Here is a 72,089-nt window from a genome sequence, read left to right on the forward strand (position 1 = left end):
TCTAGGGGGTTTTGCCATGCATGCCATTTTGGCCCAGTCTCTTTATTTTGGTGAATCATCCACACTGACCTTAACTGAGGCAGGTGAGGCTTGCATTGGTTTAAATGTTGTTTTGGGTACTTTTGTGACCTCCTGCATGAGTCGTGAGCGCTCTTTTGGAGCAACTTTGGCAGCGCCGGCCACTCCTGGGACGGCTCACCGTGGTTCAATGTTTTCTATTTTCATACTTTTCGAGATCTTTTAGCCTGCTTCACGCTGTCAGACAGGTTCTGTTTAGGTGATTTATTTACTTTAAAGGTTCGGGCAGTAATTTTCTGTAATAGATGAAATCACCATATAAAAACTGCGTGTTGCACTCGCTCAGATTATCTATGCTTGTAAATAAAACGTATCTGATCATCTAGCATGTTCAAGTAAAAACAGAAAAAAATTCGAAAGGGGGAAATACGTTTTCCCAGCACCGTTTGTTTAGAACTCAGGCTGCAGTGGTGGGAAGTATTTTAATATTTAAAAATCTGACCTAGTTCTGTTCTCTTCACGCCCAGTTTAAATTATCTGTCAGCGGTGCTTCAAACAAGCTGCTTGTGCGTTATCTCTAGGTTCAAAGAGCAGATCGCTGAATTCTCTGTAAAAAAAAATTAAAAAAAATTGAATGTATGATTCATGATTACAGATTTGGAGCTCACATTGCAGACCTTTTTTTTTTCTTCTTCTTCCTTCAAAGATGCCTTCGCGCAGCAGAAAAGTGATAAAAACGCCAATTTTCCCCCAGGTGCACCTGCGGGCGGCTGCCTCGCTCGGCTCACCTGCCTTCAGTCTCTCCTCCAGGGCTCAGCCGGCGACCTTTATGTCCCGCCGCGATTTTGCTAATGGCCATTAAAGAACACAAAAAGCGTCTTTATAAGACTAAGCCCCAGGCGCTGTCGGCTCCACTGCGGCTGATTGCACCTACACACTCCTCTGCTACTTTCATGGGCTTTTTTTTCTCTCCCTCTCATTGTGCTCCGTGGTCTTATCTGTCAACGTGAATCATACCTGTGTTCAAAGAAAGTGACAGAATTGCTTGTATGAGGTGTTTGCACTCTGCTTCTTTGAATTTCTGCCCATGGCTATATATAATTATGTTCATGTGAACAAAAATAAAAAGGGGTTTAGAGCCCAAGCGCGCTGATTGCGGTCTCAGATAAGAGGTCACGTATCCTCAGATGCCTTGTTATCAGATGAATAAAGAAAAACGAATGTTCTACGATGCGATGAGACATTCCTTAAAAAAAAATGATCAGGACTCTGGTGACCTTTAAAGCGGATGAGGTCACTCTGAAACTGGAACTGACCAGTGACAGATACTTCAGCCCGTTTCCCTGAAACAACTTCTGCATTTCTGTTCCCCCCCCCCTGATGCTCGTCTTCCCTGACGGGAGAGCCAGAGCCGCGCATCTGACCGAGGTTTCAATGGGAGGAGCTCGGCCCTCGCTGACCACTGCGTGACTCGGGGGGCCCCAACCCTCGACTCTCGCAGGCAGGCGGAAGGATGCCGAAAGCTGCGGTTGATGTTGCGTCAGATATTCTTGCAAAAAAAGCTAAACAAAACACACACAAAAAAAAGTATTGCATCACAAATGTATTCATGCTCCTTACATTTTTTTTTGTTGTCAAATTTACGGTACGACCACAAGCTTCAATGTATATTAATGGGATTTTATGTGATAGACCCACACAAAATACCCCATGATTGTGGGGTGGAATGAAAGCGAGACATGGCTTTGAAAATATTTTGCAAACAAAAATCCGTGTGCCATTTGTTTGTGTTAAGCCCTGACGAGTCCACGATTTATACTTTATCCTACCCAGGGGCGGTTCTAGACAGGGGCCAACAGGGGCCCATGCCCCTGCAGAAATGGCCCTGGCCCCTGTTATGGCCCCTGTACTAAAAGCATGATGTTAAATAAACTTCTCATAACTATTTGCAATGGCAAAGAAACCATAACTTATTGGTCACTTTGACCAATATTATTTTTTACCTATACAGCTTTACTTTAAAAATAATTTAAAACTTAAGATGTTTCACGTTTAGCTTTAGCCGTATTGAGCAGGGGGGCAAAGTTTTCAACTGCTAGATCAGGGTTCTGAAACCTGCAGTTCCAGAGCCACAAGTGCCTCACTTAATATTATTACACAGTTAAATACTGCCATTTTATTGTTTTTTGTTCTGTGCCCCTGTGAAAAAACACTGGCCCCACCTTGGCCCCCCTGGTAAATTTGGTCTAGAACCGCCCCTGATCCTACCAATACAGTTACAACTCCGTGTGTCTTTTCTAGATGTGCAAACCGAGAGACGGACATTTTTCCCCCATTATTCTTTTTTAAAAAATTGACTCAATGCCATATATCAAGCTTTGCCACAGATTCTCATCTGGATCTAGCCCTGGACTTTAACTAGGCCATTCTAAAACATGAACATGCTTTGATCTAAATCGATCCAGTGTGGCTCTGGAGGGACTTTCGGGGCTCTTTACGGCTCCAGTCTCAGGTTTTTGCAGCCTCTCACAGTTCAAATTTAAATTCCCATTTAAATTTGAAAACTGCAAATATTTATTTTGTGCTCTCCCATTTATCCGCGCCAGCCAATAAAATGCCTACAAAATGCATTGAAGTGTGTGGTTGTAACGTGACAAAATGTGTAAAACGCTAAAGGTTGATTACTGTTGACCAGATCGGACAATATTTAATGCGTCACGTTGCTTTAGGGAGGGAGTGTGGAAAAGAGTTTGGGCCGCGTGACAACTAATCATGACAAGATGGGCTTAAAATGGGACACTGGAGCGTCACAGACCCAATTTTTACCCATAAAAACCCGGTGAGATATCATTACTCAGCGTGTGACAAAAACGACGTGCCGAGATCTGATACAAGACCGATGATGCCGCAGCGATCTCGCTGGGGTTATCTGACAGCGTTTATCTGGAATTTTCTAATTGTGTGAGGGAGGCAGAGACAGATGCTGGAGCCATTATGAGAAACGCACAGGATCGGGTGTTTCTGGAGTTCCTCCCATAGGCTACAAGAGAACCAGAGTGGTAGTTTTTCAGCCTCTGGTGTTTTCTCTATAACAGTGACTCATACCGGCGCTGAGTTTACCGTATATCAATTTGTATATTTTGATGGCTGTGGATCCAAACAGAAACACTCTTTTACACGTGCGACTACAAGAAAGCCTTAAATGCTGTGTCAAACAAAGAGGTTTTATGAAATTAAAGCATTATCTGCCACGTTTTCCCTGCTGCGCTCTCCGTCACTATTAATCTGGGAAGAGGGATGGATTATCCAGGGTTATTTTTCTGAGGCCAATTGGCTAAACTGGATTTCTTTAGAGATGTCAGAGTAAGTGGGGCTGAATTTAAAAAAAAAACACCACGATTTTATGATTTTTACGTGTTGACTAAGCGTGAGCAATTTTGCACAGGCGCAACAAAAGAAAGTAGGCAAACATGTCAGTTTGCAGATGTGCAAAGCATACCTAAAAAGTAGAAAGTAATGCTTCAAAAGGACTTGATACATGTTTGAGACATTTAGATGTCTTTTTTTTATCCCTTTCTGTAGCATATTTTGTCTTTTTTCCTTCTGCTTTGTAAATGATATTACATGAAATCCAAATAACATGTGAAAAAGTTCAAAGGGCTGTGCATACTTTTGCAAGGCAAAGTGTATTTTGATCTAAAGGACGCGCTGCTGTAGGCGTGCTTTGCTACCAGATGCTTTACATGAAGTAGCTTTAGGATACGGGCTTCTTGTGAAGGGCCTGTACGATGAAGAGATTCTACAGCGGACTTGTTACATAAACACTAGAGCTAGTATCAAGATATAAAAACACTAAACAGTGAGAGCTGGTGCGTTTTTGACCAGGCTGGCGGTTTCATATGTGGGTCCAAAACTGAAATCGGCGCCGTCAAACGCGGCCGATGAAGCAACAAGAGCTCGTTCCGCTTTTTGATCTCAAGAGTTTGAGCGGACGAAATAAGAAACGCGGGCAAATCTATACCAGCACGCGCCCCTTTCAAAGCGGGCCCTGGATGCTGGAATAATCGGAAAGCTGAGGGAGTGTGGGTGTGTGGCCCTCTGGGGACTGATTCAGAGGTCATTACCATACGGGCACCGCAAAATGTCTTTTTTTTTTGTTTTTTTTTATTCAAGCAGGTGTTCGGCTCAGGGAATAGGTCCTCCGTCACAAATACCTAAGCGGCCCTGTCATGTGTTCACGCTCGCGCAGGAACGCTTCAAGCTATGATAAGGCAAACGTGCATTTATAAGACACAACCAGACATCCCCTTATGTTTTGTTTTGTTCTAAGTAGGTAGCGGCGGCCTTTGTTAACCTTAGGAGTTTATTCTGAAACATCCCAAGTATTTCCCGGGCACCTATGGACCTGTTTGTCAGTTACCCATCCTGCCATTGCCCTCTGGCTGGAGGAGGGCAGCAGTAGGCTCCTACATCTCCTCCCCCTCCTCCTATTCCTCCTCCTCCTCCTCCTTCACCACCACCACCACCACCCACATCCCTGTCAGGAGCTGGAAGAGGGCCAGGATGGGATTGGCTTCCTGCTCCAGGCAGGAACTGGTGCTCCAGGATACCCAAATATGGAGCGGCCCGTATCAGGCAGGCATCCATGACTCAGCGCCAGGGTATATATCCTCGGACCGGAGGAAAACTGGTTTCAAGAAAGGCTGATCGTGCCAGGATCTATTAGGCTCTCTTTTCAACACATTGTACACCCCTTTGTTTTATATATATATATATATTTTATATATATACACATTATAGTATAATAATATATATAAAAATATAAATGTGGATTTAAGTTAATAGTCTTCTGTTTACCTGGATCGACTTTCCTCTTGTCTTGTTTATGGACTTTTGTTACTGGCAACAACGTCAAGCTGAACGCGAGGGGCGGGGCCTTTGTTGAATCGACCAATCAGCGGGCGTCTGTTGAGTCGCTCTTTTAAAAACGCCAAGGAGCGCCTCGGCCGCTGCCAGTAATAAGGAAACTGAGGACAAGTTAAGACACAGAGAGAGAAAGAGAGAGAAGAGGAATGAAAACATCTGAGTAAATCTCTGGACTCCGCTTTGAATCCACCCAAAGGTACAAACCGACGACTTGGTACAGTACAGTTCCCAATATTTTGGAAGTTTTGCTGTTTTTCGTAGCTTTGAATAGATACAGCGGGACTTTGCGCTGGAGATTGGCACATTTGGGACACGGCGGCATCGCTTGCAGCGCTCTCTTGTATTTGCCTGTGTGTTGTTTTTTTTCTTCTCCTTTTTAAAGAAAAACACACAATATGTCCACAATAATGGAACAGCCTTTTTATGACGACTCGTTTCTCTCTGCTTATGGCCATCCAGGCGCAGCGCTGCCAGACTACAAGCTGCTAAAGCAGAATATGAACTTGAACTTCTCCGATTCCTATCGGACCTCGAGCTTCAAGACTCAGCACCTGCGCGCTGACAGTGATTTCTACCCGGCGGGCACCGCGGACGTGGGCTCGCTGAAGCTCGCCTCGCCCGAACTCGAGCGGCTGATCATCCAGAGCAGCAACGGGGTCCTCACCACGCCGACCCCGGCCCAGTACCTCTACAACCGCGGCATCACAGAGGACCAGGAGGTGTTCGCCGACGGCTTCGTCAAAGCGCTGGACGATCTGCACAAGATGAACCAGATGGCGCCCCCGAACGTCTCCATCGGCGCCGGCGGGCTCGCCTGCCCGGCTCCCGGCGGCGTGTTCGCCCACGCCATGCAGCCAGAGTCGCTGGAGTACACGACCCTGAGCAGCTGCACCACGAACCCCTGCCTGACCTCCTCGGCGAGCTACCCGTCCACAACCATCAGCTACCTGCCGCACCACCAGTACCACCAGCATTCCCAGGCGGTGGCGCACGGCTCCCACCACTTCCAGCACCCGCTCGCCGGCGCCGGGATCCACTCGCCGCGCTACGGGGGCTTGAAGGAGGAGCCGCAGACGGTGCCCGACATGCAGAGCAGCGACAACAGCTCCCCGCCGATGTCCCCCCTCGACATGGAGAACCAGGAGCGGATCAAGGCGGAGCGCAAGCGGCTGAGGAACCGGCTGGCGGCGTCCAAGTGCCGGAGGCGCAAGCTGGAGCGCATCGCGCGTCTGGAGGACAAGGTGAAGGTGCTGAAAACGGACAACGCGGGGCTGTCGAGCACGGCGTCCCGTCTACGGGAGCAGGTGGCCCAGCTCAAACAGAAAGTCATGACTCATGTGAGCAGTGGCTGCCAGCTCATGTTAGCGCCCAAAGTGAAGTCTTACTGAAGAAATTATGCACTTTTTTTTTTTTTTTTTAATGGACACTGGACAAAAAACTGCACTGAAAAACACAAGACTTTATACGCTGAGTGTATGAGAACTGAATCATAAGTGACTTTAAAGAGAGAAAATAAAGCCAGACAAGAAATCATACAATCAGCCTAAAAGAAAAAAACACTTAGGGGCATTTTTGAAAACGTTTTTTTTTTTAAAAGTGTCGTCTTGGCTTTCCTCCTGTTTACATTTTGTTTTCCCTTTTTGTGATGCTTTTTACGTGTATAAGTTATTTGTGTTTCTTTTCATTTTTTTTTTTACCTGTACAATACTATTTAAGTAAAAGAAAATACGTAATTAAAAATAACATGCTGCTTATAAATGTCTGTTCTTTTATAGAAAGAAAAAAAAAATTACGCCGCCGTATTTCTCGTAAACACAACCGCACTATTGTCACTGATCAGAAGTTTGTTACACCAAGAGTTGCTAAACGTCCCAGCGTAGGACTTTCCCCCCCCCCCCTCCCTTCACTGACGTACGTGCGTAACCCCATATATGGTAAACGTTGCGTGCGGACGTCATATCACGCCAAGGTTTCCGGGAACTCCCTCCTACATTGCCAGGCAGAGGCTGCTGTCTCCCCTTTACGCCACAGCCGAGAGGTTTGTCAATGAGTTTATTCTAGTGAAGGGAGTTTCCCCTCATTCTGCTTTCAGTTTCCCAAAACAAGCCTGGTGATAAAACGGCTGAGAAAAAAAAAAAAAAAAAGTTCCGTGAAAACATGTCGTAATCAGCTTTAAGTTAGAAATGTGTCGGAAAGGAAAGCTGGCGGGGGAAGAAAAACAAACCCGAGGCGAAAAACGTCCAATTTGAAAGTTAATTGTTCAGGTTGGGCCCAGCTGCATTGTTGTGTAAAATGAAATCTGGATTTTATCGAGTTTACTCATTTAATTTGGTGTTTATAAAATACATGAGTAGATCAATTGGCAATTATTCGAATAACTCAAAACAAGCTGTCAAATTCAAATAAGAAAACACATTCCAAACAATTTAAGTTGTAAAACTTGCCAGAAAGAAAAGCTAGAGAGGATGAAAGAATTTAATTTAAGTCTTCTATCCAGGCCACTGGATCAAATCTGGCATTGGAATACAGGAATCCTTAGTGCCAAGAACAAAAGCCTTGTATTTAAAAAAAAAAAACACAGTTGTGAATAAATGGAGAAATATACATTTAAAATGTCAATATTGTTGCTTAAAAAGTTTAACTCATTACCATGTAGTCCCATAATTTATTATTTTCTGTATACGACTGCCACTCACACCAGTGATTTTTAACAGAATCTTATCCATGCAGATGTCAATTGTGTTAACAAAATAAACACAAAAGTACTGTAGCACACTTAAAAGAGGCTAAATGTTGAAATATTTTGTAAAGCAGATCTTTGATACATTTACATGTATTTGCCCCATTTTTCCTTGGCAAATCAAGCTATTTATTCAATTGATGTACTTCTTCCAGCTTATGGTTTCATAAACAAGCCCCATATTGTCAAAATTCCTTACATTTAGGATAACATTTGATTATAAACACAGAGCTATAATCAGTCACGTATAAACCTTAAATCCAACTATCCAATCTTTCCCAACAGGAACTGGAGCCATTTGGCAACAGCAGGTTGTTTTGCTGAGTCAACCACCACAATAACTCCAATATTAACCAAGGCTTGGCAGCTCCGTGACGTACTGTGATCTTGTGCCAGGCAAAGCTGTTCAACTGCATCAGGTCCAATTTAAAAAAATAAATAAAAAAAAAAAAAGCAACCTTTATAATTCAGATTAGTGTTATCAGATTTAGAGTTTTGCTGCCACCTAGAGGATGTTGATGAATTGCCATCCAAGAAAAAGAAACACACCCACAGTACAGTTTTTCTAATGTTTTAATAAAGATGGTAACAAATTGGTAATGAAACCAGGGGGAAAAATATAACCTTTAAAAAAAATTAAAAAAAATAAAGAGGGGGGAACAAAACTATAAACTTTCAGTGCGTGAGACTATGAGGTTATCCCATCAACTGTAGCGTGAACATACAAGGATAACAGTTGCAGAGGAGCTTTAACAAGTTGAATAGTTTGTTCTAATGGGTTAGATCTGGACGCTTTAGTGCTTCACAGGGATAACCCCTGATCCAAAAAAAACCAAAAAAAAAAAACAAGTGCTGAGCTCACGAAGAATCAGATGGACAGAAGCTCTTGGGAATCTACTGCTTGGAGAAGAAAGCTTTGCTCTTCTCCACGTCGGGGACGATCGTGTCGCTCCCAGGCTTCCAGCCGGCAGGACAAACTGTGCGGAGACAGAAGAGGGATAAAGTTTACGTCCAGTTGGTTGATAAACCACGTTATCAGAGGACAAAGTGCATGTGTGAACGTTCAGAAGGATAAACCAATAAAAGATGTTGGCTAATCTGTGAAGACAGATAAAAAGCTTTAGTTGTTCAGTACATGTGCAACAGATTGTTAATGTTTATAACTCCTTAGACACCAGCATTTTCTTACTCTGCTTCAACTTGTGTTATTGTGTGTTGCACAACTAGCCCTGTTTGATGGTCAAGAGTTCATCCCGGCCTCTGCTCTAGGTTATAAAGAGGCTGTGAAAATGACTGAGTAGACAGCAGATTAGTGTCGTGTAAAGCGTTAATAAAACAGAGCAAACAAATCCCCACTTTTATCCCAGTAAATTGTTTCATTGCTTTTGCAGTACTACAGGTTTCAGCGCCAAAACGTGAAATACGGCTGCAAATATTTCATCTTGGCAGCATTTTACTCTTCAAAACTTCAACAGCATTTATTTGAATTTTGTCACATTGCTTTTTTTTTTTGCTTTCACAAGTGGAGCGAACAGCTTTCGCCATAGTGCTCCGCTTGATTTATGCATGTAAATAGCTTTATTGTGATTCCTGCTGGGAGAATTTCAAATTATATGGACATGACAATGGGAGAGTAAAGGAAGAACAAGAAGAGAAAAAAAAAGAAAGAGAAGAGGTGAAAGAAAGAAGAGATAAAAGGGAGAGAGTGATAAAACGTTCTCCGTCTGCTCCATCACCTGGAAAAAGACGCAAAAAGAACAGCACAAACAGACATAAAGCAACATACGATCGAATAACACATTGATGCCATTACTAAATCATATGTACTATTATTTAAGCTGACACGTGTAAAGTGAAACCTGAAAAAAGAAATTGAAAGAACATAAATAAGTAATTAATTAAATAAGTAATTTTGTCACATTACTAATACAAAACTAAAGTTACAAATTAGCCGATTTAAAATAAAACACTTGCTTTACAGATGCTAGGATCCACGCGGTATTAGGTCGGTGTTAACAAGCAGACCCGTAGGACTGGTTCGGTGCACGTTTTGGACTCGTTCCTGGTGGTCAAAGAGTCAAACCTTCAGCGCGACATCAAGTTTTTACAGGTACCCCCCGATGAACCACTCATTTGGTTCATGTGTGTGGAAACGGCTAGAGCTCCAAACCATGCAGGACACTGGTTCTTAGAGACCAGCTTTGGATGCCATGGTGTCTGATTTACAAAAAAAAGTATGATCTTCCTACAGAGGTGCTGCTGATCGACACCACCTGATCCTTACACAGGTGCCTTATGCATGGGCTGAATATGTATCAAAGTGTACCATGGTTATATAGTGAAAATAAAAGATGACTTCAAAACTCCTTAAATCTTTCATTACACTTATCTGACAGCTCTTTAAAATAGAGCTGGAATAACCCAACATTTCTCTGGAAAAAAAAAACCAAGCCTAAAATGATGCGTCACTTCCCCTCACCTATTGCTACACAATGGAACAGCTGGCTGAGAAAAAAAAAGAAAGAAAAAAAAGCACCATATCTAAAAAAAAAAAAATGTCATGACAAAGACTAAAGCGATTCCTATCACTCCCATAAACGCAGCTCTGCTATGAGCGTGTCTCACTGCTCTCGTTACCAGAGTTCATGCCTTGGAAATCCAGCCTATATCTGCTGGTTTCACTCTCAAGGTCAGACAAGGAAAACATGTAATTGTGAGATTGTTGCTGAATAACAGAATAATATTTAGAATGATGACCAAACACTTGCTAGCGTTTCCTCCATTTCTGAGAACATAACAGCCCTTTTATTTAAACACATGGGGTGAATTAGAGCAGTTGGAGACCATCCAACAGGCCAAATATGTTGTTGGTGTGCAGAATGTGAATGATGGTCAACCCATTATTGCACAGCAGGGTTTAATCCCGGGAGACGGGATTCCCGGGAAATCTGTTTAAAACTATTTCCTGATTCCCGGGAAATGTTATGACGGGAAACGGGAAAAGAAAGGAAAAAAAAAAAAAATCAAAAATAATCCAGTGTGCTCCTATTGGAGTGCGCGTCTATTGTTGTCTCAGGGTAACATTGCATTCAGTAGCCTACCGCCTAAGGATGTCTACTGCCAGCTTTGTATGGGAGCATTTTAAAAAGGTTGAAAATGAAAACGCAAAGTGCATGTTGTGTGACAGGATTGTCAGGGTTCCTGGGCGTCGACAAGTGGATTGCGCAGACATTTAGAATCTCAGCATAGTAAAGTTCCTGAAGAAAGCCCACCAACAAAAACGTCTGAAACCGCTAGATGGCTACTTTAGCAAAGCTAGCAAGTCGCTTGGTGAAATACTAGCGGAGATGGCAGCTTTTGGTGGATTTACGTTTAATAGTATGGCAAAATGCAAATATCTCAGATCAGCACTTAAGAGAGATGGACATATATATGGACATACGCGCACACGTGTGTGTGTGTGTGTTTCTGAGCTGAAGGCAGACGCACCTCAGAGGGCACCAGAGGCATAACTACAAAAAACAGCTACTTCCAGGAATTCCCGGGAAATGCGTCGTCTTTTCCCGGGATTTGATACATCTCATTTTCGGGAAAAATATTAAACCCCATTACACAGGCCTGGCACGAGAAATTTTGCTGGACTATAATTTTTTTCCCCCCCTAAAACTTACTGCGATAAATCATATTATTGTCATTTGGAGATCTTTTTCAACCAATATAATACTGGCATAATAATAATAATACTAGTATATCCCCTCGACCTACCGGCTCAGACCAATCAAACGGGTGCCGTCATTTGAAAAGAAATGAAATTGGTGTCAAAGCTAAACACGACCCCTGCAGGTTGGAGTTCTTTGGATTTAAACCAACCTAGCGTTTCTCTGGCTCTCATGTTAACTTTGAGCATGTGCTTCCTGACACTAGCTGGGCTTCCACCGCTGTATTACTCTTCGCTACGCTAGCTGTTATTAGCTCCTCACGCGGGCCACCAGACCACTACTGCCAGGAATTAATAGACTTATTATCATGACAGGGTTAGTATTGCATTCAAGCAGGAACTTTTGGTGAGGCGATTTGCTGCACTGCATGATGGGCTTTGTGGTTTTGTTCCTGTGCAACAGCAAGTCAGTGCACCAGATCACTGTAGAGAACAAGTGCATTTCACAGTTGATTGCGGTAATGCTTACTTTTAAATTTAAAATTCAAGGCAAGGCAAGGCAAGGCAAGGCAAGGCAAATTTATTTATATAGCACAATTCAGTACAGAGACAATGCAAAGTGCTTTACATGATTAAAATATTGGAAAATAAAACAGAATAAAAGCAAGTAGGGATAGTGTAGAAACAAAAAAGAACATTTGAAAACAGTAAAACATTTTAACTTCAACATTCAAAGGCAATTCTAAACAAATGTGTTTTTAATCTTGATTTAAAGGAACTCAGGCTTTCTGCACTTTTACAGTTTTCTGGAAGTTTGTTCCAGATAAGTGGAGCATAGGAACTAAATGCTGCTTCTCCTTGTTTAGTTCTGGTTCTAGGTATGCAGAGTAGGCTGGAGCCAGAAGACCTGAGTGGTCTGGAGGGTTTATACGCTGATAACAAGTCTGTGATGTATTTAGGTGCTAAGCCATTTAGAGATTTATAGACTAACAGAAGTATTTTAAAGTCTATTCTCTGAGATACAGGGAGCCAGTGTAAGGACTTTAGAACGGGGGTTATGTGCTCTACTTTCTTAGTCTTAGTGAGAACGCGGGCAGCAGCGTTCTGGATCAGCTGCAGCTGTCTGATCCACTTTTTAGGCAGACCTGTAAAAACACCGTTGCAGTAATCAATTCTACTAAAAATAAACGCATGGATTAGTTTTTCCAGATCCTGCTGAGACATCAGTCCTTTAATCCTAGAAATGTTCTTCAGGTGGTAGAAAGCTGACCTTGTAATTGTCTTTAGATGCCCCATAATGGAAAATAAAGACGTAGACGACATCAACCACATAGAAATACTTCTTTCAAAGCTCAGCTTGTGTCTACAATAACTGCACGGGCTGGTTAACCGGAACGAGCACGCCGGAGCCACTCACCCTCTCCATATTTGTCGGTGTGCTGGAAGGCTTGCACCAGACGCAGAGTCTCATCCACGGAGCGACCCACGGGCAAGTCGTTGATGGTGATCTGCCGCAAGACCCCCTTATCGTCGATCACAAACAAACCCCTGAGAGCACATGGATGGATTCAAGTTTGTGTGAACGTTTAGGCAAATGTTTCTCTACCCCATGGAAAAACTTTGATCTAAAAAAAAAAAAAAAAAAAAAAAAGGGTTTCAACTGACCTGAATGCAATGCCGTCATCCTCCTTCAACACGCCGTAATCTCTGGAAATGGACTTTGTGAGGTCTGCAACAAGGGGGATTTTCATATTACCCAGCCCTCCCTGTTTCCTTGGTGTGTTGATCCTGAAGAGATTTGGGGGAGGAGTTCAGAAAATGTAGAACTACGCATGTCCCGATGCAACAGATTACTGGCACCTTTTACTCAACAATCGCTATATTAGACCAAGCAATGTTACAGAGGGCGCAAAGTAGAGGTTTTATAGCAATAACGTCGCTACAAGGGGCAAAAGCAAAACCCAACTCAACCTACAGACAGGAGTTAGAAAGTTGGAGTAGGGCTGGACGATAATTCAATAATATATATATTGATCGATAGATGTATAGAGGATAGAAAAAAAAAAAAAAAAAAAAAAAAGGGTCAATAAAAAGTTCAATAGAATAAGTTTTCCTTCCTTTTGCATTCTAGCCATGTACGTTAATTTTAGAGTCATTACATCCTCCCAACCAATCACAAACGCAGACCCAGGAACGCTCCACCCCTATCAAACTGTTTAAAGCGCACGCGTTCTTTTCCATTTTTTTTTTTTTTTTTAAATACTTGCAGTTTTGGTAAAAAGTTGGTTGAGTTTGAATACAGTGTTTGTGTGTTCTGTATCTAAAAAAAAAATAAAAAAAAAAAAAGAAATCACTAAGCAATAGCATAAATTGGCCAGGGCTGCACTTAAAATATGTTTTAAATTTGTTGATAATTATCAATATCGATCAATATGATTTATATTTTATAGATATGCTTTTTTTCTTTCTATATCGTCCAGCCCCAAGTTGTGCAATGTCTCAGCTCATTTCTTCTAGAAGGAGCGAGCTGAATCAAGAGGCCGTTAGCGCTACACTTATCAGGAGCTGCAGGAAGGCAGCGACACGACAGATAAACCAGGGTGGGTGCTCCTTCAGAGCAGTCGAGGTCATCTCAGTCAACAGTTGCAGAACTTTCATTTCTGATAGCCCTAATTTACTTTGAAGTAAAGTGGGACAATTTTGCTATTCGCTGCGACGGAATGGCGACCTGTCCAGGGTGTATCCCGCCTCTCGCCCAGTGAACGCTGGAGATAGGCACCAGCAACCCCAAAGGGGATTAAATGGGTCAGAAAATGGATGGATGGATGGAATATTGCTATTTGTTCACAGTCTTTTACATTTAAAAAAAAAAAAAAAAAAAAAACAGACCCCCAAATATGAAGTTAAATAAGCCAGGATTTACACAAACAGTAGATAGATTCAGCTGTGTGTACATATTTTAAAAGCCTTAAAAACCTCTTACCATGCCAAGTGGGTGAAGTGGGAGTCAATGGAGCAGCCGATGACCTCGCAGTTAATGCTGCGAAACTCCTCTGCTCGGTCGCTGAAGGCAATGATCTCAGTCGGACACACGAAGGTAAAGTCCAAGGGGTAGAAGAAGAAGATCACGTACTTCCCTGAGGCACACAGGAAGAAACGGTTATCCAGGCTCGAGTCTGGCCAGACACTGAGCACGCAGTGCAAGGTGGTTATTTTCAAGGATTAAAAAAAAAATAAAAAATAATAATAAAAAAAAAAAAAAACTCAATAATAAACGTCATGTTACCTTTGTAGTCTGACAGCTTGATTTCCTTGAATTGCCCATCCACCACAGCTGTGGCTGTGAACTCTGGGGCGGGCTTGCCAATCTGAGCGTTTCCAGAAGACATGCTGGTAAATAACTGAGGGAGACACATCACAAGTATTAAAAAAAAAAAAAAAGACATTAAAACCACCTGAACAGATCAAGGAAACAAGTGAAATGTGTGATATGGGCTTAAAAAGAAAGAAAGAAAAGAAAGTGCGTGACATTTAGAACATAAAACTATTTGGTTGGAAAGCTGAATCTTTGTCCCCCCTCCATTCAAACACCTGCTGGGGGGGGGGTCACATGCAAGTCACGGTCTGCCAGTGGGGAACAATGGCCTCTTAGAGAGCTTATGCAACCATGATCAGCACAAACCAAGAAGGGGCAACCCAACACCAGGCTGCACGTCTCTGATCCGGACCAGAACCAGAAAGCCATCTGGCTGCAGAGTTTAAACTGGAACACAAAGCTTGAAATGCTTTCCATAACCATCTGGGGACATAAATCATCACGCTGTGTCACTTTTAATCTGGTCCCACTGGAGATGACAGATGCTTTTTTTTTTTTATTATTATTATTATTGCTGTCATTTAGCCATAAAACGACCTTGGACCTTTAACAACATTACAGTGAAGAAAAACAGGGCAAAGCGGAGCAGCGTGAGCAGGAAGCTGCAGTTCAGGGACAAAGAAAGAGACAGAAACACTTGGAGGAGGAGCAGGAGGTGGGAGCACTTAACCCGCACAGCCTGCCGAGTTGTTAGCTTATTCTTAGCTCAGTCTTCTCCTCTGCGTTCACTCCTAAACAAACATTTTCCCCAAACCGTGCAGAAATACGTGCGCGCGCACGCACAAAAACTATTCATTAAACCAAAAATAAAAGTGCAGACTTTGCATTCTGCTCACCTGGGTTTCGAAAGGCCGTGGAAAAGTTACTAAACGAAACCTGCGGCTTGCTGGAGGTAAGAGGAGCGAAGGAGAGAGATTCTGCGCAAGAAATAGTCCTGGAAGGCAGCGAGCCCCGGAAGTACAAACCACGACCTTCAAAATAAAAGCGGGGACTAAGGTTGCGCGCTTCACTTACTTTTTTCCCCCCGATGATCGCATTAAACGAGAAGGGCCGAGCGCTCTGAAAAAAGCAATTTTACGTCCCGTTTTTCTAATGTTTCAGCATCAGCGAAGCTGTCATTTATGACCGTGTTGATAAAACAGGTGATTAAAAAGGTATTTACAAATAATCAGTCTTTTTGGCTACAATTATATCACTACATGCAGTTGGAGCCTCTCTAAAACAAGTCCTCTTATATAAAACCTAACAATTATTGGCGAAATACTTCACTACACCACTGATACACTATTTAAAAAATAAATAAATAAATAAAGGAGCACTTTTAAAACACATCAGCTCTCAATTGGAGCAATCCTATCAACACCAATGTGAGTGTGTTATGAATGAAGGTTTGCCACATCATTTGAGTAAAATGATAGTTACCAACACACAGAGGGGTTAATGATGTGACAAGCTAGTACAATTTAACGAAATGTCCCCGCAGCAACTCAAAAATGGTACTTAGTAGTCTGTATTGGCCCCACGGGGTGATATTTAGGCCTTACAACATTGGGGGCATGCTTTTAATGAGATGATGAATGGTGTCATGGGGTATCTCCTCCCAGATCCTGACTAGGCATCACAGTCTGAAGTGTAACCCAGTAGTGTCGGATGGACCTAAAAATTATGTTCCAGAGATGTCCTGTTGGATTTAGGTCAGGGGACCATGGAGGTCAGTCAATGGCATCAGTTCTGTCATCCTCCAGGAACTGCCTGCTTACTCTTACCACATGAGGAACCCAGGACCCACTGCACCAGAGCCTAAAAGAGTGGGGAAAAATGTATGTGGCCTGCAAAATCATTCCTGTTTTGGGGGTTGCCCCATTATTGGCCATTTAGTACACCATTTGGTTATTCAATTAACTCCAAAACAGCAAACATTGCTTAACAACCCCATTCACCGCTAAACCGACCAGCTCAATAATCCAGAAGTTTAACCGACCTGACTTATTCTCATAAAAAAAAAAGGTTGCTTTAAGTTTTTTGAGCTGTGTATTAAGTTGTGCAACTGTACTGCTAAACCGTACTCAGAGATTACATTTATGAATATGGTAAATCCTAAACACAGCACTGAAACCTAAGGAGGTTTAGAAGGATTTTAGGATTTTGCTCTGGCTGGGATTGTTGACTGGAACCAACTCTTGAATGGACTCAATAAAAACAAACGTCGGCAGGACCAGCACTATGCTTAAATATCCAGATAAGTAAATGCTATATCAAACATTTAACTAAACCTATTTAAAAAATAACATTTCACATGCCATTAGTCAACTACTTTTAAAAGCAAGGTCAAAGTGACTTTTATTTTGAAAAGAAGAGCTCAAGCCACGTGCCATGCTACATCCGATTAGCCTGGGGGTTTTTGATGTGCAGATCAGTTTCTGGAAGGTGGAGGGTAATTTTGCAGGTACTGTCAGATAAATGTGATAACCTGAATTACAGACGTGTGGAACATGTAATTTACTGGTCCTTCGCTGGAATGAGGCGCAGCACCGATAGCATGCGGCCAATGTTAGCATTGTAGAGGAAAAACAAAAGACCGGAGGAGGTAGCCCGAGTTAGCATTCACTTAAAAAATATATACTGAATACACGAGCGAACATTTCCGTTCGCGTGTTGTTTCTGGTTATTTCAGTTTGCTCAAAAGCGATAAAGGAAACGAGAATTTAAGTTAAACACTGTTACTAAGCGACAGCTGATTGAAACCCAACAGCCGTTAAAGGCGCTCTTCAATGAGCTCATTTCACGCGATATTTTAGTCTTGTCGCGTTATTTACCCCGGTTATATTTCCATCAATGGATACAGTGATGAAATGCTGTTTTGTGCCAACAGTGACGACACCGGGCCGTGTTATTTATTTATTTAATGTGATTTCTACTTCTTTTTTTTTTATTTTTATTTTTTTTATAGGGACTCTGCAAGAAGACATCTGCCCCTTCTATCAAGTAGACCCTCGGTGTCATCAGGGCAAATGGACTCTCAAGGTAAGAGCTCCCATAAATAAAGTGGTATAGAGTACAGAATCCACCTCTAAGTTTAATTAGACTAAGTTTTAGATTAAAACATTGGCCCATTTTTATCTTATTTATTTAATCGCCAATGTGATGTACTGTGCACAGGTTGTGCATCCTGAAGCTCCACTAAACACGCTTAGAATTAAAAATAAGGAAAAATGTGCCACTTGAGGCCTTTTTGTATGTGCCTCTGTTTAGAGACAGACAGTACTATTAATTTTCCCTATAGATGTATAAGTTATAAAGAAAATAGAATACGCATCCTGCAGTATTATGACTCAATATGATTGATAGATAGATAGATAGATAGATAGATAGATAGATAGATAGATAGATAGATAGATAGATATCTTTATTGTCATTTTGTATGCACAAAGTGCGTACAGAACGAAATTTCGTTTGCATACAGCTTGAAAAGAATCCCTCAAAAAATCACAATAGATTGCATTATTTTTCAGGATAAAGATGCAGCAGCGATTTATGTAAACAATTGAGATGAAAAACAATGTAACAATGTAAACAATGCATGGGAAATAGACTGTGCTATTCACGTATCCAGATGCAGCAGCAATATTCTTCTGTTGTGTGCTGTTAGACAAAAACGGACAAATTTAAAGGTGTGTTTTTATTTAAAAAGGACAAACTAATTAACGTATAGCAATGTACTTAGCCCAGGAAAAAAAAAGGAGGAACAGAACACGGTTGCAATCAGAGCTACAGAAGTCGAGTAGATTACAGTCTGTGCCTGCTTGGCTCTGGTATCTGTTGTATCATTAATTTTTTGATGTGTATTGGCCGGCGCGTGATCAAAATGCGCATTATATTATTTGGGTCCATTTCCACGTCCGTTAGTGTTGATGTAAGTGAAATAAAAGGTTTTGATCAGTGTTTTTTTTTTTTTTTTAAGTTATACTTGTTGTTCTCCTCAGCTGTGGTCTCTAACTCTTATTTTCATCTCACTCTGTGTCACTATTTGTCTTCAACTCCCCTTTTCTCTGCAGCCAACCCGGGACCGGTGGTGTGTGAGGTCTGCGGGGCCTACTTCGAGACTCGACGAGGCCTCTCGAGCCACGCCCGCCTCCATCTGCGCCAGCTCGGCGTGACCGTGTCAGAAAACAGCGGGGCTCCCATAGAGCTGCTCTACCAGCTCATTCAGGAGAAAGACTCGCCGCTGCCGGACCTCAAACAAGATGCCGCAGCACCAGTGCCCCCGCCGCCTAAGAAGACTTCCCAGCCGGAGCCGAAGACGCCCGCACCGCAAGAGGACGCGCAGACTTCCTCCAAGACGGCGGCAAAGGTCGTGACAACTCAGGGATCTCCGTCCAAGCTGAAAGAGGCAGGAGCGTCTTTTTTCCCCTCCTGTCCCTCTTCTTCTAGGGCGGCTGAGGGGAGCAGCTCATCGCTGTCAGACCAAAAAACGATTGCCAAGCCGCTGTGGGCGCCGCTGGAAACTGATGCCCCCATTACTTTAGGTGGGTCGAAGCTGAAATACAGAGAAAGACGGAGCTGAATGTACAGCTTCCCCTCATTGATTGCTTCTGTTTTTGTGTCAGTGCCTCAGATCATGAAATAATTTTTTTAACAAAAGAAATAATGATGATTTTATCTGAAGGCTGGAAAGTTCTCCAAACCAACTTGGCCCTTTGAGGGGGTAAAATTTTTACCTTTAATCTAATAAGTGTTTGTGGCACGCTTGGCGAGGACTGTTTTCTCTCTCTTCTCAGCAGAATTGCTGTAATTCTGCCACATTGGAGGCAAATTAAAATGTTTTTTTTAATTGAGCTTTTTTTAAATACATTCAGAGATGTGCTTCGGATGAGCTTGGGTTCCATCAATTATGGAAAGTCATTTATGTGCTGAAGCTGAAGGAAACCAGACCATCACGCTACCACCATGTCTGACAGTCTAGTAGTGACACTTTTCTTTAGACATTTTTTAGCTCCTTTCTGACCTCCTGGATGAGTCTCTGATGTGGAAAGCCAGCCACTCCTGGGAAAGTTTGCCGCTTTTCTAACTTTTCACCATTTGTTGATAACAGCTCTCACTTTGGGGCCCTGGCTGAGAACTGGCTTTCTAACCCGCGCCTGACTGATGGGTGTCTGGGACTTTGTGACTCATCTGTTCTTGAATTTCTTTAGATCGGGCCAAAAAGTTGTTGCTTTTTTTTATTATTATTATTATTTCTTCCTACATGTTTTTGAGACTGAATCAACAGGTGCGACTTACTGCGGTTAATTCATGATTTATGTATATTTTAACTTGAGGCCAGGTTTGTTCGGATAGCTTTGTCATCCAAGTAAATTAAATCATGATTTGAAAACAGGTTTTTTTCAAATTACTCCGGCTCTCATTTTCAGAAATATTTTAAGCGTGACAACGAAAAACAAAACAAAAATAAAGAAATCCAAATGCATTTTCACAGCATTAATAATAAATATAGTCATATTTATAAAAGGTATTTGATGAGAAAATAGTTTCTGAACAATTTTCTCCTTTTTCTCCTTTCCCTGACAGCTTCAGAAACTAACAACGAGATCCACGTCTGCCAGCTTTGCGGCTGCTGGTACGAGACGCGCAAGGGCCTCTCCAGCCACGCCCGCGCCCACCTCCGACAGATCGGCATCCGCGAGAGCGACATCCAGGGCGGCCCCATCGAATTCCTCTACCAGATCATGAAGGAGCAGGACTTTGAGCCGATCGGCAGCGTGCGGCAGGAGGAGCCCGCGCCCAGCAGTCCCTCCAAGTCGTCCTCTAAACGTCCCTCTGATTTTACCTCTCCTCCCGCGTCTCCTGCCAGCAAGCGGGGCAAAACGTCCCAGCCCTTCAGCTGCGTTCTCTGCGGGGAGAAGTTCGAGAACCGCAAAGGCCTGGGCAGCCACGCGCGCTCTCACCTCAAACACATGGGGGTGAACGACTTGGTGGGGAAGAGCTCTGCGGTGGAAGCCGTGCAGGAGCTGGTCAGCAGCGGCGTGCTGGAACCCATGCACCTCCCGAAGGCTTCCAGCACCGCCGGCTCGTCCGCGGCGCCGTCCCCAGCTCCGCCCTCGCCCGCGGTCCCCGCTCCGTCTCCGGCCGCGAGCCAATCCCGGACCTCCTTTACCCCCACGGGTCTCTCCCCGAGCCCGTCCACCAGCTCCCACTCCCCTCAGCCCACAGTGAACAGGGCGCCGAAGGCCAAGAAGGGGTTTCGACTGGCCGTGGACCCGCTTCTCAGAAAACCAAAGCCCGAGCCCGTGGAGGCGGAGATTTCTGTTCACCCAAAGCCGTCCAGCGTGGACAGCGGCTCCTTCATGCAGAAGACACCGACAGCAGCTGGTTCCACTAAACCTACTGACTCAGGTAAAGTTTAAGTTTGGTATTGACTGATTAAACTATCTATCTATCTATCTATCTATCTATCTATCTATCTATCTATCTATCTATCTATCTATCTATCTATCCATCCATCCATCCATCCATCCATCCATCCATCCATCCATCCATCCATCCATCCATCCATCCATCCATCCATCCATCCATCCATCCATCCATCCATCCATCCATCCATCCATCCATCCATCCATCCATCTTCTAACCCGCTTAATCTAATTCATTTATATCTTCATCATTCGATTGCAAAAGTATTTAAATGCCATGAACTTTTTTCTCCCCATTTTATCGCATTATAACCACAAACCTCAAAGTATTTTATTGTAACTTTATTAGAAAACCCAACACAAGAGTAGTACAAAAGCTGTAGTTGTGCCAGGCGTGTCCAAAGTGTGGCCCGGGTGATTTGGCCGCGCCAGCACAGGAGGTTCACGTAGAGACTTTTTATTTAATAATTAGGACAAAATTATTACAGGCAAGTTCAAATCTTCCTTCAACTGAAAATGTCAGGTACAAAGTATTCCTCTTTGAAAAACCAAGTGTTTACGTTCTCTTTAGTTTCATAGTACATAGGACCACATCTATCCAGTGACTTTTAATCAAATGTGCACCAGAATCTGCTTTTATAAAAAATTCTCCAAATGCAGCAACCTGTTTTGAAAGAAAGACTGACCTGTTCTTATTGCTGAGAAAAGATACATTTTTGGTTAATCAAGCCCAAAAGAATTGGACTCTCTTAAAAAAGGCCAGTGTGTAAATGCCATTTACACACTGGTCTTTTTAGATCTACAATGAAACTGTAGATCTTTTTAGATCTACAGTTTTAGATCTACAATGATTTACACATTCCTTTCCTACAGAAAACCTGACTACTTTGCCTAATTTGAATATTTCAGTATACATACATACATACATACTTACTTACATACATACATACATACATACATACATACATACATACATACATACATACATACATACATACATACATTCATACATACTTACTTACATACATACATACATACATACATACATACATACATACATACATACATACATACATACATACATACAGTGGGGGTTCTAGACCAAATTTAGCAGGGGGGCAGGTCAACATTTCATCGTTTAATATATTAAGTAAGCCAATGAGCCAATTGTGGCTCTGGAACTGCAGGTTGCAGACCCCTGATTGTTTCTCAATACAGCCGGAGCTTAACATGAAACAGCTTAATTTTTAATTATTGTTATTTTTATATATTTATTTTTTAATTATTTTGTTATTTTATTATTGGGTAAAAACATAAACGAAAGAAAAATACAACTGATCCAAATGACCAGTCAGTCACGGTATCTTTGTCAGCATTTATCATCCTAAGAAATTAAATATCATGTTTTTAGTACAGACCAAAACATATTTTTTATCTATTTCAAGGAAGAGTGATCAAATATTTGCCCACATCAATGTGCCGGGCTGGTAGACGTATCCCAGAGAGGCTTGCAGCTGGTAATTGTAGTGAAATGCAAAGCGTTGACTCACTCTGCCATGCCCCCCACAGACCTGCAGTCTCCACCAACGGTCCTCTGCGACTTCTGCGGGCAGCTGTTCGACACCCGGAAGGCGCTGTCGTGCCACGTCCGCGCTCACCTCCGGCAGCTCGGCCTCAGCTGGTCCATCCGAACATCGCCCATCGACCTTCTGAAGGAGGTCATGCTGCGGCGCGAGGAAAGGAAAGAACCGGTGCAGAGCGGCTCTACAGCGGCGGGCAAAGCTCCGTGGAGTCCCCAAGGCTCCAAAAGGCCCCCCCGGGAGAGCCTGCCATCCAGGGAAAGGGCGTACAACTCCCCGGCAATGCCCGTCGATTATTCGATGAAAGACAAATCTCCGCAGAAGAAGCCAGCCGTCTCAAGTCTCGGTGAGTCGGTTGGAGCTGAGCTCATGTGATCAAACTAAAGGTTTTACCAGGGCTGGACGGTAATTCAATAACAATATATATCGATGATAGAAAAAAAAAGGGTCAATAGAACAAATTTCCTTCAGAACAGCATTCTAGCCTGTAGGTTAATATTACATCGTCATCACATCCTGTCAACCAATCACAAAAGCAGACCCTGGAATGCTGAGTCACCAAGCTCCGCCCCCTTCAAAGAGTTCAGAGCACACATTCTTTTTTTTTTTCTTTTTTAAAAACTTGTAGTTTTGGTAAAAAGTTGGTTGAATAAAGGGTTGAGTTTGGATTCAGTGTTTGTGTGTTCTGTATCTAAAAAGAAGTCGTTAAACAACAGTATTAAATGGCCAGTACCGCACTTAAAATATATGTTTTGAATTTGTTGATAATTATCAATATCGATCAATATGACTTCTATTTTATCGATATGCTATTTTTCCTATATCGTCCAGCCCTAGTTTCTACATTTTTTCCAATGTAAGATTATGGAAAGGCAGTACCATTCAAGCTTTTTTCACATCTTTACCCGAGGTGCCAATGTGAAGGACGCTGTCTGCATTATTTGCTTCTTCTCTGCAGCACCTGTTGTTGTTGGATCAGGCCGGGAAAACCGTGTTTTGATACATTTCCACCTAGGGCTGGGCGATAAATCGATTTAATCGCTTAATTCGAATTTACAATTCTTTAAGATTTCATTTTTGGAAAATCTGGATTTTATTTTGCCAATACACTCATTGGGTTTCCATGAAGAGAACAGCATGTGATGCTGAATATACGTTTAGGCAAATATATTGTCAAAATATTGTTAAGTGGAAACTTTTTTTTTACCATAATACGAGGTACTTCATTTACTTATTTACTTTTTTAACTTAGTTTGAAGTTCACAAGTGCAGTGAAGCCTGTTCTTAGCTCAATGTGTAAAACCACTAGCAGCAAATGTTTTGTTATATTTTCATTGTTTATAATGGCACGGCTGCCATCTTGTTTTACAAGCATGTTTCACAGCTTGTTTTTAGTTGCTCTTTGAATTCAGGTCAACTCCCTGACGAAATGCTTGACATAAAAAGCAAGGTTTTAAAATAATTTCTTTAATTTCTTTTTATGAAACAAAAAGGAGGAAAAAAATCGATCGGATTTGGTATGATAAAATCGGAGATTTATTTTTTAATCCATATCGCCCAGCCCTATTTCCACCATACATGAGAGTTAGCTTCCTATTTAGTTAGAATATCATTTACCGTAGCTTAATCTCATGACACACAAAGTGTTGCATTTTAAGCGCTTATATGAGTGATTGTTACTCGCAGCTAACGAAAACCATGAACGTTTGTACTCGGAAAAATCTGAATGACATCAGACCAATAAAAAACGGGTTTTTTAAAACCGAGACGTTGGCCTGCTGAAAACTGCGTTCATTTTCCGTTTACAAAATTAGATACCGTCGCGGTAGCTGATCCAGCGTTTGGTACCTTAGGCTGTCTGGACAGGGCCTGATACAACAAGTGGACCAACACCAGAAGACAACATGGCTAGATTACCCACTGAGGAAACTTCACATCTCCATAAAGCCTAAATTGCAACGAAATGTCAAATTTCCATCCATCAAGTCCAGTTGTTGATCTCTTCAGCCCAACTAAGAAGCTTCCTACATGGTTTCTGGTTCAGCGTTGGTTGAACCAAAGAAATGGAACAGCTGCATCTGCAGGATTCATCTGTGTGGGGGGGCTCTGGAAGCTCTGACTCCAGTTGCAGTCCACACCTTGTACATCCTCTCTCCTTAATAAACTTTGCTTCTCAGTCCTCTCAATGCTGTAACCCAGTTTCCTTTCACATTCTTTTTTCTTCCACTTAACTTTCCATTAATGTGCTTGGATACCAGCTTCCTTAGCAAAGACCTTGCGAGTAGGGCTGAACAATTAATCACATTTTCAATATAAACGCAATTTCCAAATCGCAGAGTCTGCAATTTCTGGCTATGTAACAATTAGGGAATTAGACACGTCCATTAGGTGTTGGTAAAATGTTTTAAAGTGGGTTTGCCTCCACATGGAAGGGAAGACAGTTGCAGCAATGAGATAATCTAATTGTATTACTTGTTTTAGAGTTTATATAATCATACATAGCATAGTACAGGTCAATCAGTTTAATACATAGACTTGTTTGTTGGTTGGACTTTATGTTCAACAAGGACTGATGTCCAAATCAATTAAAAGCTGTTCTCTTGAATAATATTCTGATTAATAGAAACATTAAAAGTTCTTGTTTTAAATAGTCCTTGTTTACAAACGTCTTTATTTAGAGGCCATTTTTGTTGCTTGTGGTTAATGCAGAGAAAAGTCAAAAAATTGCAATTTTGGTTGAAATATATTGTAGGCAGAACGCAATCATTTCTGCTCCGAGTTTAGATGCTGTGGTTCTTTTAGCAACTAATCCGATTTGTTGTTTGTATATGTTTAAAAAGACATGATAAATTAAACTGGGGGGGAAAAAATCGCATTAAATCGCAATATTAAGAAAAAAAAATCGCAATTAGATTATTTTCCAAAATCGTTCAGCCCTACTTGCGAGGCTTACCCTGCTTGTGGAGGATGTTGGTGACGGTCTCCTTGCATAATTTTCTGAGTAGCTGAATTTCTGGATTCATTCGCTGTAATCATCAAATTACGAGGGAAAAACTATTTTAAAAATATTTTATACATATTAAATGCAAAATATGGGTTCCACTTTTTTAACATTAAATGACTAAAAATAATGGTTCAGTGTTATTCTAACTAACTGAAGTCTCTGCTCGTAAGATCTCTGCCGACACCAGACGTGTACCGACACGCTGACAAACACTTGTTTCTCGTTCTCGTCTCAGATGCCACCTGTGAGCTGTGCGGCTTCGACTTTGAGAACCGTAAGGCGCTGGCCAGCCACTGCCGGGCCCACCTCAGGCAGCTGGGCCTGTACGAGTGGAAGGCGGACGGAGCGACCTCGCCGATCGAAACCCTCAGCGAGCTGATCCGCAAAGACCCCAACAAGGTGGCAGAAATCACCAGACGCTATCGCTACGGAGACCTTTACATCAAGAAGGTGATGAAAATATTCATTATTTATACACGTGATGGGTGTATGAAGTGGAGGATAGTGCTGTGAAAAAACTTTTTCCCTACTAATTTTCAACAGAGATGAACCTGAGTTCAAACACCAAGCATTAACTTTACTTAACTTTATTAAAAAGCAATCCAAACAAACCTGGTCATTAATCCTGAGTTCAATTTCTAAAGCCAAACCCAAACGTGACAGCTGTCAGAGCCGTACAAGCAGGAACTCACATAGAAAGAACCCGTCAGACAACATGAAGTAGGCGAAAAGATTTAAAAAAAGAAACGCTTCCCCCGGTCTACAGAAATTTAAATCTCTTACTTTAGGAAAGATAACAAAGCCGTTCTAAGGCTATGGGACTCTAGAGAACCACAGTGTGAGAAAATATGTGACAGGGTTTAATTAGGGGTGGACAATGATTTCATATCAATATATAACTTTATTCAACAAAGGTGATTTGACGTTTCCAATATTTCAATATACATTACAGTCTTTAATTACAGCAAACAAAACGTTCTGCGTTTTTTGTAATTTTGTGTGTTTTATTTTTTAAAGCAAATATTTCTAAAATGTTAAATCGGAGGAGTTTTATAAACATGGCAAAAATAATAGTTATAAGTTTGTACAGGCATCTGTTGTGGGCATTCTTTGCAGTCTTTCTAAGGCTTTTATTTTCAATTCAATTTTATTTACATAGCGCCAATTCATGAAACATGTCATCTCAAGGCACTTTACAAATTATTTTGTTTATATCGACATCGTAATTATATCGTAACGACAGAAATTCAGAAACATATCGTGATATAAGTTCCTACCTTATTTCGTCTCGCTATGATGTGGTCTTTATATTGCTCTCATTGCTCAGAAGCGTTCTAATAAGAGCAAGGAGAGATGCCGGTATCCGTTTTTTTTTGTGGTTTTTATTTTTTAAACAAATCTTTATTGAACAGTTCTAGAAACAATTACAGTCACCATTACTTCCCTAAACAGCGCGTTTCTCTGTGACGTCTCCTTCTGTTATACGTGCATGCGGGTCGCTTTGCGGTTTTGAACCTTTCAGACAGAAGCCTGATGACGGTCGCATTTAATAGTAATATGAACGGCTACCTCAAAAAAATCTGATTTCAGTAAAAAAAAAATCAGAATTGAGCATTAAGACCTGCAGTGTGAACGTAGCCTAAAGCTCTGCAAACCTCACTGGCCTCAGTTAAGATCAGTGTTCATGATTCAACAATAGGAAAAGAGACCGAGCAAATATGGCCTCCATGGTAGACATCCAAGGACCGAACCACTGCTGACCAAAACCAACATACAGGCCCATCTCCTGCATTACCAAAAGAACATCTTGGTGATCCCCCGGAGTGGAAATGTTCTGGTGGCAGTGTGATGGTGTGGGCCTAGGCAGGTTGTATCAGTAGGCTTTACTCAGGTTATGTTGCTCTGATTAAGAGGATCAGTGTGGTGGTTAGGTGCAACAAAAACAGTGAAAGTAAACGGAGAGCCCTGCACTGACTGTATATAAATCTATGTTTTTTAGTCCCAGAGATCTGCTTCTATGCCGTCGACGTTGACGAACGCGGACGCCGTGCCGAGCAGCATCCAGTCCTCGTCTCTGCTGCATCACGAGCACAAAGTCAGCAGGAAGGACCACAGCAACCGCACAGCGAGGGGTGAGTGAAGGCTGGTCCAGACGGCGCTGAATGCTGAATACGTGTCCTTCATGTGATTCCTCTTGGTTTCAGGGGTGCATGCCCCACAACACGGAGTGTCTTCAGGGGATGAAAACCGCCACTCGCACTCTCGGCAGCTGTCGCGGTCCGGGAGCATCCCTGCTATGCTGCCGAAGCCTCCCCTGACTCCACTGGTCACACTGGTGGGTAAAATCTACTCCCTCAAGTGCAGGTGAGTAAAATGTTTCCCTCTGATAAATCACACACTCAGAGAAGTTTTGGATCCAGTTGTGTTTAGTTTACTCCTGCTTGTCCCGCCTTCCAGGTTCTGTGATGAAGTGTTTCATGGGCCTCTGTCTGTTCAAGAGAAGTGGATCACCCACCTGCAGAAACACATCCTGTCTCTGGGCTACAAGGGCAAAGAGGCTCCTGCTCCTCCTCCGCCTCCTTCTCCCCCTGCCGCTGCATCTGCTCCTCCTGCCGCTCCAGCACTCGTGCATCCGGTAGCCGTGTAGACGAGTAAATGCTCCGTGAACAATACGATGACTTTTTCCGTTTCAAACTCCACAGATAAACGATGTTCTGAGGTCAGTAAAAAAAAAAATAAATACAGTTCCCTTCTTGTCCATGGGAGGGCAGACATGAGCCATGAGAGAGGGAATGAGGCTGCTCAGCGTAATCCACTCAGGTAAAATCCACTTTTTATAACCAAGGTCACAGCCGTGATCACGCAGCTTCCACTTGCTCATCAAATTTGTTCTTTCTGAGCAATGAAAATTTCTTATTTTGTATGTTTTCTAATTAATGGTCCTGATCACATTTATATTGTATGGTTTCCAAAGTCACTCTTATGCATTAAAAAAATTGTTTAAAAAGGTTTGTGTATATTAAGATTTCTATCAGAGTTTTTTTTCCTCATTTTTTGCAAGAGGTTGTGTGATACCTTTTGCAGAGTATCTCCAAAACATTTTCTTATATAAAATAATAAAATAACAGTATGCCTACATTTTAATGTTTTTTCTGCTTTTTTTATTTTTATTTAAAACATTTGTTAAAGAACTTCAATCGTGTCACTTTTTTTTTTTACTACTTTTGGTAATTTTTAAACAATAATCCTTAAAATCTAACTGGGAATTCATTTACTGTTCACTGGGAAGAGGCTTTGCCGGTAGTAGTTATTTAATTTTCTTGTTTTATTGATTTAAAACAGGAAAAACAAGCAGTTGTTAGCATTGTCCATGCTTACATTGCACATATCCTGGATGTTTTCTGTCATTTCTGTTTTTACCTGTAAATAAAATGTGTCATAATTACCTTCTTTGTGTTTTGGACTCCTCCTAACGTTACATTAGATATTTACACGCTGTTTTTATACAGCTGCCGCAGCATAACCCCACTTTGTAAAGTTTGTACTTCAGGGCAGAGGTGTCAAGTAACTAAGTAAAAACACTTTACCTTAAGTAGAAATTTTGGTCATTTATACTTCAGTGGAGTAATTATTTTTTATCCTACTTTTTACTTCTACTCCTTACATTTTCGTGCAGTTATCTACTTTCTACTCCTTACATTTTGAAATAGTCTTATTACTTCTATTTTACTTCAGCTTGTTTTCACTTTTAATTGTGGTTGGAGACAGAACTGCATCGAGTTGTTTGCCAAACGCTCCAACAAAAACTTAAGTATATAATATTTTTAGGATTATTTGTCATTTTTTCTTTTTTTTTTCAATTAACTGCTAGGTCTGGGATTAATCATTAATTTTGACAATGCTGTCTTCTGTATACAGATAACCATACAAGATTAATCGTTATAAGAGAGTAATGCACTCATTTTCATGTTTAGATTTATCTTATATTTGTTTCCCCTCATCAATTCCTGTAGCTATGCTTGGATGTCCATTTACATTTTCCAATTATAAGTAAAAGGTTATTCATAAAATGTCTCTGAAGTTTGACTTTTTGCACCAAGACTTATGGGTTAACCAGACACCAGATGTTCTTCTCCAGAAACCCATGTCGATGCTCAGTTCTTTATTATATTTACATTGTACTAAATGGTTAATTTTGAATGGACATATTTGTGGGTGAAACAGCCAATCCCAATTACTTCTACTTTTATACTTTATGTAGTTTTATATCCGGTACTTTTATACTTTTACTTGACTAAAAGGTTTGCGTTGATACTTTTAGAGAGGACTTTTTAAACCCTAGTATTTTAAACCCTTCTACTGGAGTAATAGATGTGAATACTTTTGACACCTCTGCTTCAGGGACACTGGACAGCATGGTTTGTTTCTACCTTTGAATAAAGTTTACTCAAATTTAAAGTTGGATTTCTCCACATTTTACAGCTTTTTTAAATAATGCGAGTGCAATGAAAGTGATTTTGTTTTAAAGTCTCTTGTCCATTTCTTTCATGTCTTTGCTTGTTTTAAAGGTTTATAGGGTGATTTGTGCCACTGTCATTAGTTTCCAATCTGATAGGAAATATATTCACCACTTAGTTTCTTTTGGCGGGGGTTAAGTCTGTGTTTAAAAGACTTGAGTTTACAGCAGGCTTTTAGACTCCAGAACTGCAATTATTACAGCAATTCTTGAACCACCAGCAATTTAGTATTAATCAGATATTTGCTCTTACTTTTCCACTTAACGTTTTCAAAAACAAATCAAAATCTATGACTGTTTAAAGAAACCTGGACAATCACAGCTTATAATATGATATCTAATAATAATAATTTTGGTATTGCATTTTTATTTAAGCTGGGAATTTTTGGTTTAATTTTTTTTTTCTTGATGTGTAATTTTCCACAGCAGGTTCTTGGCCTTTAATAGCTTATTCTATCTGAACATCCTCAAAATCAAGTTAATTCATGAAAAATTAGCTGGATTTCCATATGAGAGGAGATTGTTCATAGACAACAGGTGAATCAGAGTGAAATCTACAAGATCATTTCTAGTTAAACTCTCACTCAGAGATGGGAAATTGGGACATTTGGTAGAAAGGATGAGGTGTTTCTACTGTACTGGAGCAAAGTAACAGCAGACTGGAGGATCCATCCCACGTTTCCAATAAGTTTACCCTCTGGTACATGCTTCCTTCCACAGTCTCAGTTCAGGTTCTTTTCCTTTCCTCTGACAGACTTCTTCACAGTGGCGGTCTCTGGGGCCTCACGCTGTGATTTAGTGCCAGAGGCCGTCAGCCTCCAGCCACTGATGGATTGTTCTGATGTGTGCTGCTCTAATGGCGTGCCAGCCTAGAGGCGTTTACGGTGTTTTGCAAGCTTTCCAGCCTGACGGTACCCAACCGAGTAACCGCGCACAGCTTTCCACGTCTAATCGTTCAACGACAGACGAGGGGCTAAAAAGGAGCAATTTCAAAGCACTTATTAAACTGAGATCCTCTATGAGAAGGTCATCTGTCTTTCAGGGATGCTGCGTTTTGGAGCAACTGGGAAAAACGGTTTGGGGTTTCTTAGGGTTGTCTTATAGCACGGGTTTAGGATGGATTTATTTTCCACAGGAGAGCCACAGAGTCTGGCACAATCTGCGAGTTACACCTGCTAAAAATGCTTTTATTGAAAGGAAATGAATGAAGAAAAACTAATGAGATTTTATCATTTTCCATGATATACTAATACAAGCTTGGGAAAGAGTGGAAAAGTCAAATTAAAATGGCTTTCACATAAAATCCCAAAAAATTGTGTCATCCTCTGTAGGTCCTACTGTTGTGTTGGGCACTTTGGTTTATTTGTTAGATCCTTTTGAGTTGTTATTTTCAATTTTTCCCACCCACGGCCTTCCATTCACGGTTGTGTTCGCTGCTTCGGTTATTCTTCCTCTTTAATATGAGACTGCTGCCAGCCTCTCTGCATTCGGGTCCATCTTTACTGAGGGTCATGGCGCCATGCGCCAATACTTTGTAGAACTACCATCTGCTGCAAGTACTGTACAGCTGTGCGTCTTTTGTATACGTCTCCACCAGCTTTTCACATCTTGAGCCTGAACATTTTGCCCATGCTCCTTTGCAAGAGAGCTCAAACTCAATCAGCTTGGATAAGTCTTGCGTAAGTCTTGCCTGAGTGTCTTGCCTCAGGCTCTAAACAGGATTTAAGTCTTAAGCTTTGACGAGGCCATTCCAACACATGAATATTCCACCGTAGGTTTGGCCTTTCTGTTTTCTTCTAGAATTTGGCCAGAATTGAGCTCGAACCAACTTTACGTCAACGCTGACCAGCTTTGTACCTCCAGAGACAAATCATCCCCACATCCTGATGCTGCCACCACCGTGTTTGAGGGCCTGGTGATACGCAGTGCTAGTTTTCCTCTACACATGACAGAGTATGCCAAAACATTCAAGTCCGGTCTAATCCAACCAACAGCGGATTTCGTGTTGCCAGTCTCAGGGCCAAATTTGAGGCATGTGTACACCTAATAGTCCCATTGGCATATTATCCTACTGGAGCTGTGGAATTCTGCAGCTCTTCCAGAGTTGGCTCTGTTTCCTGATTAATTCAATTCAATTTTTCAATTAAATTTTCAATTAAATTTTATTTATATAGCGCCAATTCATGAAACATGTCATCTCAAGGCACTTTACAAAGTCAAGTTCAATCATATTAATGTTCATTTCGCCCAGTCCATCAGTTAAAGGAGCAATAAGCAATATTTCACCACTAGGTGGTGCTTGAGCACTGTCTGTTGACCAAAACAAGATGTATGACAAGCTGTGCCTCTCTCTACTGGCACTCCAGCTGCAACGTGGCCCCTCCTTCCCCCCTTTCTTTCTCACCCGTCGCCTCCTATATTTGTAAAGGATAAATTCACAGCAAAACAGCATCACCTTTCGTAGGAACATGTCTAGAGAAGAAGTAAGTAATTTATAACTTTATAATTCTGTTAGCAAGAGAACATTCTGGTAGCGCTCTCCACGAAGTTGCTACAATGCTGCGCTGCTCTGACGGTGGTATTTTAGGGCAGGGAGGGGCTAGGGCCTGAGTGGCAGCTGTTCACATGCACGTACATGTATGTGTGGCCAAGAGACTGGAGAACAACACAGAGAGATGTGGTGTGACGTCATATCAAAGTCCATCTAAAATATCACCTTCAGTTCTTCACATCACTGTTTTTTTAGTCCTTTCTATCTAAAATAATGAAAACTTGTTTATTGCTCCTTTAAGGTGGACACCTACCAAGTCATTTCTTGGTAGGTTTGCAACTGAGCCATACTCTCTTTGTTTCTTCCATAAAGCAAAAACAATCTACGGGATGTTCAGTTTGAAATATCCTTGACCTTTCTGCTGTGTTCTTTGGTCTTCATGAAGCTGTTTGTTCACTTACTGTATGTTCTCTAAAAAATCCCTGAGGCCTTTACAAAGCAGCTGAATTCATTTTGGGATTTACGTCCAGAGGTAATTGGTTGCACTGGATATTGTTTTCGAGATATTTGATTAAAGGGAACTAGATAAATATCCATGCAACACTTTTAAGAACTACGTCTCTAAAAACAAAAAACCCAGCATCGAATTTTTCACCTTCAGAATGACGTACAATTTTCTGCTGGTCTCTCACAACACCCCAATAAGATGTACTGACATTTGTTCAAGGGCGTGCTTTAGATGGTACTGTTTGTTACATCTTCCACTGAGTACTTTAAGGTGTCATCCAAACCAAGTCATTTATTGTAGCCTGCAACAGTCTGCTTTGATCTGAATTTACCCACTTAAAGCGACAGAGACAGTCTTGAGTGTCGGGACATTTACCAGATGGTTTCTGGTTCTCACTCTCTCCAAATCTGTTGGTGCAACTATACAGTGATAAGAGTTGACTAATAATACGTTCCTCATTATATCCAGTGGACAAAGGGCTTTGCATTCTAGTTTTAAGGTCTTCCTAAAGAAACTTTCTTTCCCTCCCTTTCTTTGTCTGTGACTCATGCTACTGGATGGGAATCTGTCCAGCATTTCCAGTTGGATTTATAGCATGTTGTGGGTCCTTGGCAGAAGATCAGGTTTTTATCACACAGCTTGTGGCTTTACAATTATCCTTCGGAGAGGACAGATTACCCAAGACTGTGCAACTATGACCCTGAAGCAGAAAAAATTACTCTCACATTTCTTGTCGTTTCTACTTTTTGCAGAGTGATATTTCAGCTTTTAAACAGCCAGTCTAGTGTTAGTGCACTAAACGTAAAGAACCGTTCACAGATGACAGGCTGTACTGCAAGGTTCTGCTGTATTTAGTGTTTGTAGTTTTTGCATGCAGTTGAAACCCTTTTTGCCTTTCTAAACCCAAAGTCTCCCACTTAAAATGTTCTCTCTTTCATATTCAGGCCATGAGGTTGTAAGTCTGTCGACAGTGTGCACGTGGCAGCTCCGCGTATATGTTTTGCAGAGTTTGGTTTGACATCAGAGATATCAGTGAGCTGATATGCTGCTGGTGTCAGCGTAGCGCCGATCCTGGGGCTCGTCACATGACTTCAGATAGCTCCTGCGTCGAGGTCACAACAGGTCAGGGATGAGTGAAGAGAATATGAGACGTCCCTCCCTGCAGTGGTTTACAGTGAAGGAAATTCATGATCTGCTTCCAAGATACTTTCTAAAAAGCCAACTCGTGCGTGCATCCCAGGTCAGTTTCATAAGAAGACAGTTTCAACCAAAGTGAAAACAATTTACAGTTTCAGGACGGCTGGGATGCATCTTTACTGCTGCTCTGCAGTACAGAGTTGAAACTTCTTGAACTCATTACAAACATTAGATATTAACAGCAAACTCCTATCATCCTATTCTACATTTAAAGTGTAACCCACCCCAAAATTGCCCTTTTTTTTGCAGATAAACTGTATAAATAGGGCCAACTTTTATGTTACACTGAATTTCCTTTTTACATTTTCATTTTAACTTGTTTATTTCTGCAATATTTGTGTTAAAACTGCCTTAGTGCTGCACTCTTAGAGTTGAACATGGCTACTGCAGTTGAATTTTTCTATTGGTTCAAAGGATACATCATTTCATCATTGTAACCACCACATTTTAATCACAAAGTGTGATCACAAAGCAGTAGAACGCTTGCACCATCTAGATGGTAGGCTCCCTCTAAATACCTCAATTGGGTAAGGACCCTTTAGCCAAAGCGGAGGTGCGTCAGAGTTCGGCATGATAAGTGCTGTCCGAATAGTGCAGTCAGTAAGAGAGGAGGTAAGAAAAAGAGCCTGTATGCTTCCTCTAGCAGCTAGTTTAGCATAGGAACCTCAAAATATCCCTTACCGACACTAAGGAGTTATAAGCAATCCCTCAGTCTTTTGTGTGACAGGACGTGTAAGCATAGCCCACTTCACAGAAATTAACGAAAATGTCCGGAGAGCAGAGAGTGTGCACTTTGTGGTTTATTTTCGTAAGGCTGTAGGCCCGAATTTGACTCGCATTATCCATGTGTGTTTCCGTAATGACATTGGAGTTAAAGGCTGTCTGAAATCAGCACAGAAGTCCGAAGCTCCTTTCCTACCCACTGTAGTGTTCTCACTGTTGACACCATGAAAGGTCAAAGAACAGGAGCTAGGAGCTATAATTAAGGGTATTTGGATGGAGCTAGACTCAGGAGTTGGAATGACGAGCATTGGGAGCAGCGTTTGTTGTCCCTTTAAACACTAGCCCTTGCTAGTGTTTGCTAGCGCCAGCCTCTGGCATCGCTGAGTCAGTGCCTTGAGCCAGTGGCTTGAGCTAAAAAGGCTCAGCCCCGCTGGGCTTCACAAAACCTCCATCAGCCACCGTTGACGAGGAGGTGAGAAACCCTCCACCTCAAATAACCAATCTGTGGCAAAACCACCAGATGTCGCCCTGGTCACTCCTCATGTTTCAACATGTCACTTTCCCTTGTCCTGACCACAGCACCGCTTTGCCCCGCCTCTCATTCCCACACTTAGCCCCGCTCCTCAGTGTCTCTTTGGTCCACCCACTTTGGCGGCTTTTACGTTAGGGTGAGTTAAGGAGTTTCAAAGCCTGACAGATACTACACATAATGATAAAAAATTGCAGGTATAACAGGTTTGCTCGTACAGTGTGTGGTGTCAGGTCAAACGACGAGGACGACACGCCACACACAAACAGATTTCACTCATGATCGTTCAGATATCAGACCGGAAATCTTGCGGAACCTCTCAAAATCCAACATGAGTTCAGAGTAAATAAACATGGATGACGAGGGAGAATAATGACGATAGTTTGTTGACTGATTTTAACGGACAAAAAAGCCTAATAAAAAGAAAAGGCTTTGGTTAAAGGAGTGGAGACAGCACAACCGGGGGGCTGTAACTTTGCTTCACTATGATATGAAGGTGAGTTGGTCTCATTTTTTTTTTTTCTCTCGGGATTCTCCTCACATCGCTTTCTGATTGGCTACACGTCATGTTCAACAGGCTGCCTGCTCATTTGTTCGTGGGGGACACAAAACACCAATCCAATATGATGATTATCCCCCATTTTAGGTCGGAGCAGTCCCGATGTTCTACCGAGCGGACCCAATGACTCTTAACACGCCACACATGGCAGGAATACCTCTTAAGATTATCTTCCGAGATACGGCGATAGTCAACACCTCTCGGAAAGGCAGGACAACTCGGCTAAAAATCCTGCCGTGTGAATCAGCCTTTACCCGTTGGTTTTCATGGATTGCCTGAAACTGGGATGAAAGTTTAGTACTGGTGAAATATATTCCATTTTGGAAAGTATAAAAAGTTGAAGGAGAAAATGTTAAACACATTGTAGATTAGATAAATTACTGAACTGATTGGAATTACTGATGGTTCTCATTGTACGTTACATGTTTTTCTGTTCAGCTTGGATTAAGTAAAGAATAAGGAAAGCCGTTTTAGCTGATCATATTTGCTTCTGCAAACCCCAGGTACTTACAGCTATAAATCTGTTTCTATGATTTTATTATAAATTTTATTACAGAACAAACTGTTCACATTTCTTAGATGGAGCAGCTTTTTAGCCTGAGCTGTCTGGTCTTTATTCTCCCGGGTCTCATTCGTATTGCACAGAGAGCAAAGAGCAGACAAAGCGTGATGTATCTTATTGGATTCCTGAGTCGTCTATGCGTATTTGCTCATAAATAAGACGGATTAATGGAAATAGAAGAGAAAAAAAACACCTTCAAGACTGTGATATGGGAAAAATAAGGTGAACCATCGCAAACAAGTATACCTCAGAAACTGAGTGGGCTGCACATCCTTTTGCTCAACCTGTACCATTTAAACTATTACTGATTATACACTTACCCACCACTTTATTAGGTACACATTCCTAGTACCAGGTGGGACCCCCTTTTGCCTTCAGAGGTGCATTAATGCTTTGTGGTAGATGCAACAAAGTAAACATTTTCTTGAGATTTTGGTCCCTAATGACATGATAACATCTCCTGGTTGTTGCAGATTTGTCAGCTGTACATCTATGATGTGAATCTCCCTTTCCACCACATCACAGAAGTGCTGGATGGAGATGGGGTGACTGTGGCGCCCATTGGAGTACAGTGACCTCACTGCCTTGTTTAAAACACCAGTTAGCGATGGTTTAAGCTCTGTGACATGGTTGCATTATGCTGATGAGTGGGGCCATCAGAGGATGGGTCTACTGAAGTCAGGAGATGGATGTGGTTGGCAAAAACACTCAGGCTGTGGGGTTTAAACAATGGTCATCTGGGACTAATACGCTCAAAATCATCTTTACATCACCTGCAGTAGATAGCTGAAAGCATTTGATTGTGGGATTTGCTGTTTTTGTTAACGAGCAGTAGAACACTTGCATCTGGGAAAGATTGGTTGTAACATTGCGCTTGAAAGCAGAGGAGGTAGAAAAGCTATTAAATCGCACCTCCATGATGGTCTTCTAACATTCACAAGAACGACAGCTTAAACAGAGATACCAAAACCTGTTTGCTCCAGTCTACCTCCTCCAGCTCTTCTGGGGGACTCAGACACAGTTCAAGGCAGCTGTATGGTTTTCAGTGGGCTTTTGGCCACATCCACAAAAACTCTAAAGATGTCATTCAGAAAGCATCCATCCTTTCTAGATGCCAAAACTAAGTTTATTTATATAGCACTTTTCAGTAACAAGAAATGTGCTGTAAATGAACTGAAAAACATTGTAGCCATACATAGCAAAGAAATAAGCTAAATAAATCCTTGACTAGAATTCTTTCATAAATTAACAAACATACGGAAGGTTAATAGTTAAGTTAATTGTTTCAATTAATAAGAAGAAATAACCTAAGAATATTCTTGGGTATTTCTGATCCCCTAAGTATATTCTTGGATATTTCTGATACAAAGTAATTTAGTCCAACCTGTCCAAAGCTACAAATAGAATAACTTATTTTGTTTCATTGTTTCACTGGAACAAACTTCATCACTAAAAATTCAAAGCTTAATTTTTCCTATTCAAACATTCCTCAAAGCTACAACTTAGGGTCTCTGATCTGATCTTTCTAAACCACAGCTAAAATGAGAGAATTGTTTCTATTCAGGATAAAGTTTCACTGGAACGAGCTTCATCGCTAAAAATTCTTAGAAAGCTACAGCTTGAGGTCTCTGATCTGACCTGTCTGACACTACAGCTAAAACAGAAAGCAGCATAGTAAGGGAAGAAAGCACAGTTGAGGCGGTGTGTGTGTGTGTGTGTCCCTGTGTGTTTTAGTGTAATCACGTGTGAGTCCGGCCACCCTGCAGTGGTCTTTTTAACCACTCCAGTGCCTATTGGTGGTTCGGGTTGCATGAGATATCACCACTGCACCTGAGAGAAGCACCAGAGAAATCTGAGGGCCTCAAACTGGAAACCTAAAAGTCAGCAACAGAATCAAAGTACCCTCCAAGCGCAGCAATAAATGCACTCCTCTCATTACCAGCAATGCAAATCACCATCTCAGTCTGCTTATTTCAAAGGTACCATTGGCCTCTGCAATGTTGCTAACGTGGGTCAAGATGATCCGACATCACCCAAAGCCCTTTGGAAGTCAGTGTGAGGTCTTAGTCTTAGGTTTCAGCAAACCTTTCCACACCAGATTTTTCTTTCATAACAAATAACCTTTAAATCGGATAAATCGTGTGTCCCAATCAAGTTGCCCAGAAGAGAGACATAGAGCCCCTTGTTAGTCATCAATAGAAAGCAGAGTACCAGTAGGTGGTCACTGAGTGTTGTTCTTTTACCCTCCTCACCACGGACGCACACGACTGCATTATGAAAATGTACATTTTTGTATTGACCCAATGTTTTTCAGCATACCCTGTCGCCCTTTTCATCAACAGTTCCTTTGGTATTTATTTCACTTAAAGATCCTGTTTTATGTTGTGACTATTCCATCCATCTATCTATACCTGCTCATCTGTGCAGGGTTGCAGGTGCCTTTCTCCAGCAGTCATTGGGCGAGAGACAGGGTATACCCATGATAGGCAGCCAGTCCATCGCAGGGCAGACAGCCATGTACTCACACCTAAGGGCAATTTAGAGAGACCAAAAACCCAACAAACATGTTTTTGGACTGTGAGCAGAATCCAGAGTAGCTACTGGGAGAGAAAGTTGGGATTTGAACCCAGCACCTTCTTGCTGCAAGGCAATAGTGCAGACCATTGTGACTCTTGAAGTATTTGTTGGATACCGAGCTTAGATGCTATCTGCTGCTTCCCACAATAATTTGTTTTTTCAAACAAATAACCCAAAATCCCCATGGCAAGATTTGGTTCCATGGTCACATAGACTGAGGATATTGTTTGTTCCATTTTCCCCAAAATAAAATAATGCTTCTGGCTTAGACAGAGCTGAGCTGGCTCAAATATTTGGCGGTGGTAAGTCAGTGGTTAAGGCTTTGTGTTACTGATCAGGGAGGTAAGGGTTCAAGGCTACCATTGAGCAAGACCTGTAACCCTCCAGAAAGTCCCAGAACATGGCTTCTGGGATTTGTGGTGATTTAATTTTTCATTATAAACTAGCTAAAAAATATCTAAATGTGCATGGTGTCAAAAAAAAGAGAGCTTATGTCTGTTTGTCTGGGATATTGTAGGAAGTTACACAATTGATGTTAATGGGAACTAGCAGGAGTTTATTGTAATGAGAAATGGGATTATATTTTCATCTCTCTGAATGCTTCATTACACGTTTTTCTAAGAGTTTGTAGTGCTGAATCAGTTACGTCTAGAAAAATGTTGTGTGTTTTTATTGCCAGGGATAAATCCTTGCATTTGTGTGTGTGTGTGTGTGTGTGTAATCACCATTATCCAAAAACAGGACTGGCGACTGGCGAGACCCTCAGTTCTCAGGAACATGTGTGCTCAGTTAAGGTTTTGGTTGCCTTATTTTATACTCCCTTAATAGCAGCTACTTGACACCCTTTATTGGCCGCCACTAGCTAGTATAGCCTTAGGCTGCGGATCTGCTTTGAGTTTAAAGCATCAACTTTTTACCAACATGATAGATGCCAGCGAAATTGTTTGGCCCACAGAATATTTCTTCCCTGTCAAGGTCTGGCCAGGGTTTCTGTTGACATTTTTATGTGGAGAAGCAATAAAATATTTTGCGGCATTATATTGGCTGTCTTGTAGCGAAACAGGGCAGCTTCCCAGTCTTTCACAGCGCTCCCAGATGTTGAAAGATAATGTCTGACTGACGGTCATATCATGCATGCGGGAAACAAGCAAAGGCAAATGAAATTGGTTCGATCTGGTTATTTTCGGATAATTTGTTTGTGAAACAGAAAGTGCCATGTCTGCAATCCTTTAAATGTAACATTTTGCCATATTCTTGTTATGCTTCTGAAATAAATGTACCTACATTTTAAATGTGGTATGAATTTGGGTCTTTAATGTTGTATTTGACCTATTCTTATTAATGGAATGATAAAGTGCTCAAGTTTTAAAGCACTGTTGAGTGTCACATGACCAAATGCAAGCAGAAAGGCTCAAATACGTACATCCCTGGTATTTGGATAAATATCCCTTGGTGAATTGCTGTCATGTTCACAGCGTGATTCTTTTCCTGTTGTTGAGTGCTGTATTCATTCTTAGCATTCTGGACTGTTCCAGCTAAATCTCTTGATTGCATGCACCTGTTACTGCCCTGATTACTGGCTTGGCTTCACCTGTGTGTGGCGCCACTTAAGCCTACCTTATCCTGAGTTCTGGTGCCAGATTCTGAAAAACCCTTGTGTGAGTAGACCATCCAGCGTTCCTAGCCCGCCTTTCTGTGAGAGACCCTGTTAGTGTTTTTGGATTCCTGCCTGTTTGCCTCGCCCTTGTCGGACTCTCCAGAGGTTCTTGGTATCTGGACAAAGACCTGTGCCTGTTTCTTGTCTCTGCCAAGCCCTCCTGTACCTTTGCCTGTTGGACTGCCTTTGGATTTTAGGACCCTGGACAGGACTCAGGACTCTGCCTGTTGGATTTCCCCACTGGAACCTTGGCTTGTGTCTGTCTGCATGTGTATGACCCTGGACGGTTTCTGGATCCCTGCTCCTGCATCTGGCCAATTTGAGGATATTAATTCCTGCCAGCAGAAACACTTCATAAAACCTCTTGTGGATTCTGTGCCACTTCTCAGATCCAAACAAAGTTAGTGGCTTCCTTACCTTACATCATCTCTTCCTCTGAGAATCAACAGTCACTAACCTGTCTATCTCCCTTACAGTGGTTCCAGTTCCAGAAGGTTCCCGCAACGACTACACCAATCTTTAATAAAATCTTTGAACTTTACTCTGTCAGTCGAATTATTGGGTCCAGACCCAGAACCTAAACAGCTGCAGAAAAAGCTGTTTGGAAGAGCTCAAAATGACCCTGGCTAATTGACTACTCTGCTTGGCAGAAGCGCTTTAGCTCATTTAAAGTGTGTGGATTTCTACCACGGGCACAGATTTTATATATTTTTTTAAGCATAGTCCATATATCCCAATGGGACTCGAAAGGGGATGTCATTTTTCCAGTGCGTTGTGGGATGCGTTTACCATCATCCAAGGTAATGGCTTTGGTTTGCATTAGTTTTTTGGGTATTGTGTGTGTGTGTGTGTGTGAGAGTGAGAGTGAGAGAGAGAGAGAGTGAGAGAGAGAGAGTGAGAGAGAGAGTGTCAGAGCGAGAGTGAGAGAGTGTGAGAGCGAGAGTGTGAGAGCGAGAGTGTGAGAGAGAGAGTGTGTGAGAGAGAGTGAGAGAGAGTGAGAGTGGTGTGAGAGAGAGAGAGAGATACTGTGAGAGAGAGAGTGTGAGAGAGAGTGAGAGTGTGAGAGAGAGAGAGAGAGAGTGTGTGAGAGAGAGAGTGAGAGAGAGAGAGAGAGACGCAAAATGCTTTAAAAATGAACTGTACTAAATAGATAGGCGATGGACTGTACCGAGACAACCTAGACCCTGTTGCAAAGGTTTGCTATCTTGGTGGGATTGCTCCATATCAGCAGTATAACTGGACAAAGCATTTACATGACCTGCCGCCGCCCACCCCCATTCTCGGAAGCTGAGATTTCGTTCTATCTCATCAATCGAGTTATTTTTCATATGATGATGAATTTATAAATGTTACATGTTATAAATGGACAACACAACTTTGGGTGGGTCCAGGATCAAAATTTCTCGTCTTAAATAGAAAACTCACCATATAGCAGGAGAAAACCAGGTTGATATGGTGTTGAACTGACCAGGTGAGAGAGCTGGAGAGAGCAGTCCAAGGGGCTTGCAGGTTCCAACAGAGACGGTCCAGGTCGTGACCAGAGCAATACAGCCGATGAGTTCCCAGCGAGGGCAGAGCGAACAAGAATCTAAACAGGAACCAATAAAGCTGGTGATGTCTACAGAGCACTAAAGATGTTAGAAGAACTGAGGCTTGAGGGCGTGTCGAGTAATGGAGGTGGCGTTTCCACAAAGCTCGTATCGAGGCTTGCTTCATTTAGGGGAGATAATGGTTGAAGCCTCGCTACCCAGCCGTTCTTCTTCTTTTTGGGTTTATTGGCTGTTTACAAACTATTGCAGTGCATTACCACCACCAACAAGACTGGGGTTCAGATTGCCTGTGAGTTTTGATTTTTTTGATAGCTTGGAGAGTAGCGTTTGGAGACAGTTTTTAAAGTTTAGGTGAGGAAGAGCTTGGAGACTGAAGAGAGTGAGGAGATGATAAAGCCAGCCAGGAAGAGGAGGATTTCACCAATGTGGGAATAATTTACTTAATGTCGCCCAGTAAGGTAAATCAAAGATGGATTCATCAGATTTGCTTATCAAGAACTATATATATAATTTTTTACTGTTTCTTACATTAGGTACATTAGCTGGCTCACAAACTGGCACCCTTTTATTAGCATCAGAGGAGGGTGCCTTTCTTTGCCGTCTCCATTTTACGATGCTGCTGCTGAGCTGTCTGCTGTGGAAATGTTTCTGCATCCAAAGTGGTTCCCTTCATAAAATGTTGGAGTTAAGCCTTCAGGAGGAGATGACAAAGCCAGCACCAGCAGTTGGATTGGATGTGGAAGACCACCTCATCAGGCAACTGCGGGGAGAGCTTCAGATTTTTTGCAGTCCATGAGCATCCTATCCCTAGCTACCCTCCTTGACTTTAGATTCAAAGCCATAGGTTTTAGTTGACTGGGGAGAAGCTGGTTGACTGGTGTTACGTAAGCACACCACAATGACTGGCATGTGGGACCACCACTAGATAAGATGAACCCCCAGGAACTTGAAGAACGTCCACTATACCTTTAACATGCCATCATGTCTTCCCTACTGATTTGTTTTAAGTTAGTAATTTCTTTCCTTTTATATGATGCTTAAAGGTTTAGTGCATTTTGTTTTATCGTTGTAAGCATATTACATTAGCTTGTGTATGAATGATGCTGTACAAACAAACTTGCCTTGCCTCGTATGTCTCCATTAAAAAGTTTGAATGTGGGGTTGGGACCATTTCCATGTTGAAACAACCCAACATTTTCCAGTTTTTACTCATTGGATCCAAACTGAAACTCTAGATGAAAGAAAAGTGGCTAAAAATGACCGGGAAGTATCCGCCAGGAATACCGATCCTTCTGCATGCCATACGCTGGAAGATGCTGGAACAGCTTAAACGGCGTCCACGCTGAGGCCAGCCTTCCACTTGCAGGGAAAGAAGATTCTCCTCCAAAGTCCAAACCTCGAAGCTTGACTGACATTGGCAGTGGTCGACTTGAACAAGCCAAAATGCTATCTGAAAAATGGTCAGAAGAGACAATGATTCATCTGCTCGACCACAACAAGAAGTATGTTTGGACGAGTCAAAGTAAGGCTTTCAGGCTTAATAACTTCACAAAAAGGATCTGTTTCACTCTCAGTGGTACTGATGGACTGTATGAGGTGGAAGGAATAATTAAGAAAGATTACCAACCCCTTATTCTTTACCTCAAATCAACAGCAAGATGGTTTCAACTTGGACATAGTTGGGTATTCCAACTAAACAATGATCCTGAACACATCATAACTGGCTAAACTAGGCTAATATTAGCCTCCTGGAATGACCAATGACTGCCCTTAAAAGCCAGTTCCGTGCCTCCAAACATATTATTTTTGCATGACTATTATTATTTCTGAAAACAAGGCCCAAATATCTGGTGAGAATCACGCTTGGACCTTGCTGATGTCAACAAGGGTGCGTGTGTTTATTTTTAAAAGTCTATGTGTATCATTTGTTTTCAAGGAAAAATACATAAATCCTAATTTGTGTGCATAATTATTTTTTCTACAAAAGTTGAGTCTGCACTCACAGTCCACCCTTTAAATCACTAAAAGTTAAAATGTAAAATAACATACATGCTGACAATAAATGCTTGTGATATTTTGACCGTAAAGTTTAGGGAAATAAAGCTAAAATACATTATTGTCTTATGTTTTTTTTGCATCTCTCACAATATCCCCCTCTTGTCGTCAATAAAAGAGCTGGAGAGGTTCCTGGCGATCCATCATAAGGACGAGCTGACATCCAGAGACAGATCAGCAGCTGTCATCGAGAAAGCGAGCGTTTGCGCCACCACCGTGTGACTTAATGACACGCTATTAACAGCGTAGTGAAAGTTGCTGAAGTCAAGAACTGCTGCAGCTGATTATAGACTTTAGCCCTGTCTAAATGTATTTTTTATGCCTTTTAGCAAACAACCTGTTTTATTATGCACTATAAAGTTTAGTTTACATATGATGCATGATTTATCTATTCATTCATTTATTCATGTATAGACATAAATGTACAGTACCTCACTGAATTGTTATCTATTGTAATCACTTCCACCTGTATTCATTTCCTATTTCTGTATAAAAAAAACATTCCCTGTACGAGTCTTTTCAGTTAAAGAGAAAAGATTAAGTACTTCATAGTTCACAAATCATTATTCATAACTTGTCTCGAGAGGTGTACAACGTTAAATATCAATTTCTTTATCTCTAGAGTTTCCAATTCCGGCTTATCTATGAAGGTAGATTTGTGTCTTTATTATTCAATCAAAAAAAAGGTTGCTTCAATCAAAAAATATATTTTCAATAAAAAAAAAATTCACTTCAATTAAAAAAAAACTTTTCAATCAAAGAAAAAAAGTATTTGAATCCAAAAATATATTTGAGACTCAAAAAAATACATTTGAACACTGATTTTCTTTGATTGAAAATGTTTTCTTTGATAGAAGTCAGTTTTTTTTTGTTTGAAGCAATGTTTTTAATTGAAGTAGCATTGTTTTTTGATTGGACCATATAATGGGTAGGACATTTGTGTCTTTATCATTCAATCAAAAAATAAGTTGCTTCAAACAAACAAACAAGGGAATCAATAAAAAAAGTCACTTCAATCAAAAGATAAACGTTTTCAATCATAGAAAATAGTTTTGAATGCAAATAAAATATTTGAGACTCCAAAAATTGCATTTGAACACTTTTTTTTTAATTGAAAATGTTTTCTTTGATTGAAGTAATCTTTTTTTGCGTTTGGGGTATACATGGGTAGGACATTTGTGTCTTAATCATTCAATTCCAAAAAAGTTGCTTCAATCAAAAAAAATATTTTCAATTAAAAAAAAAAAAAATTAAATGCAAAAAAAAATTACCCGTCAATAAAAAGGTATTGTAGAGAATGTGTTTTTTCGTTGTTTTTTTTTTTTTTTTTTTGAAGAAAAAAAAAATTTGAAGTTCAACATTTTTTGATTAAATAACTTTTTTTTTTGAAGAGAAAAAAAGTTTTAAAGTTCAATTTTTTTTGATTGAATCATTTTTTTTTAAGTGAAAAAAGTTTTGAAGTTCAGATTTTTTCGTTTGAATATCTTTTTTTTTTTTTGAAGCTCAAAAAGTTTTGAAGTTCAAATTTTTTCGATTGAATCATTTTGGAACAAACGTACCGTGGTGGGCGGGTGCTTCTCTATTGGTCAGACATGTTTGATTGACAAGTGTCTACACCAACGACGGGCACTCCCCAGGCCAGACAGCTTTTTACCAGCAAGAGGGAACAGCGGTGGAGTTATCGGTAAGTAGATAAAACAGGTTGAAAATAATTGTTGTCATGTTATTAGCCTATTCTGTTGATATTTACAATAAATTGTACGCTTACTAACTTTGTTCACGTTGAGGAATGTTTGTAATGGTGTGAGGTTAGATGTCTAAATATTTTCAGACAGGCAAGCAAAGTGGGCGAACCTATGGCCCCCACGCAGCAGCTTGCTATGTGCTAAAGAGCTACTGTGTTGAGTAAAGTGGCCACAGTGCTGCCTGTTTAGTAGATGCTTTTATCTTGAGAGCGGGATATAGGCTGCTTAAGCTGCTGTTAGTCGAGGTGCATGCGTCTCTCTCCCCCCTCCCCCCATACATTTACCGCTGGGTCCGGTGTCGGCCAAGTGCCATGTACTGTGCAGGGTATGGCAGGCCGTTTTAACATTTATTAGCTTGACTGAATATGTATACCAGACATCTCAAATACATTCCTTCCTAGTCAAAATTTACATTTCAGACATCTACAATAACATTTGTCCTATCTAAAATGAATATTTCAGATATCTTGAATATAATTCAAAGTAGTACAAATTACGTCACTTTCCCCATTCATGTGTATAGGACTTTTATTTACAGACATCTACAATAACATTCTTCCAATCTAAAATAAACATTCCAGATGTCTAAAACTGAATTCCGACTAGGATGAAATCTAATTTCAGATCTCCATAATCCAGTCAATACTAGTCATCATCATTTCAGATATAAAAAATAAATAAAACATTCTAGATATCCAGATATATAATTCTTGACATCAAAAATATATTTCTACTAGTAGAAATGACATTACATATATCCACTACTGATTATATGATGAATTAAATTGGAATTTCAGATATCTAAAATTTCAATATGCCTATACAAGGTTGTGTTGTGAATTGGCACTATATAAATAACATTTAAATAAATTGAATTGAACTTCTGGTCACAAAAAACCAAAACTTTTAAAATAAGATTATAGAATTGTTACATTACAGTTAATCTTTCTCCTCTTCCCATCTCTCAGAGTTACCCTAAAAGCCATTTTGTCTTAGCTGATCAGTGGAGTGGACATGAGTATTTCTCCAGCCAGCCATCAAATAAACGTCACATAGTGCTAGGGTATTTTGTATGTCAGGGTTCGTTTTTAATCATGCCTTCCTCATTCTAGTGAATTCAGTCTATTTTAAGCAGAGGAATTTAGTCTTGGGTAGTCATTTAACTAACCATCCTTTTATGTTTCTTCTGCAGCATTGGAAGCAAAGTTGTACTACTTTGTAGCAAAAATGATTACAGTCTGTGTTGTCCGTGGAGGAGTTGCCCACCATTTTTTCTCAGAAGGGCTGTTTCAGCAATTTGCGGGCTTCCAAAGGCCCCTTTCAGACCAGAAGTTCTGCATGATCACAAACTCCGGGAGCAGCTAATCAAGGTATGAGTATAAACTGTCATTTGTCACCTTCAATACTTTTTAAAATGCTTAGTCCTGGATAATGTGGGCCTACCACAGATGAGGCTTAAAAGCCTCTGTGTGAAGTTTGCATGTTCTCCCTGTGTATATGTGGCCCCCTTCAGGCACACCGGTTTCCTTCCATTGTCCAAAGACATGCACTTAGTATGAGTTTATTGGTGGGACTCATGTGTCCGTCCATCCATTTTCAGACCCGCCTAATCCCTGATGGGGTGGCGGGGGTTGCTGGTGCCTATCTCCAGCGGTCACTGGGGGAGAGGCTGGGTGGACTCATGTGTATTCATCTTTATTCAGACAAAAGAAAGTGAAATCACCAATGAGGCTAATTTTGCCATTGAAGAAGCTGCAGACAGCATTAGCATCAAGGGTTGCCTTAGGCATGTCCCAAACTGGAGAAAAAAGGACTCCCTAGTTCGCTCCGCTGTCAAGTTTATTGTCAACGGACCTATGAGAGTTGCCCACGACCAGTAAAATATTCACACCCTCTTATCTTAACAAAGGTGTTGATGTTGTCATAAGATCTGAGGGGAAAAATGGGTTCCTCCATGTTTCTGTTAGCATACTTGTGTTGTGGTGCCTTTATCAGTAAGATTGATGGACAGGGATATTAATCTATACTTCTAAAAACCACCAACCAGGCCAGAAATCTGGATTTAGTGACAGATTCAGACCTAAATTTTAAGAAACAAGTTAAGGCAATTACAAAATCAGCCTTACGAATATCAGATGAAATGTGTGATTACTTTGCAGGACCTGGAGAAACTAGTCCTTCATTCATCTGCAGTCAGCCTAATTATTGTAACAGCATGTTTACAGATCTACCATTTAAATATACAGGGGTTGGACAATCAAACTGAAACACCTGGTTTTAGACCACAATCATTTATTAGTATGGTTTAGGGCCTCCTATTGCGGCCAATACAGTGTCAATTCGTCTTGGGAATGACATAAACAAGTCCTGCACAGTGGTCAGATTTTAAGCCATTCTTCTTGCAGGATAGTGGCCAGGTCACGACGTGATGCTGGTGGAGGACAATGTTTCCTGACTCGCTCCTCCAAAACACCCCAAAGTGGCTCAATAATATTTAGATCTGGTGACTGTGCAGGCCATGGCAGATGTTCAACTTCACTTTCATGTTCATCAAACCAATCTTTCGCCAGTCTTGCTGTGTGTATTGGTGCATTTTCATCCTGATACACGGCACCTCCTTCAGGATACAATGTTTGAACTAGTGATGGGTCGATGAGGCGTCATGAAGCGTTTCAACACATTGCCAAACTGTATTAATACTGTGCCACTGAATACTGACACCTGCTGGACCTTAAAAATCCCTACAGCCAACCTGGTTGACAGAGTTAACTGACACTGATTTGATGACCAAGTATACACAATACAATTTAAATCATTGTATGTTGCATTGCATTATTTTATATTTTCATTTGAATTAAACATATATTTGATTTTATTTTATTTTTTTAGATACAGTCAATAAATAATGTGAACGAGGATGCTTGTGGACTGGCTTTTATATTTATTTATTTATTAAAATTTTTTTGCTACATGACCTTTCAATGCCGCCCAACCATAAAGGCGTCTGCCCAACCTATCCATCAGTGGCGCGCTCCGATCAGCACCTGCTGCTCACAGAGCGAGACTGTAGTACAACACCATCACACCAGAGTTGCAACATGGTTAAAAATGAACCATTATTAACCGTTACTTTGATTACAGTTCAACTTGGATTTTATTTACTGCGCAGCATAGCTTTGCTGTGCGCAAATGCACACGCGTGCAGCTTAGAGGGAACAGAAACAGTTTGGCGTGTCAGTCAGTTCAAAACAGTTCCTGTATCGGTCACGTGACTTTCCCATGTCGATACGCGCATCGACCCGGGTTTTGCTCTATGAGCTCGACACATGCGCCGACGCATCGGTGTTGCCGGACCCATCACTAGTTTGAACCATTGGATGCACATGGTCCTCCATTCTGGAGGACCATGTGCATCCAATTTGTCCTCTTTTGAACTCTGGTATGTCACCCATAATGTTGTGTGCAGTGCAATATTTTGAGCAAAACTGTGCTCTTACCCTGCTAATTGGACCTTTACACTCTGCTCTTATTGGTTCAATGTGCAATTAATGAAGATTGGCCACCAGGCTGGTCCAATTTGACCATGAAAGCTACCACACTAAAATAAGAGGTGTTTCAGTTTCATTGTCCAACCCCTGTAATAGACAACTGCAGCTCATTCAGCCCTAGCTAAAAACAAACCCTTGGACCACATCAGTCTGGTTCTGAGGTCTTTCCATTGGCTCCCTCACTGTCAGAAGACAGACTTTTGAGTTATGCTGCTGGTCTATAAAGCTCTGATTGTTTTAGGACCAGGATCCATCAGTGGCCTTCTGATCCAACATAAATCCATAAGACCTCTCAGGTCATCTGGATGCAATCTGGACCGGTTCCCATAGTCAGAAGCAGACCTAAAGAAGCTGCATTCAGCTTCTATGCTCCACATGTCTGGAACAAACTCCCAGACTCAGCTAAAACATTTTTATGTAAATCCAGATTAAAGACCCACCTGTTCTCAGGTCTATAGTTAATATTAGCCTGGCGGTCCACCATGCTAATAATACGCTGAGAAATGCAGAGTGGTCACCACGCCGCGGTGCAGGCAGCCTTTGAAAGCACCCATAATTGTTTTGGTCTACAGACAGTGCTAAAGCACAACCTTGTGTCAAAATAATGCTTATTGTTCCTTTAATAAATTGTTTGTTAATCATGTTTGTTTTTTTATATGTACTTTTTTAATGTCCTCTGTACCTTGCTTTAAGGTTTTTGTAGAAATTGTCTTGTACATTAGATGTGCTTTAGAAATAAACTTGCCTTGCCTCTTAGGTTTGCAGAGGGCTTCAAGATTCTGGGGCTACTGAAAGAGCTGCAGAAAAACCCAGCGGTTGTTTCTGACATGTCCGTGTGTGAGGAGAAAGCCCTCACTGCCAGGGACATGAGCCACAGTGGCCTATTCTGCTCAGGGCAGCAATCAGCGCGTTCTGGAGAACCAGTTGGTCTGCTTTTGGAGAGACTGGCTGATTGACATTGAAGGTCTGTTTTTGCATTTTAGTCAATTTCCATAAATTTAAAATTACTTTGTACAATACATCAGGGGTATTTTTTCCATGTCTAACAGTCATATTCTTCTATTGTTCTGTCTTATAGAAGAGTAGGATGGTCCACCCTCTCTCTCGATGTTCACCTTTGGAGCCTCTGCCATCCCTCCACTTGGCTTTTCCTGCCAGCCTGAAATCCAGTTTCTGCATGACACCAAGACAATTGACCCAGAAGCCAATACTAGTGTTGTTGTCCTGTTGTATCTGTCGCTGCACTCCTCCTACAAGGCTGTTAGAATATACATGATGGAGGGAATTTTGCAAGCTCCGACCTTTGGAGTTTCTTAAATGATCACGAATGTGACTATGAAAGGTTACGCTGTAAGGTGATGACGGGTTTGCATGTTTGTCCAGCTGTTGTTAATGTTTTACTTAATTTTAAGGTAAACGTGGTTTTACAAGTCTGAAAAGTGTACCAGTGTTTAAAAAATACTGTTCATATGTTTTTTACTAAAAGCCTTTAGCTGGTCCTGAGGATAAAATATCAGAAGACTGTGCCAGATGATTCAGGTTCTGTCATTAAACTTGTGAAATGGTTTTAGATTTTAACAACTTTCAGGAAGTTGACAAATTGTTATCCAAGACCATCATATGTTCTCTTCTAGGTTTGTCTTTATGGCAATAAAGAAAATACTCAAAATTAAAGTTTGATACATAAAAAAATATTAAACTGAACTTATCATGGCCACTAATGACAAAGAAAAAATAAATAAACAGATATTTTTGCCAAAAGGAGGGAGAAGTTTAACACAAGAAGAGGGCCAAAATAAAAATGTGTTTCTTAAAAGAAAGAGAATGAATAAATTTCGTCCCACTTAATGATTGTGTCCCACTTGTTGATTCTTCACGAAAACATGCAGTTTTATATCTTTATGTTTGAAGCCTGAAATTTGGCCAAAGGTTGAAAAGTTCAAGGGGGCTAAATACTTTCAGAAGGTTCTATATGTGAGATCATGTTGATCCAGACAACTCCTGTAAGACAGCAGCTCCAGATGTAAGGGAGAGGTTGAAACATAAGATATGCAAACTATATAGAATTTCCCATTAGAGTCAATAAAGAAGCTGTTTTATATTACCTAGTCTATCTGATGTGTTTGTGCATAATGTGTACAGTCCTTTGGAGTTCTTATAGAAGAGATGTTGTGAGCGTCTGTCGTCTTGACTTAGTTGGGCATCTAAATTTGCAAAACGGAATCTTTCGCTCAGAGCACAATTAAAATGTGGTAGGCTGTGGTAGAAACGCAAACATCCGAAGGTTAGGTTAGGGATACAGTGACGGTATTCATGCTTCTTCCTTTTTTCTGAACTAAAGTTTACAAGTTCCTCACAGCGGCCTGACGGCAAGGTTTCATCGAACCGCACCCAACAGTTATTTCAGAATCAGAAATACTTTAATAATCTCAGTGGGAAATTATTTTCGTTACACGCTGCAGATATAAAAACAACATAATTATATAAATACAACATTCCCCACAAAAGAAAGATATATATATATATATATATATATATATATATATATATATATATATATATATATATATATATATATATATATATATATAAATATTTACAGATCTAAAATAAAGTGATAATGGCAATGTGCAAAAGAATGATTAAATGTCAATAATTGTCAAATGTATTCTGCATCAGAATTACAGACGAGCTGCTGTGTGATTACTTTCTGTGGGCAAACCATGGTGGTACCAAGCCTGTCTGAACTGTTCCAGCCTCCTTTGAATCTCAGGTGGATATACAATATGTAAAGAAAGTCTGTAGATATCACTATCTGGGTTAAGATTCTCTGCGTCCTCCAGACAGTAGAATGTATGGTAGAAATGCTGCAGCACAAGCAAAAATACATCCTGCCAAAGGTGTTCTATGTGCTGATTATGAACTGATTCTCCTGTTATGAAGCCTCTGTGTTCCAGCCCTTGAACTAGATGCATGCATAAAGCAAGCAGCATGTTTTCATCCCCATGGTCTGATCTGACTCTTGATGGTAGTCCATAGTAAGATGTTGCTTTCAAAAACTGACAGAGTACTGTTGTTGCCCTATTGTTTGTACTGCAGCTGAGGTAATCCCACACGGGTGTCCTTCGATGGCACCAAGTATCACAAAGCCCCATCTAGAAAGTTGAAACAACACAAAATAAAATTAGTACTTAAAATAAGGATACAACCCCCTACCTGGAGACAATATACGATAATGATCAGAAAACCCGTATTACAAATAAATCAATGGTTTCAACATTTTTTGCTGAAATTATGAATAATTGAATTAGTATATCAGCAAATATTTGAAACACGTTATCACCTAGTGCTAAAAATCAACATTATCAATCTTCAAAAAGACAAAGTTATATATTCATTGCTGGAAAAACACTCAAGGTCACTATATTGTTTCATTTGATAATTTTCTGTAAAAAGCAATTCAGAGCACAATAACTCAACAATAGAACTTAAAGAGCTACTGATATCAACCTGGAGGGTATCCCAGATAGGAGGCTTAACAAATATGGAAAAGCCTGGTTTCTAGGTTGCTAAATTCTGTTAAAGTGTAACTCTTCCCCAAATCAGCTGTTTGTTGTCAATAAACTCTTAACATGGTTGTTTTATAGTACTATCTACATATCCTGGTCATTATTTTTGAAAAATTATAATGCATATTTGTTGAAATCCGGCTTTTGTGTCCAAAACTCAGTATGGCGCCTTCCTAGGGTCAAACTTCTTGCATTGAATTTCAAATTAACATTAGTTTCTGCACGTGCAACGTAATTCTGAGTGTGTGACATTGGTCCCCTGGCTGCTCAGGACTATAAAAGCCAGCTCAGTCTTAAAAAACAAAACAAAAAATAGAGCATCTTCTTGTGCCTCCATAGAGAGCACTATTGCACTTTTCAAACTCTCTAGCGACCTTTTTTATCTTCAAAAAACAAATTTACCAACTTTTTATGTGTTGTTGGGGAGTGTATGTGAAAGCAATCAATTGTTCTGCAGTTAGTGTCTTGAGGCGGCCGGCAAGGGGCTGCTGAGAGACTGTGATGTTGGTTCTAGGTTGGACATTGGACATGGGCGATCTGCGGTATCTGCCTGCTGTTTGAGACGATACAGAGAGGGTGATCTGGGGCTGACGTGTCCACATTACAAATGAATCATGATGCACAAAGCTGCCGGTGATCCCGCCTGGGTTACAAAGCAGAAAATATATGTTGATTCTGATATATGATAATATATAACAGGACCAATTCTGTCCACCATTTGACTCTGCAGCGCCAGGTTGTGGCTTCACTGAGTCAGGGCCTTGAGCCAGCAGGTCAAATTGATCAGAGTCTGGCCTGCTTGGCTCCACAAAAACCTTCCTACACCGCCGGGGATGAGGAGGGTGAAAAATCCTCCAACTCAAAAGACCGAAACGTGGCGTAACTACCAGCATAACTCTGCTTACTCTCCATGATTCAGTACAGCAAATCAAGCAGCCTGTCTCACTCTCATATATATATATATATATATATATATATATATATATATATATATATATATATGCCACAAACTGTTGGGGTACGGCATATGGTAAGCCCACCTTGCAACAGTCCGACTCCACCTTCTTGCAGCAGATGTCAGGTTTGTCCTTCCCAACATTTAGCGTACCCTGGCCCGTGTGACAATCACATCTTGAGCACGAAGCAGCACCCTCATCATCTGAAAAATACAAACATGAAAGCATTAATGATTAAAAAATACTCTCACAAGCGGATCCAACTTAAATATCAATTTTCTGTAGAAAAGACAAACCTCATTCCCAGAGTTTGGATACTGGTCCTGCAATGTGCTCACACGCTCTTGCAGCTGATTGTCATCTAAGGCAGACAGTCTTCCTCTTATGTGTAGGTCCACCAGCTTTGATTTGTTGTTCAAAAACGACGAGGAACATCCCATCATTTTTGCCTTTTTTTTGATTGTATGTCCTTGCTTCATAAGGACGTCTATGTGCTCTCTGGTAACAATAGATGGTCTGCCACTCCGCCCTAGGAAAACAAATGTTAAGTATTACATTTTATACAGAAGACAACCCAATCTTTAACAGCAAAAAAATAAAATAGAAATCAATTAATAAAAAAAAAAGAAAAGAAATTTTGTTTGTGAGGACTTACCTGAACTAACCCGCCTTATGAAGAAACGACGATCCTCGGTTCGATGGAAATGAGCTATTGCTAGCACTCCAACCTCAGTCAAACTGCTTTACTGTTCATTGTAGGTTTCTGTAGACAATAAATGTTCAATTCTGTGAAGGTTTCTTACACAACTTTCTATTGAACGTCGCTCTCTGTCGCTACACATTCCCTGGCTAAGGGCTCGCTCAGTTTCATGCCCTTTTCTTGCAATTCTGTCAATTACTACCAACGCAAATTGACGGACAGAAAGCGGAATTTACAAAGTTGGATGTCTTACATATTGGTTTCAAAACTTTTGATCATTGATTTTTGATATCTGAAATAAAAACTATGACCGGTAAAAAATGGATTATGGAGATCCAGGGTTAGTTTTCAGACATCCAGAAAGTTTATTTTAGATAGGAAGAAAGTTATTTTAGATATCCGAAAGTAAAATCCCACTACACATAAATGGGAAAAGTGATGTAATTTCTACTATAAATAATTATATTTAAGATATCTAAAGTTTCCACTTTAGATAGCAAGAATTCTGTTGGAGATATCTGAAATACACATTAAGTCAAGACTTTAGCACTGCAAAAAGGGAACTAAAAGTGAGTAAAACTTTCTTGAAATCAGTGTATTCTTCCTTGATTTGAGCAGCTAAATAAGACTATTTGCCAATGGAATGAGTATTCTTACCCCTAAAAGAAGGTTATTAGCTATTCTGCACTTGAAATAAGATGATGTAGATGAACTGTTATTATTTTAAGTGCAAAAATCTTATTCCGTATTTGAGATGTCTGGTATACATATTCAGTCAAGCTAATAAATGTTAAAACGGCCTGCCATACCCTGCACAGTACATGGCACTTGGCCGACACCGGACCCAGCGGTAAATGTATGGGGGGAGGGGGGAGAGAGACGCATGCACCTCGACTAACAGCAGCTTAAGCAGCCTATATCCCGCTCTCAAGATAAAAGCATCTACTAAACAGGCAGCACTGTGGCCACTTTACTCAACACAGTAGCTCTTTAGCACATAGCAAGCTGCTGCGTGGGGGCCATAGGTTCGCCCACTTTGCTTGCCTGTCTGAAAATATTTAGACATCTAACCTCACACCATTACAAACATTCCTCAACGTGAACAAAGTTAGTAAGCGTACAATTTATTGTAAATATCAACAGAATAGGCTAATAACATGACAACAATTATTTTCAACCTGTTTTATCTACTTACCGATAACTTCACCGCTGTTCCCTCTTGCTGGTAAAAAGCTGTCTGGCCTGGGGAGTGCCCGTCGTTGGTGTAGACACTTGTCAATCAAACATGTCTGACCAATAGAGAAGCACCCGCCCACCACGGTACGTTTGTTCCAAAATGATTCAATCGAAAAAATTTGAACTTCAAAACTTTTTGAGCTTCAAAAAAAAAAAAAAGTGATTCAAACGAAAAAATCTGAACTTCAAAACTTTTTTCACTTAAAAAAAAAATGATTCAATCAAAAAAAATTGAACTTTAAAACTTTTTTCTCTTCAAAAAAAAAAGTTATTTAATCAAAAAATGTTGAACTTCAAATTTTTTTTTTCTTCAAAAAAAAAAAAAAAAACAACAACGAAAAAACACATTCTCTTCAATACCTTTTTATTGACGGGTAATTTTTTTTTTGCATTTAATTTTTTTTTTTTTTTATTGAAAATATTTTTTTTGATTGAAGCAACTTTTTTGGAATTGAATGATTAAGACACAAATGTCCTACCCATGTATACCCCAAATGCAAAAAAAGATTACTTCAATCAAAGAAAACATTTTCAATTAAAAAAAAAGTGTTCAAATGCAATTTTTGGAGTCTCAAATATTTTATTTGCATTCAAAACTATTTTCTATGATTGAAAACGTTTATCTTTTGATTGAAGTGACTTTTTTTATTGATTCCCTTGTTTGTTTGTTTGAAGCAACTTATTTTTTGATTGAATGATAAAGACACAAATGTCCTACCCATTATATGGTCCAATCAAAAAACAATGCTACTTCAATTAAAAACATTGCTTCAAACAAAAAAAAACTGACTTCTATCAAAGAAAACATTTTCAATCAAAGAAAATCAGTGTTCAAATGTATTTTTTTGAGTCTCAAATATATTTTTGGATTCAAATACTTTTTTTCTTTGATTGAAAAGTTTTTTTTTAATTGAAGTGAATTTTTTTTTAATTGAAAATATATTTTTTGATTGAAGCAACCTTTTTTTTGATTGAATAATAAAGACACAAATCTACCTTCATACTTATCCACATCTGACACATAGATGCCTGATCGTTAGTTTTCTGCTTTAAATCTCCTTCCCATGGTAACCACAAAATGTGAATGGTCCCACGGAGAGTATTGCGTGGCAGAAGAATGAGGTGAGAAATGCTGGAAATTCAAAACAAGTCTTAAGAGTTGCTGAACGTCCAGCCGGTACTGAAGGTTCAGTTGGAGCATCCTCCCTTGTCGTAGTATAACCTTACATGAACTATTTTTAACTTTGCAGGATTGTGTGAAAGAACACCCGCAGCTCATTTAGACCTCCTCGATTACAGAGGAGTCCCACAAGTCGAAGGCCAATGACAGGAAGTTTTTAAGTATAATTCATGCAAATTGTCCAAATATGTTTATGTAAGTGATGCAAAATACTAAGACAGATCAAAGCACTTTAACCCTTCTAAAACCCCCACCTACTAACTACAGGCTACAGAAAAACTCAAAAGAGATTTTGGATGTTCAGATTAGGACGTTTTTCATTAGGCTAAACAAGAAACTGCACACTTTTTACAAGGTACAAAAAGGCAGAGGCAAAACACAAGCCACAATAGAAATATCCAAAATATCCACAACAAAATAAAACAAAAGTTTTACAGAAGTGATCTAAAAGTAGCGATGGGCTGCATGAAAGCCCCAACATAGCAGAACCGTGAGGGGCATGCATGCATGCACAGGGATGTTATGAGTCTCACTTTGAACTGGAAAAGAAAAAAGACATTTTCTTTTCTTTTCTTCAAAAGTTTGATTTTAGAAACCTACTTAACTCTCTATTTAGTATTTTGAGAACTAACAGATTGATAATGTGTGGCACGCTTCGTTCTGCACTTCATCAATCTGAGACTGCTCCCATCAGGTCCGTTCGGGGAAAGGAGGGACGTTCAGCAGAACTTTCTGAGCTGATTGGGTGAAGCAACACCCAGGGCCCGCCTTCCAAAGGTTGGTTTTAGCCAATCACAGTATCAAATAAAAATGTAAGAAACCACAAGTTACGCTAGTCAAGGCACTTCATGCTGTTCGTCTTTCAAAGAAAAAATTGGTGGATTCTGAGCAAACAGATGTGATAGCGGCAGCTACGCGCGCGTTCTCCTGCGCTGACATGTTTACGTTGGTTCGGTCTCTCCACACAGATGGTAAGTGTCCTGCCTTAAACCATAATACTGCAACATGACAACATGATTGGACTGAAGCATTTTTGGAACAAGCTGGATTCTTTTATTTTTGTGAACGCACAAATATCGCGAGAATTCAGCTTGCAGGCGAGGTTAGCTGAGAAACCCCCCCCCCCCATCCCCCCCCAATCAGATATCTGCTTCAAACAGCCAAGGATCAGACAGCTGCAGCTGATCCAGAACGCTGCTGCCCGCGTCCTCACTAAGACTAAGAAAGTAGAGCACATCACCCCAGTTCTAAAGTCCTTACACTGGCTCCCTGTATCTCAGAGAACAGACTTTAATACTTCTGTTAGTCTATAAATCCCTGAATAGCTTAGCACCTAAATACATTACAGACTTGTTATCAGTGTATCAACCATCCAGACCATTAAGGTCTTCTGGCTCCAGCCTTCTCTGCATACCTAGAACCAGAACTAAACAAGGAGAAGCAGCATTTAGTTCCTACGCTCCACTTATCTGGAACAAACTTCCAGAAAACTGTAAAAGTGCGGAAAGCCTGAGATCTTTTAAATCAAGATTAAAAACACATCTGTTTAGGATTGCCTTCGACTGTCCTACTTAAACTGTTTTACTGAAACATTATTAGTTCTGCTTTGTAGTCCAACTGTTTTTAATATTTGCTTTTGATTTCTATTCTACCATGTTCTATTTTGTTTCTGCATCTTACTCCTGCTTGCTTTTATTCCGTTTTATTTTCCTATATTTTAATCATGTAAAGCACTTGCTTTGTCTCTGTACTGAAATGTTCTATATAAATAAATATTCTTGCCTTGCCTTGCCTACTGTAGTTTGAAAAAAAAAATATATTTTACCGTTGGCTGCAAGCATATCTCCATAGACATTTAGGGACTTTCAGCCTGTTGAACTAATGTGTATCAATGTCTATCAGTGTATATAGAGTTATGAGGGTGGAAACCCCTCAAGTTTGCAAGCTGAACTTCCACCTTTGGGAGGTGTTTCTGTTGATTTATCAGTTTTGGAAAGTCCACGTTTTAAGTACAAATGAAGCACATCATAGGCCTGTTGTGTAAACTGTAAAAGTTTTACTCTCACTGGCGTACTGATTATCTGGGTGATGGTGTCCTGGTATGCCTCCTTATTTATGAGAGGAAAACCTTGAGACTGACTCACATCAAAATCGTACAAGCTCAGTCCAGGAAACTTTTCCAGAGCAGCTGGGGTTTGTGACTGTTAAAAGTGTTACAGTTCGTCCCCCCGGCTATTGAGTCAGCAAAGGACAGAAATGTTAGTCAACCAGGAGACTAGCGTCGGCAGATTAATAAGTAAAGAAGTTACTTACACACATGCAGGTTATTTTAACGTAAAGGTTGAGCCTGAAACTGTTATGAGTAATACAGGAGAACCCGATATTCAGCCAGATAACAGAGTTTAGTTCTTAAAAGATTTATTGAAAAGGTGAATAACGGCAGATGAGGCAGGTGAACAGAACCATACAGACTGGGAGTGACAGGCGGTGTCAGGTGATATAAACGGAGGCTATCCAGAGCAGGCGATGCAGACCGAGAAACCACCAGAACGGGCTGAGCTAGCAGCAGGAACTGACGGGGAACTAGGCAGACCGAGCAGCACGCAGGCACTGGGAGCACACATCAATGAGCGCTGAACAGGGAAATAGAGTCCGGTTGGCAGAGCACACAAGAACTGGTAGAAACACGGTGGCAGTGCACAGGAGGCTGAGTCAGGTATATATAGACCGGGGAACAGGTGAGCAGAGTTGCCACTAATTAATTGCAACAGGTGGAGCTGATCAGGTGTACAATGGTGGCTGGAAGATGAGTGAGCTGATTGGATGGCGGCTGAGAAGTGGACTGAGCTGATTGGGTGGTTTCTGTGGCTGAGAGTTGACAGAGCTGAATCTGGAAGAGTCCAAAACAAACAAACAAAAACCTAAATCATGACAGAAACAGTCTTGGAAAATAACATTCTTGGTGCATTTCAGTAATTTAAAACCCAACATTAGTGACTGAATCATTGTTGCATCACATTTAAGGTAAAAATCAGACCAAAGTCACAACAATCTTTTGTAAGGCACATTGTGTTGTGGTGTTAAGAAGATATCAACTGTACTTTTATCTCCAGGAGCATTTTATGATCTATTTAAGTGTTTCTAATAATCTGAAAAAGAGAGCACATTAGTCTTGTTACCGAACGCTGAGTGACTCTTGGTTTTGTCATATAAACACTCGACTCCTACGCTGCAAAGTGAGGCTGAGCAGCACAGCGCAAACTCCAAATATGGCACCAAAGAAAAATTGACTGGGGAGCAAAAGCAGAATGCCACAAATCTCTCCTTCCCAGTTATATTTCTGCACTGTTTACATCAGGGTTTCGGTCAGCAGGTGAAAACGACCGCCCACCGTTTTGTAGCTCCTGCTGCGAGAACAAGTGGAGTTTGGCTCCTCTGTGTTTGACTCATGCAGTTTCATAACATGCTGCTCATTTGAGTCTTCGCCTTGTTCTTAGCCTGAACTCTGCGGTGGTGCACAAAATGGAAAACATGTTTGAGTGGAAAATTACCATTAAAACACTCAGAGGAACTGCGCTATTCATTTTTGGCATTCATTGATGAGTTTTCAATGGGTGTTTTTTTTTTTTAAATCCCCTTTAAATTTGACTGTTTGTGTGACAGAAATATGTACTTAGTTATTCATTTATTCATAAGTGTAAGGCCAGCTGCCTAAAACTACAGCGCTGGGTGCATTGATTTGATAAATATGTGTATAACCTTATAAATGAATTCACCTTTAATTGTGAATTAAGAAAAAAAATATTTGAGTACATTTATTCAGTGGGGGAAACAATTTAGGTAAATAAATAAAGGGCAAAGTTATTTTACTCACTAGCGATCAGCTTCCTGTAAGATCCATATTATACTGATTAGGCTCATAAGGGGGGTAAAAAAAAAAAGAAACTCCAATGCTCATGACAAGATGCAGCAAACAGTGGCATAAGATGCTTAATTTGTCATTATACATACAACATTTCGTAGATCAGATGGAGGGTTAGCATGAGCTGCTGCGACTGAGCGCGCCGCCACTAATGGCCGACCTGACCAGCATGTGTTGTAGTGGTAGTGGAAACCGGAGGAAACCTACACAGACTCAGGGAGAACATACAAACTCCACACTTAAAGGCTCCTGCCGAGCCCAGGACTCAAACCTGGGACCTTCTTGCTGTGGCAAAGGCAAGGCAAGTCAAGGCAAATTTATTTATATAGCACAATTCAGTACAAGGACAATGCAAAGTGCTTTACATGATTAAAATATAGCAAAATAAAACAGAATAAAAGCAAGTAGGAATAAAATGTAGATAGAAAAAAAGAACAAAAAAGTGGTGATTCAGTTAACTAGAACAGTTGAAGGCAATCCTAAACAAATGTGTTTTTAATCTTGATTTAAAGGAACTCAGGCTTTCCGCACCTTTACAGTTTTCTGGAAGTTTGTTCCAGATCAGTGGAGCATAGGAACTAAATGCTGCTTCTCCTTGTTTAGTTCTGGTTCTAGGTATGCAGAGTAGGCTGGAGCCAGAAGACCTTAGTGGTCTGGATGGTTTATACGCTGATAACAAGTCTGTGATGTATTTAGGTGCTAAGCCATTTAGAGATTTATAGACTAACAGAAGTATTTTAAAGTCTATTATCTGAGATACAGGGAGCCAGTGTAAGGACTTTAGAGCTGGGGTGATGTGCTCTACTTTCTTAGTCTTAGTGAGGACGCGGGCAGCAGCGTTCTGGATCAGCTGCAGCTGTTTGATCCACTTTTTAGGCAGACCTGTGAAAACACCGTTGCAGTAATCTATTCTACTAAAGATAAACGCATGGATTAGTTTTTCCAGATCCTGCTGAGACACAGGGCAAGAGTGCTAGGTACTGTGCCACCGTGGTCAACAAGTCTCCAAAACAGCCTTTATATGCGGTCTACATGTTGTTTTGGGGCACACCAGAGTAATACCATTACAAAAGTAAACATGTGAAGCTTGCCAAGCCATGTTTGTTCTCGGGGCTAATGTACTTTTAGCTGATGGCAGAAAGCTGCACTAAACTCTGTGTTTCTTTCTTTCTTTTCGTTTTGTTCGTCATATAATTATTTTTCATAGTTGTTAAAATGTTAAACTATGATAATTATTAACTCATTGCACTCCTAAATCTTTATTTTATAAACTATTGACACCAGCTCTGTTGAATCGAACTCTAGCTGATTTGCTCAGAAAGAAACTGATTTATTGGGTGATGTTCATACTTTCACTGTGTTAGTCATTGTTTGTACTGCCGTTTTTTCAACTTTTCGTTGCGTTCGCCTGTCTGCTAAGCTCAAAACAACCGCCCCTGGCTTGATGGAGAAACCAGAACAGCTGAGCATCTTTATGACAGTGTACTTTTACTTTCGCCCTCTGGGGGGAGCCTCGCTGGAAAATCACCCCCGGTTGCATAGTATACCTTTAAAAGAGGACACATTAGGGTAGAAATGTTACTTAGTGCTGCTTTAAAGAGACCATACCAAAACGAGTTGCTCTCAGATACGCCTCAGAACTGGGGCAACGATACGAGGAACTCAGACCAAAGCACTGCAGTGCCACAGCTTTCGGTGTGAAAATTAATAAGTGAAAAGTATGATATATTCCCTTTAAAGGTGATGCTTCTTCACATCGTTTCAGTCTGACATTACGCCACTGGCTTATAAAAGGGATTTATTTGAAAGGTTTTTTATACATTAGGAGGAGGCTGATAAATGGAGCTGGCACTGTACGACCCTTCAAGATGCAAGATGTTTTATGTAGACTTGCTCACTTTGTGGAAATTTGTTGCTTTGGTGTAATATGCGGTGTGTTGGTGCGGTGACTAGCTATAACTGGAGCAATGCGATCAAAAGCATGTCAGGACTTTGGATTAATTAGACCGAGAGGAGGGAGAAACCGGACAACACCCAAACAATACAGCTGATAATGAGACGGCCATTCTTCATCCCTTTGCATCTCACAAACACTCCTGTCTGTGTGCCGTCTTTAGCTGCTACCCTTCAAATCTCTCATGAGCTGTTTTTAGAAGATCTTGGAAGTCAGCCAGACTCCAGCCACTCCCTCGGTGAATACACAGCAGTTCAGTGTCCTCGCCTCATGTTGCACCGAGTCAACAAATTAATACCAAAGGTTTTTATTTGTATCCTGAAGCTGGGAAGTTTAACCACCTGCTATAAGGTCTGCATCTGCACAAGGACTGTCTTGTGTGCTCTACTGGGCTGTGAAACTGACCACAGAGTCATTCAAGAGTCGTTTGAGGACAAGCTGCACCTCCCAAAACGTGCTGTCTAAAAATATTAATGCGTGATGGTTGATGAAAAATGAGCCTCCCAGAGATGTTCCAGCCAGACCCGGCAGAGAAGGAGAGAAAACATTATGTTAAAACTGCATCGTACGGGTCTCATGTGAGCACCGAAAACAGAATAGAAAGTACTGCCAATCAGTGCGATGACCTGCCAGAAAGTAGGCGATTCTTTCACGGCAGTAACATGTTGGGAGATTTTAAAAGTCACACCCATGTGCTCAACCGTCGGCGTGTTAACTAGATTTTCATATTTTGCTCCATCTTTCTGTTCTTCCTTCCACACTTCCTCTGGGATTGGGTCGAGTTCGATAAAGCCTGCAAGGGGCCAGTTTTCCTGGAAGACGTTTCTGGGGTGGTGGTGGTCGGTGGGGGGGTTCAGACAGCCTATGCAAGACTGCTGGCTCCGGGTTTGAAATATTCACCATGTGATAAGAAAGGACTGGATATTCCAGGGGAAAAAAACAAGAAGGAAAAACTCGTACATTCCAGTCCTGCTGCACCTGATTCACACTTTCATGTCAACTTAACGGCAGCAAAACTATTTTCGAGGACTGATTTCCGAGGTCAGATCCACCGCAGGCCTGGCTCGCCTGTTGCTGTCATAACATGTGGCTAAACAAAGACCGGTGATCTGAAAGCCCACATAGAAGCAGGGAGAAACTGATGTCAAGTCCAGTTTTAGCTTAAACTGATCGCGCATGGATTCTGCATGTAAATGTTGACTTTCTGGATGCTTCACTCAATGCCCCACCCCCCTAAAACTGTTCAGACATTTTTTTAATTAGGTGTTAGTTCATTTCCAAGTCCCAGTTTAAATCTGTGTTAAAATCAAAGTCAAAAATATGCTTGAAAACTGATGATAGAACTGACAGAAAAGAAAAGATTCTTCCACTTCATAAACTCTGCACTTTGTTTTGAACATCATCAAAGTGAAGGGATTGTATTTCAGCTGCTCTCTACGCAGCTCTACTGGGACAGGTGGGGAAATCTGGAGACGGTGTAGCAAAGGGGACCCGACCCAGACAGACCAGGAGCTGTGGCAGCTCTCACTGTGATCATCAGTGTAAATTGCGAATAACAAATTGTCAATCAGTGATAGAGCAGCTCAGTTTTATAAGGAACGTTGACAAAGATGTAAAAAACAACCGAGCCAATACCTGGAATTAGACAGGGGCATCCCTAGTTGGCCCTCTGCAACCAATTCCCCAAAATGTTATGTAACCTTAAGGATCAGAAAGGTTGCTTTTCTGAAAAGAAGAGATTACTTTTCTTGAATTTATCGGCTACATTGTGGAGCTTTTTTATATAGTCCCCATTCACAACAAATATTGTGTCAAGGCACTTTACAAATAACAAAATAAATATTACAATGAAGACATTATTTTACGAAACGAGCAAGGTATTTTCTTTAAGTAATTACAAGCTACTAACATTAAACTCACAGATTATGACCCAGAACATACTGGGCAAATCTCTGGTATGTAGGCCTATAGGTACATTTCTCAGAACTTTTTACTCTCCATGAAATTGCTTTTCATGGAAAGTGAACATACATGGAAAGTGCTTTTCCTGTATGTTCTGAAAAAGGTTGCTTTTCCAGAACATACAGGTAACCTTTCTAAACCTCACAGCAAACTTTTTTGCAAATTACAAGTTATTTTCCCAGAATTTGCTAATTATTTTGTGGAACTTGCAGATTACTTTCCTGAAACCCCAGACTTCGCCTGAAGCTAGTTTCAAAACTTCCAGGATGATTTCCTGGAATTTAAAGTTTACTTGTAACCTGTTGGTTAACTTATACTTATAGATAACTCTTTAGCAATGAAAAAAAGAAAAGAAAAGCACACATTCTTAATTACGCATCACAACTCCTTTCCTCTATGTTGATTACTACGGTGGCCCACAGGGTCAAACTTGCAGCAAACGGCTGAACGCGCTGCAGACACGTGAATGATGCAAACTCCGAAAACACACAAGCACAAAAAAAAAAAAAACGCTGCAAAAGAAAAAAATGCTGCCATCACAGAAAATAAAAGCAAAACGAAAAATGCTGCAAGATCCTAAAACAACTGCAAGTAAAAAGAAAGAGGCTGGAAACTCTTTCTAGAATAATCAGAAGGGTACCAGACCACTAGGGGGAGCAGAAGGTAAAGACAAGCACACTAACATTACCTACGTAAATATATTGATGTTCTATAATATTGCAAAAACAATTTAGCAACGTGATTAAAAAAAAAGACCTGAACAAAAACTTCACCGGAGAACTGGTCCCATGTGACTTGGGTCGACTCCCCCTAGTGGTGTGGCGCATTTTTGTATTTTAGGGCGAGTTTGCAGCTTTTTAAACTTGCTGTTGTGTTCAGTGTTTTTCTGTAGCATTTCTTATTGTTTGTATTTTGGAGTTTGCATCATTATATTTTCTTTGACTGCAGCATTTTTCTTTTGCAGTGTTTTTTTTTTTTTTTTGCCGTTCTGTTTATAGCGCGTTCAGCCATTGCTGCCCATTTTCCCCTGTCAGATACAACGGCATTCAGAAGAACTTCATCCAGCTTAGGTTTTATTGCAACTGCTGCAGATTTTCAGGAACAGGAACTCGGGCTGGTTTAGGCCATCTGCATCAAAAGGGGCAACAAATCAGCTTTTGACTTACTGGCAGGAACATCATAGAGCATTGCACACTGACAGCTGCCTCATGGTAACGTCCATTAATCAACAACTTCCAAGAAAGTCATAAAAGCAGAGTAGCCTTTACCTGTACAGATACCTGTACTAAAATGGCTGTTTCCTTCTTCTCAAAGTTACATTTAAAAAGCAATCATTGTGGTTTCTTACTAAACGCTGCCAAATAATATGCAAACAGCCTCCGGACAAGAATCGTTTTATCTCCTTGAAAGGACAACAAGATCTTAGATTGTGCTGATTCTCCTTCATCCAGTTACATGGTCCATTATTTACTTTCACGCGTTGATTAGGGAACAGTCACGGTTCAGTTTTTCGCAACCGAAGTTTAAAACTTTTCGACAGTGTCTGAACTAGAGTCCAATATAATCCATATTGACTCGGGACACCTGCTCACAGTACGTGTAAAATGTGAGGAATCCCTCGTCTTGTCCAGAACTTGAAAAAAGACACACTTTATTTCTTCCAGATGTTTCAGAGATCTCCATCTTAACAACCTCCAGACTTTTGTGAAACAATATGTATCTATTTAGAAAAGTGTAATTCTATTAATGTGTGGGGAAGTTTATCTTAATAACTGAATTTTTATAATTCATTATCTTTCATTTTGAGCGGTTCTCTCTCATGAGGCTGAAAAAGCTTTAAACGTAGCCTGTAACTCTGTTCTACTGCCCCTAAATGGAGACCGCTTGTTGTGAGCAGCACTGTGGGCCAAACATGTGCTTTAAGTTTAGCGTGTGAGGATGCCAAATTCACCACTATCAGCAACTGGAGATTTCTTGTTGTTTTCCATCTTTGCTAAGGGTTTCACTCTAAATGCAGGAGTTAAATAAAACAATCCAAGTTTTGTGTGACTATAAAGTTCTCGTTGTCAAATTATTCCTTCAAGCCTGTTGTGATCTGTAGCTGTTTGGGTTTTGGTTTTCCGTTTGTGTTTGTATTTTGATCACTTAGAATTCAATCTATTATTGTCACTAAGGTCTTTCCATATCGGCTCATTCCAGTGTGTAAAGTTTGTTGAGATTTGCTCTGTTCTCAGTGCACTTTGGTTTAAACTCTTCTTTCTCAGTTGTGCTATATTAAAGAGAAGATTACATATGCAGAAATGGGATAAAACCTTAATATCATGGTTTTAATTATCATTAAAAATTTGATATTTAATAAGTACACGTGTTCTTGACTGGTGACCTTATTTTGATATTTATTTAATGTTACCGACATTCTTTTTGTATACCTTATTTTGTTTTTTCTTCTTTTATCACTGGAGAAATAAACATTTGAACAACTGTACTTCAATCAATTGTCTGGTTGAAAGACATTGACTGAAAATCCATGCTTGGTAATTTCACTTGTTTAATTTATCAGGTACAAAAGTCCTTTAGAGATTTGCATAGTTTGATATGATACCCTATTTAATTTTCTACAGGGTTTAAAAAATAGATGTATTGTAGATATTAGTATTATTTGTATTTTTAAGTGACATCATGCATGCAGCGTTTTATTCAGCAAAATTATTTAAAAATACGTCCTATTTGGGAACTCTGCCCAGTGTACCAAAGGGTAAGTATTCAGCAGACAGTGAGCATGAGATTATGTTGTTATTTTGAGCTGCGACTGCAGAGATGCTGTGGAAACCAGGCTAAGTGATCAGCCTTTGATCCTCCTGAATGTCTGATCAAGTTCATGGAGGGACAGACAACTGGCCGACTGCTGTCCCTGCTCTCCACAGCTGTCGCTGCTTGTGAAACAGGAAAAGCAAAGTCCGCTGGAAACCTGCTGTTCCTGAAACTCTTACCATCACAATAAAAAAAGCCATTTCAGGCCTTTTTAGTCGCTTGTTCTGGATTTTTCTGGGTTGTGAACCTACCTTGTGTTTCTGTATTAAAGTTTAGTTTTTATGCATGAGGTTCTTGGTTTTCTTTAGCGCTTTCTCTCATCCCTGTGTTTCCCTTTTGTGTCTTTTATTCATCCCTTTCCTCCCATGAATCCCCCCAGTATCTCAGCTTCCTGCGCTCTATCTCACATTCAGTGATCAAACTCACCTGTTCGTCGAACCAGATTCCCTTAATGTTGATTTCCTTGGTCTTTTCTCTGATTGGTGTTCCCTGTTGTTTTCCCCCCTCTGTGTCTCCAGCTGTTTTCTTTATTTGTTTTTTTTTTTTGCAATAAATTCAACTTGAACCATGATCCTATCTGCGTTTTCGTCCTCTTCCACATCAGCTTACGGCATGCTGAGTTTTTTTATACTAAGTGTGCAAATAATTAGTCTAATTATGCAGATGCACAACATTGTATCACATTTATTTTTTTTACTTTCCTTCTGCAGGTGTTTTCAAATGCCAAGAAGACAACGCTACCCTCTGTATGAACTCTATTGACGGTGTAACAGCATGAAGACAGTTATTACGCTGTTATTGCCTTAGTAGTGACAGGTTTTCCCTGCTACTGTCAGTAGTACCAGCCTGTGATGATCCTACCACACCAATGATGATACCGGTGCTATAATACACATTCAGCAGCTTCATGTAACGTCTTTGCTGATTGAAAACTGAATGACCCGCTGCAGAACAAAGTTTTATGTAAATAAAGTTTAGAGAGAGAGAGAATCGTGATTAGGACCTGGTAATACAGCCAGACACAAAGAGTGGTTAAAAAGGTTTATTAAAATAAAAGGTTTAGCCGCTGAGGGAAACTTCTGGAGGTACAGGTTAGTGGCGGTAAGTTCAACAGTGGAGTTTGTGTAACACTGTATAAAAGCCACTAACATTTCCTTTCTTGGATCCAGAGAGTCGCACAGAATCCAATAAGTGGTTTGAGGAGGATCTTAGTCAAGCCTTCACACACAGGCCAGGTCCCAATCATGGCTTTCTGCTGGGGAGGAGGTCCAGTTGACGGTCCAGGGTCATCCACAGAGGCTGGCAGAGGGGACGGTCCAGGGTGTAGATCCACAGAGTGATCAGGGAGGCAGACGTACAGGAGGGACAGGCTGAGAGACAGAGTCAGGTAACTTGCACAGGTCGATGTCCAGAATCCGAAGACCAACGGGAGAGACATCGACGGGGGCGAGGCAAACAGGCAGAAATGCACAAATGCAGTCGAGAAACGCTGGAGGGTCTACTTACACAAAGAGTTTTTGAGAATCTGGCACCTGCACTCTGGAGGAAACAGGTATAAATAGAGCAACCCACAGGTGTGGCAGCAATTATAAGCAGCCAGCAGGAGAGACACAGTATCACAGCAACAAGCTGCCAACGTTACATATATACGTTGTACAGACTTTGCACACTGTACCCCATGGGTAAAAGGAACCAATGAAATTCAATTCACATAGCACCAATTCACAACACATGTCATCTCGAGACACTTTCCATTTCAAATTCAATCAAATCCTCCAGACAGATTGGTCCAAATATTTCCTATCTAAGGAAACCCAGCAGATTGCATTGAGTCTTGACAAGCACCATTCACTCCTGGAGAAGCGGAGAGCCACAGTGGAGAGTCGTCTGCATTGTACATGGCTTTGCAGCAATCCCTCATGCTGAACATGCATAGAGTGACAGTGGAAAGAAAAACTCCCCTTTAACAGGAAGGAAAACCTCCAGCAGAACCAGAACCAGGCTCAGTATGAACGCTCATCTGCCTCGACCGACTGGAGGTTAGAGAAGACAGAGCAGAGACACAGAAAAGAGACACAACAACGCAGAGATCCAGGTATCCTTTCTATGTTATTTGGTAATAGTGGATGATCTGTCTCCCCTGAATGGTGTCACAGCTAACAGAACTGTACCTATTATGAAGAGAAAAAAATACAGAAATTAAATAACAACAATGCAAAACTGGAGAACAGTAGAACTCAGTAGAATGAGAAAACAGGCCCTGATGTCCTCCAGCAGCCTAAGCCTATAGCAGCATAACTATAGAGATAGCTCAGGGTAACATGAGCCACTCTGACTATAAGCTTTGTCAAAAAGGAAAGTTTTAACATTAGTCTTAAAAATAGATAGGGTGTCTGCCTTATGGACCAAAACTGTGAGTTGGTTCCACAGGAGAGGAGCCTGATAGCTAAAGTATCTGCCTCCCATTCTACTTTTAGAGACTCTAGGAACCACCAGCAGACCTGCAGTCTGAGAGCGAAGTGCTCTGTTAGGAACATACGGGGTAATCAGAGCTCTGATATATGATGGAGCTTTATACGTTAGAAGAATTTTAAATTCTATTATTGATTTAACAGGAGGCCAATGGAGAAATATGATCTCGTTAATTTTATTCAGAACTCTTGCAGCAGTATTTTGGATCAGCTGAAGGCTTTGAACTGCATTTTGTGGACTTCCTGATAGTAAAGAATTACAATAGTCCAGCCTTGAAGTAACAAATGCATGGACTAGTTTTTCAGCGTCACTCCTGGGCAGAATATTTCTAATTTTGGCGATATTCCTGTGATACAAATCATACGTATGAATGTATACTATATTGAAGCATAAACAAAAATTATAACTAGCTAGTATTCAGAATTTCTGGCACAAATGATTCCTTGTAGGAAAAAAATAATTAATCAGATTCTTCTTTCGAATTAATCCGGCGTCTGGGTGTTATTTTATTTTGTCTAAATCAATGAAGCATATGCTTTCACATTTTGATTAGTGTGATAAATGATCTCTTTTCACACGACATGCGGGTCAATCTGTAAAAGGCAGATATTGACCTTTATTAGACACCAGAGCGGGGAACTGCTTTGATAAATTATCCCTGCAGGAGGAGACTGAAAAGGTCAGGCTGGAGGTAAACCCATTATTATAACCATCAGCTGTGTTGTGTGTAAGCTGGAGCCGTCCTGTTGCTGTGTCGTAAGATACAACATGTACTTTGGTAGACGTTGTGCTGATCAAAGTCAGGATGGTCACTCTCTAGGTTAGGAGAAAGTGAGTAAACCGTGTTCTGGCAGACACCGTCTCCTGCAGCGTCACGAAGATGAGCGCCGCCTACATCTGTCACACAGCACACTCATCCCTGAGTAGCCTCTGAGCTGGAAGACAAATGCAGGGAAAGCCAGAACATATTTCTCTTCACCGTCCGACTAAGCTTTCTGTTATATTTAGCTGAATATACATATAAAGAGGATATACAGACCCATATGTCAGGAGCTCAGTGTTATCACTCCTGCTGGTTTCCACCGTCCAGCTGCTGATAGAGGTACTGACGTTTCTTCACAGCTGATGATAAAAGGGGAATAAAAATGAGGAGAGATGGGAGTGAGCAGATGAATAGCATCAGTTTACCAATCAACACCTAGTTGTAGCAGCCCAAAGTGTCACTGGCACCATAAATTGGATCGATTAATGACAAGGGACGCCTCATAAAGAGATCTTATATTCACTAAATTTGTCTACTTGTCTTGTTTTAAAATTCCTTTTTGCTTTTAATACTTCAAATCTTTCTTACTCTATTTTTTAATCCACCTCTCATTGCCAGTTGCACTTTGTTACTGA

At 40.7% G+C, this 72,089-nt stretch overlaps 3 protein-coding genes and 1 long non-coding RNA gene across 5 annotated transcripts; 2 read left to right on the plus strand and 2 right to left on the minus strand.

Moving 5' to 3' along the window:
* Positions 1-5,362: 5,362 nt before the first annotated feature.
* Positions 5,363-6,462, plus strand: LOC105931485 (transcription factor jun-B; the record flags this gene model as incomplete). The annotated part of the gene is given in 1 exon segment (XM_021320323.2): positions 5,363-6,462. A coding segment is annotated over 1 exon segment (970 nt), but the record flags the coding sequence as incomplete, so codon positions are not given.
* Positions 6,463-8,250: 1,788 nt separating this feature from the next.
* prdx2 (peroxiredoxin 2) lies at positions 8,251-15,695 on the minus strand. Its single transcript, XM_012870171.3, has 6 exons — positions 15,555-15,695; positions 14,629-14,743; positions 14,326-14,479; positions 13,008-13,130; positions 12,760-12,890; positions 8,251-8,661 (listed from the first exon to the last, which is right to left on the minus strand). The coding sequence occupies exons 2-6, from the start codon at positions 14,729-14,731 to the stop codon at positions 8,579-8,581; spliced, it is 594 nt and encodes a 197-aa protein (XP_012725625.2). The 5' UTR covers positions 14,732-14,743; positions 15,555-15,695; the 3' UTR covers positions 8,251-8,578.
* Positions 15,696-17,064: 1,369 nt separating this feature from the next.
* Positions 17,065-29,158, plus strand: LOC105931484 (protein Wiz). 2 transcript variants are annotated; one of them, XM_012870167.3, is made up of 9 exons: positions 17,065-17,164; positions 17,669-17,742; positions 18,774-19,244; positions 20,287-21,111; positions 22,698-23,054; positions 25,948-26,162; positions 27,712-27,844; positions 27,917-28,076; positions 28,170-29,158. In XM_012870167.3, the coding sequence occupies exons 2-9, from the start codon at positions 17,730-17,732 to the stop codon at positions 28,357-28,359; spliced, it is 2,364 nt and encodes a 787-aa protein (XP_012725621.2). In that variant the 5' UTR covers positions 17,065-17,164; positions 17,669-17,729; the 3' UTR covers positions 28,360-29,158. The 2 variants fall into 2 exon arrangements, with proteins under 2 accessions (XP_012725621.2, XP_021175997.2); XM_021320322.2 differs by lacking the exon at positions 17,065-17,164 and adding an exon at positions 17,282-17,305.
* Positions 29,159-52,846: 23,688 nt separating this feature from the next.
* On the minus strand, positions 52,847-55,503 carry LOC118563167. The gene is made up of 4 exons (XR_004931066.1): positions 55,110-55,503; positions 54,751-54,983; positions 54,539-54,657; positions 52,847-53,084 (listed from the first exon to the last, which is right to left on the minus strand). It is a non-coding gene; the product is annotated as an uncharacterized LOC118563167 (long non-coding RNA).
* Between the last annotated feature and the right edge of the window lie 16,586 nt (positions 55,504-72,089).

The sequence above is a fragment of the Fundulus heteroclitus genome, chromosome 5, assembly GCF_011125445.2.
Source record: "Fundulus heteroclitus isolate FHET01 chromosome 5, MU-UCD_Fhet_4.1, whole genome shotgun sequence".
Lineage (NCBI taxonomy): Eukaryota > Metazoa > Chordata > Actinopteri > Cyprinodontiformes > Fundulidae > Fundulus > Fundulus heteroclitus.

Bases quoted from the DNA above. Each gene is read 5' to 3' on its own strand.
- prdx2 (XM_012870171.3), bottom strand. From the start codon at position 14,731: ATGTCTTCTGGAAACGCTCAGATTGGCAAGCCCGCCCCAGAGTTCACA. The intron at 14,480-14,628 runs GTAACATGACGT...TGTGTGCCTCAG, and splicing joins CAAGCTGTCAGACTACAAAG to GGAAGTACGTGATCTTCTTC. The intron at 8,662-12,759 runs GTGAGTGGCTCC...GTCTCCGCACAG, and splicing joins CACCGACAAATATGGAGAGG to TTTGTCCTGCCGGCTGGAAG.
- LOC105931484 (XM_012870167.3), top strand. The intron at 19,245-20,286 runs GTGGGTCGAAGC...TTTCCCTGACAG, and splicing joins TGATGCCCCCATTACTTTAG to CTTCAGAAACTAACAACGAG. The intron at 27,845-27,916 runs GTGAGTGAAGGC...TCTTGGTTTCAG, and splicing joins CAGCAACCGCACAGCGAGGG to GGGTGCATGCCCCACAACAC.